The sequence below is a fragment of the Talpa europaea genome (assembly GCF_964194135.1).
Source record: "Talpa europaea genome assembly, chromosome: 1".
In the NCBI taxonomy this organism is placed as follows: Eukaryota; Metazoa; Chordata; class Mammalia; order Eulipotyphla; family Talpidae; genus Talpa; species Talpa europaea.
In genome coordinates, this window is record NC_140073.1 from 65,427,716 (window position 1) to 65,499,804 (window position 72,089).

The 72,089-nt window shown below is 41.7% G+C and overlaps 2 protein-coding genes across 5 annotated transcripts; one reads left to right on the forward strand and one right to left on the reverse strand.

Annotated features, from left to right (window-relative positions):
* Positions 1-20,898: 20,898 nt before the first annotated feature.
* On the forward strand, positions 20,899-48,422 carry CHRNA5 (cholinergic receptor nicotinic alpha 5 subunit; the record flags this gene model as incomplete). 4 transcript variants are annotated; one of them, XM_084252710.1, is made up of 6 exons in its annotated part: positions 20,899-21,004; positions 36,743-36,894; positions 42,764-42,808; positions 44,046-44,155; positions 45,475-46,306; positions 48,261-48,422. In XM_084252710.1, the coding sequence occupies 6 exons, from the start codon at positions 20,899-20,901 to the stop codon at positions 48,420-48,422; spliced, it is 1,407 nt and encodes a 468-aa protein (XP_084108836.1). The 4 variants fall into 4 exon arrangements, with proteins under 4 accessions (XP_084108836.1, XP_084108839.1, XP_084108837.1 ...); XM_084252713.1 differs by having other exon boundaries at positions 45,475-45,652; XM_084252711.1 differs by having other exon boundaries at positions 45,475-46,176; positions 48,261-48,285.
* A 5,198-nt stretch (positions 48,423-53,620) lies between these two features.
* On the reverse strand, positions 53,621-70,635 carry CHRNA3 (cholinergic receptor nicotinic alpha 3 subunit). Its single transcript, XM_084252747.1, has 5 exons — positions 70,600-70,635; positions 70,455-70,499; positions 69,295-69,404; positions 64,238-65,249; positions 53,621-54,645 (listed from the first exon to the last, which is right to left on the reverse strand). The coding sequence occupies exons 1-5, from the start codon at positions 70,618-70,620 to the stop codon at positions 54,517-54,519; spliced, it is 1,317 nt and encodes a 438-aa protein (XP_084108873.1). The 5' UTR covers positions 70,621-70,635; the 3' UTR covers positions 53,621-54,516.
* Positions 70,636-72,089: the final 1,454 nt, after the last annotated feature.

The following is a 72,089-nucleotide window of genomic DNA, read 5'->3' on the forward strand; positions in this document are numbered from 1 at the left end:
CTCTTCTGGTTCTGCTGGCGTCCCTGTGATGCCACCCTTATAAGCACAGTCTTAGCCCAGGTGTACCCACTTACACATGCCCACACCCTACTCCAGGCGCCCTCCATCAGGCATGTATTCAGGACCGCAAGGATCCATCATTAATCCTAATGGCAGGAGGGCAGAAAAGTCTGAAAATCACTTACCCTACAGAGGCGGATTCCACTTTGTGGAATTCAGTGTTTCAGGATTTAGCATGAGGGGTCAGCTATTGCACATGGATTTGTGTCCCCACTGGGCCCATCTTCCAGAAGGCTGTTGTGGGCCTCTGAAGGTGGAGGTTTTTAGTAGCCAACCTCAGAGAAGAAGAATTTGGAGGCTTTACAAGTAGCCAACCTACTGAAACAGTATTTTGGTTTTGCTGCTGTTGTGGCCTGGCAGAGAAGGCAAAGACCTGCAGCCAGGTGTCTTACTGAGCTGTGTGAGTGCGGTCATCACTCAACTGCTGTAGCTGTTGTTTTGAGAGGAAAAGTTTGGAGGCTTCGCAAGTAGCTGAGCCATTGAAACTCTCCCTGGTTTTGCTGCTGTTGCGACCTAGCAGAGACAGCAAAGACCCAGAATCAGACATTTTACTGAGATGCATGAGTGTGGCTGTTTGTCGGGTCATTAGACCTCTGCAGCTGCTGTTTTGAGTGTTGCTTGTCTGCTGCTGTGCTGGGGCATCTCGGCAGTTCTGGGAGCATTTCCTGTTGTCTTCTGTTTTCTTCATGAGTTGGAACCTGGACTATGTCTGGCTGCCACGTGTCTGCGGTGGCAGGAAATGCCATCTTAGACACGTGGCCTATTGTTCGGGACAGGAGCTCTGCGTCCTCAGTGGTAGGACGACGCCATTGTAACTGCTTTGGTGCAGGACTGAGAAACACAAGACACAGCTTTGGGGTGAGGTAAATGGCCATTATTGGCCTCAGTAACTATTGGCTTTTCCCTGGTTTGTTAAATAAATCCCTTTGTTGTTGTTCCCTGAGCCTAGTAGACTTGCAATTGTGCAAGCGGGTAATGAACTCAGACAGTGAACTCAAGCTATTTGGACATGTCCTTGGCCAGTTTTGGTGCCCCCTTGCTGCCCTGTGTCAGTAAGACTAGGGGTTAGACATAGTATGCTTTGATTAGCAGGAACAATGGAGACCCCCAAACAATAGGCCCTGGTCACTTCAGCCTAGCTTGTATCAGACACACCCTAGCTTGTACACATCCCCACGCATGTACATTCCTCCACGGACTTGGCCCCTTCTCTGAGCCTGATCCTCAATAAATATGAGACTGCCCTTGTAAGAGGGCTGCACCTTTTAAGTGTAAGCCCCTCTAGGCCTCTCACTGTTCCAAACCGACTTGGACTTTGAGTTCTCTTTCCTTTGTCCCACAAGGTGACAACCTGGTATCTATTTTTAAAGGTTGTATTCAAATTAACCAGGCAACTTCCTTGTTCAGTCTAATTGGGAATTGTGCATTCGTGAATAAATTCAGATTTATGTAAAATGAGATTGTTTATTCACTTTTTTTTTGATAACACATTTACTGAAATATAACTCACATGCCATGCAATTCTGCCATTTAAAACATATGCTTCAGTGGCTTTTATTATATTCACAGAGTTGTGCAACCATCACCACAGTTTTAGAACATTTTTATTATCCTCAAAAGAAACCCCAACCCACTTTGCCATCACCCCTAAGATCTCCCCAGGCCTAGGCAACCACTAAACTTTTTATGTCTCTATAGATTTGCCTAGTCTGCACATTTCATATAATGGAGTTATTTAGTTTGTGACCCTTTGCAACTGGCAGCTTTCACTGAGTATAATGTTTTCAAGGTTCATCCATGTTGTAGAATGTACTGGTAATTCATTTCTTACTGGATGAGAGAAATAATAGCGTTAATTCATTTCTTTCTATTGTTGAGTAATCCGTTGTATAAGATTACACCACATTTTGTTTATCAGTTGGTGATTATGGACACTAGAATTATTTCCTTTTTGGGCTATTATGAATAATGCTTCTATGAATACTCAGGTAGAAACTTTGGGGTTTCCATTTATCTTGAGTATATATTTAAAGGTAGAATTGCTTGGTTTATTTTTGATCTACCTTGATACCATATATTCATATTAGTGCTACTGATTTTAAAAGGAGTCCACTTTCCCCTATTTTCTCCTGTAAAATGGGAGATGGATTGCTTTTTTGAGTAAATGGATATAGACTTGCTAGTTATCGTTACTGTAGGTCTCACAGTTGGAGAGGGTTTTCACTTCCTTTCTTCTTGGCAAGAAGAATCTTTTCCCCAGGCTCCTGTATACTTAACACCAGGAAAAGTCAAGTCTGTAATTCTGTATAAGCCTTACATAATTGCATTCTCTGAAAATTTCAGAATCATAATGAATGGGAGAACCTAGGTAAATTGTCTATCAGGAAAATAATTTATTTTTCTGTTTACAAAAGCAATACATGGTCACGTTGGAAAATGCACAACAAATTAAATAAAAATGAACTATTATGTCTTGTCCAGAGATAGCCACTGTTAGCTTTTATCACTGGCCTACTGTGGCATCTGAGGAACTGATAGACTTTGGCAAATTAAAGACAAACTGTTTCAAAGTTGTCTTGAAAGAGGGTTTAAATAGTTTTCTTTCCTTCTCATTACCTTTCTACAGCATTTTGCAGCCTTAGAAAACCCTGTTTATGCAACACAGCAGAAGCTATCACTGGTTAAATAAAAAGTAATGTGTCATTATTTATATTCCTTAGTGCTAATTCTCACAATAATTCTGTAAAACAGGTGTTATAATTCCAGCACTCAGTTATTGAGGTTATGTGCTCAGTGGTTTAGATTTCTATTATGTAGTTGAGAAAACTGAAACTTAGCAAAAGTGAGTAATTTGTGCCTCGTCACACAGCTCCAGGGCCTCAGGCCAGGGCAAGCCATCACTGTACCCTGCTTAGGCATCTAGAATATTCTCTCACATTTGCCCCGCCACCCTGTTCTGTCCTCAACTGCTAGAATGGTCTTCTCAGCATAAAAATTACAGCACATGTCTCAAACATGCCATCAGTTTTCCATCAGAGAATCTCATGAATTTACCATGAAGCTTGAGCTTCAGAACCCTCCGCTTGCACAACCCCTACCAAGGCCCAGGGAAGGACTCTAATAGTGTGCTCGTATGTTCTAATGGTAAAGTCTGAAAAGGTAAAATCTCTGACTGCAATTGACAAGTGCTACTGCCTGTTTCCCACAAACTCCTCCTTCTTTTCTTGTGTGAAGAGCTGTCACTCACCATCCAGGGTAGAAATGACTTCCAGGGCATTTTCTGTCACTCACTGCACAGCTTACCTGCTACCATGACAGAAGATATAGAATGGATATGTGTGTGTCCACAGGAACAGCATCTTCTGCGGTGCCCATCATGGGCACTTTTTGGAGAGTGGAAGGTAAATAGGCTGTGCAGATAAACACAAAAGACGTGGTGTCAGAACCCAACCCATGGCAAACTTTCAGTCTTCAGATTTGTAAATTATGAATTGAGTATTTGGTACTCATAATGGGAAAAAAAGTACTGTACAGGTGTGGCAAATAGTTCATCCATATGATTATCTATTATCTGTATTATTTGTCTACTGGATTATTTGATACTGGATTATTGTCTACTTTGAAAAATATTTCTAGAGGTGTTTTTCCATTCTAGAAAATACCCAATTTCATACCCAAATTTCATATTCTGTTTTATTCTTTTGCTTAAAGAGATCCCTGCTCCCACCCACATAACATGATCTCCAATATATAATCTTGATTCAGCCCTTTCCATTGTACTGGAAATAAAGTCCATCCCCTTCATTCTTTAGCGGGCAGAATGAGGGGCACCCCACAACCTCCCAGCATGCCTGTTTTGAATGAGTTCTCCCATCTGTTGCATAAAGACAAAACATACTCTTGTGTGTAAGACCTTCAATAGAAAAGAACTTTAATACAATTAGATTGCAATAGGGAGAAGAGAAGAGAAATAATATAGTTAAAATAATTTCCCATCAAGCACCCAAAGTTACCCATCCCCTCATGGATAAATGCCCACCCAAACAGGCTTGGCGCAAAGCAGGACCGCTGAGGTCCAAAGGCCTGCCACAGGTCTGAGACACCTTCTGGTGGGGACCCATAGTAAAAGGGCAGAAGGGTCAGGGAGGTCTGGAAGGAAAGGAGCAAAATCAAAATAAAGTCAAGATAAAGGCTGCCATCGTCAGCCTTCTAATGGGTCTCCTTCCAATGTTCCCAAGTCGCTGGGACAAGCCCAAGGCTGAGAAGCAAGTGCAGCTTCTTCACACATCTCTCTGCCCCTCGCAGATCCTCCAGGCTCCTCCTAGTCCTCTTCTTTCCTCCCCGCTGGTTTTCCTAAGTCTTTTCTAGCTACTCCTTGCTACTCACAACCTTTCCAACCTTCTTTGGGGAAGCCTAGAACCTCCCCTTTCTATAAGTTTTAAACTGTTACACTACCTATAGAAACTAAGTTCAAATTTATGTTTATTAGAAGAGTTCTCACAGTGTAAAATCTGTTGGACTAGGTTTGAATCCTCATTTTAATTACTTCATGAACTCTGTCTAAATATCATTGTGGCTTTATTTTCTGTTAATGGGGCACAAAATTCTAAAGCATTTTTCGTCTATAACTTCTGTGTAATTTGTCCTTTGGATTCATTTTTAGTGTACATAACAGAGACTATAAATAACTATAATTTCCACAACTGAAAGTAAGACACAGGTTGTATATTTGATAGTATTTAAATTCTACCTTTTGCACAAAATCAAACATTTCTAATTTTTCTTGCAAACATCAAAGTAAAGGCATAACTGTCTTTCTTAAATGTATAATAGTATATCACCTATGAAGAATAATGCTCTTAATGCTACTCCTAATAAGCTGTTCTTAATTATTTACTTGATATACAAATGTTGAACTTTTGCATATTAAATAATTACAAATCTGCTGATGGAGCATATCTATAGAAATTCACATTTATCTTTTTACTGTGGAAATTGCTTTATTTTTATTTTATTTTGATAAAACTAAAAGCAGCTTTATTGTGCTATATAAAGATTGTATCTCTATAAGGTGTACAACTTGACTGGCATATGTGTACAATGTAAAACAATCACTATAATCAAGCTTATTAACATATCCATTACCTCATCATAGTTACCATTGTGTGTTGGGAACGGTTGAGATTTAATTTACGATCTATTCTGTTAGCAAATGGCAAGTGAGACAGTTGAAAAGAAATCATGAGCCATCCAGCGTGATGTGAGTCTCCAAGCTGAACAAAGGAAATTGAATCACTAACCAAAGCTCTTGTTTGAACAAGGGAATGGAACCACCAACTGGGTAGCCCTGATTCCACAGAGAAATTAAATCTGTGTTAATGTAAGAGAAGACCCTCCCCCTTCCCCACCTCCCTGCATCTGGTTCTGTGGTTCGGAGGGGCATGCCTGGCTCTGCTGCAGGGGCCCCGTGCCAGCGCACACCCTGCACAAGCTGCACAGACAGTGGGGTTTCAGTTTTGAAACTCAGGTGTTTTAGAAAATAGCCACTCAGACTTGAGACCCAGGTACCCTGAAAGGGAAATAAGCTAGGGCAGTAGACAGATTTACACTCAGACCTCTGAGATTTACTGAGACCTTCACTTCAGAGACTTCCCCAGACCTCCTAGATTCATCAAGACCTTTGCTTGGAAGGCCTCCCTGGTGGCCTAGGGGTTAAGTCTCAGTGCTATCACTGCGACACCTGAGTTTAAGCCTTGCCAGGGAGCTACCCACATGGCGCAGCAGACCTCTCCTGTCTCGCCCACTGCTCCCCTCCGCAGTGTATTTCAGTCAATCTGCCTGTTTTGCTCCCCACTCTGTCTCTGGTGAATCTTCTCACCCCCCACACCTCTAGCCTACACCTCAGTTCTTCTATGCAAAAATTTTTTAAAAAAGACCTTCACTTTAGTCTTAGAGACCTTGAGTTTCTGCCTTCAGTTCTCCACTCCTCTCTTTGAATCATTGACTGCTGCTGCCTGACCTCCAGCACTGCTGCCTGACTGCCTAATCATTGCTTCCATCTGCAGCTCAGCTTCCACATCACCTGCTGATAGGAGCCACCAGCCTGTTTTTGGTGCCTGATTCTCTGGCACCTCCTCTCAAAAAGCTGGCCAATGTTACCCGATTCTCCACCTCACCTCCTGCTCACCAGTGCTGACTGGCATTGTTGACCTGTGCCCAGCCGTCTCTAAGAAATGTCCGCCACTTCTGATCTTCTGACACCACAACCTGAGTGGTGCTCCTGTCTCTGGCACTGCCAGCCCAACCTCCAGATAGGTGCTGCTGGCTGCTGTGGTGCCACCTCATCAGTGCCACCTGTGGCCACCTGCAGCTGCCACTGTGAGTTGGGTCCTGGTCTACTACTTATTGGTGTGTGTAATGGCAGGAAGGACACAGGGCAGGTTTTCTGATCCAGCAGACCAGGTAAAGGAGGAGAGAGTCCTGGACCCTCAGTGGCTTTTGCAGGCTTTTATTGGGATTTACCAGGTACACAGCAGGCAGGGGTGCTGGGGGGCCGGGAGGCTGGCAGGTCTCCCAGCCCCCAGCAAGTCTTCGCTCTTTCTGGGCTCTCCGGCCTTCTCTCTGCTTCTCTGCTCTTGGCTTCTCTGCTTCTTTCTTGGCTTCTGCTGGCGTCCCCATGACGACGCACCTAAAAGCCCCATCTTAGCCCAGGTGAATCCCATCTACGCAGGCCCACACCCACACCCTACTCCAGGAGGCCCCCATCAGGCATGCATTCAGGACCGCAGGGTTCTGTCATCTATGCTAATGGCGGGAGGGCAGAAAAGCCAGATACTTTTCACCTTACCCTACAGGGTGCCAACAGGCTCCAGGCTTTCATGGAAGGAACGATGCCTTCATATGATTTGGACTACTGGACATTGCAGACACAATCTGGGATAGGACAGATAGTCATTTGTGGTTTTAGAAACTCTTTCCTTCTCTCTCCCAATTTCCCCCTTGTAAATAATCTCTGTGTTGCACTCTGAGTCTGAGTCATGTCTTAGAGTTGTAAGCATATGGGTGAGCACCCACAAACCATGATATTCCCCCAGGTTTTGCATGCTTTTGCTAAGATAACCTAAAAAGTCCTTTTGAACAATTGGACAAAAATCTTCACTGGCAAGCCTTAAACATAAACAAATGAACTACCAGACTAACAAAGGGAGAATACTAGAACAAACATGCTTTGAATCTTGATTGATAATTGTTTTAGAATTTTCTGGAGGGGAAGGCTAAGAGCCCTTCAAGTAAGCCAGGTGTAGGGGAAGGTAAAAAGCATCAGGCTTTTCTGCCCTCCCGCTATCAGGATAGATGATGGATCCTTGCGGTCCTGAATGCATGCCTGATGGCGGGCACCTGGAGTAGGGTGTGGGCAGAGGTAGATGGGATTCACCTGGGCTAAGACTGGGCTTTTAAGGGCAGCATCACGGGGATGTCAGCAGCAGCAGAAGCCAAGATAGAGAGAGAGAAGGTCGGAGAGCCCAGATAGAGTGAAGACTTGCTGGGGGCTGGAGGCCTGCCAGCCTCCCAGCACCCCTGCCTCCTGTGTACCTGGTAAACCCCAATAAAAGCCTGCAACAAGCCACTGAGGGCTCTGACTCCTCCTTTACCCGGTCTGCTGAATCATAGAAAACCTGCTCTGTGTCCATTCCTGACCCTACAGATGCTATATTGCACCTTTTTAAGGTAGAAAACAATATTTTCATTATAACGACAGGAGCCACTATTTGTCCTGGCGCCCTTTCATTTGCCTTTTTTTTTTTTAAATAGTTAAATTGACATTTCCCAGTTCACTGGTGTTTGGTGATTGGTTCTGTGGCATTGTGGTATATATATCCTGTTATTAAATTCTATTGGTTGAGTTTAGTTTTATATACGGTTTATACATTTTTGTGATATTTGATTTTATGTGCCACCACTTCATTATTACAATCTAATAAAAATATGACCAATTTTCTTTCTTAAAGCTCTCTACATTTAAATTTTAAGTACAGGCATTGAAACAGCTGCTGAAAGAGATCTTTTATTTTCATATCATTTCTTTTTACGGATTGACTTTTAATACACTATCAATTCTTGCTTTTTTTCTTCTATCTGTGAAAATGCATTTAATTTCAGCAGTAAAATTGACAGCATCCATTTTTATCTTTAATTAATTTTTCGGTTTGGCTTTCATGTTAAGAGCTCACAGCAGAATTTATTACCAAGCCATAATGGAAATGCTGAATGGAAGATTTGGAGAATCTGCTTAGCTCTGAATTTAGCTCAGTTGACCCCATTATAAAAAAGAAAAATCAACTAAAAAATTGATATGAAAGACGATCACTTGCAGATGACAAAGTTTATTTTTGATTCCTGCTACTTATTTGGTCTCCTAATTCCCTTCCCAGCACTCTCCCAACTCCATAACACCAATTGCCCTTCATTTAAGGGTTTTGTAAGGGGATAAATAATAACAGGTGTCTCCTATTGGGTCTAACAATTTGGCCCCTCACTGAGCATTTCACAAGTTTCAATCTCGGACCGGTTTTAAGGTACCAAAGATCAGGATTTAGTCAAAAGAGAAAGATTAAGTTTTTAGTTGGATGAATGAATGGTATGTGTTGGAAGTCAGAGCACCTGAATTTGACTCTCTGCTCACCATTTTCTAGCTCACTAGCACTAAGATTTTGGGCAAACTACTTACCATATCACAGGAGCAGTGATAGCTAGTGACAGGCAGAGAGACTTGGAGGAAAACCCAACTTAAAGTTCGGTTTGTCTCTCAAGAGGTAACAAGTTCAGTCCTGAAGCAGGAAAAGGAATTGGACAAAGCTGGGAAGGAGGGTGGGGGGAGGGAAAGCAGAGCACAAGGAGGAGGGAGTGATGGAGTTTCTAGGCAGAGCTCAAAGGACTGCTTGAAGGACTGCGGGAAGCTCCTGGCAAGGACTTGGAATTCGTTTCTGTTTTAGGCAATCACTCAGATTGCTCTCCACTGAATGTGCTGAAGGGTGAAAGACAGGACTCTATGCTAGAACTGTGTATGCGTGTATACTTGACTCTGGTATGAGGAATGGAGAAAAGAAGTAGGATATGGATTCAAGATATATTCAAGGTCAATAGCACTCAAGGCAAAGTGAGTAAAGCAAAGGGAGAAACCAGGGATGACTTCCAGAATTTTAGCTGGAGAAATCAGTTGGATGGTGGTAACAATAATTGAGTGGGAAGACTAAGAGGATAAAATGATTTGGGACAAATTAAGTGACCTGTCTAAGTAACATTGACACCAAGGACATAGTCAGGTATACTGGTATATCCAAGATATATGGTATGAACTGAAAGTCAGGGAAATGAATAATAAGGGGGGCAAAGAGGGAAAAGTGTGCAGGTACTGAAGAACAAGTAAATAGGCCACAGATTAGAGCTTGTGGAATTCCCAACATACAGAGTCTGGGTGTAAGAAGAGGAATCTTTCAAGAAAACTAAGAAGGGGAGTTCAAAATAGAACTACAAGTATTAAAAGTTCTGCTTTATAATAGTGCTTGGAGTGAAATTGCTAGTAAATGAAAAGTGCTTCAAGCATTACATTCCCCACTTCTCAGCAAGGGTAATATAATAATTACTAAATTCTACTTTCTATGACAAGGCACTGACTCAAGCTAGTGGTTATTATAAAGATGATAAGAGATACACTCTAGACCTAAGAGTACATTATCTAGTAGATGGCATAAGAATTTTTTTATGAATTATTTTATTTTATATAATTCTTACATCATTTTTCATTTTTGCATAATGTATGCATTTTCATTTTGGTTATATTCTCCATAAAATTCCCACTCCCTTTTTCTGACCCTAATCCCTCTTCTTCTCCCCCCACCCCCCACTGTAGTGTGTCTCTGGTCTATAGTTGCTTGTTGATTTTGGTTTTTACTTTATTGCAATTAGTCTTCGTCCTGGTCCCTGATTTAGGTTTTCTAAATTCCTGCTATGAGGGAGACCATCCTGTATTTTTCTTTTTCTTTCTGGCTTATTTGGCTGAGCATGATCCCTTCCAACTCCATTCATGTTGCTGCAAATTGCATGAGTTTATCGTTTTTGATTGCTGAGTAATATTCCACTGTGTACATGTACCATGTCTTCTTGATCCAGTCATCTATTTTTGGGCATTTGGGTTGTTTCCATAGATTAGCTATTGTAAATAGTGCTGCTATAAACATAGGGATGAAGGTATCCTTTGGAATTAATGTTTCTGTGTCTTTTGGTTAAATACCTAGGAGTGGAGTTGCTGGATCATATGGAAGCTCCATTTTTAGTAGGTCAAGAAATCTCCACACAGCTTTCCACAGTAGTTGGACCATTTTGCACTCCCACCAGCAGTGCAGAAGAGTTTCTTTTTCTCCACTGTCCGGAGCTGCCTGGAGCATGCGCCATGTTGCACATGTGCTCGATGAATTAGGTTTTGATTTACTGTTTCGCCTTCGGAGAAACCCCTGCATTCTCCTGTAAATCACGCGAGACTGAGAGGTACAATGAGGGGAGCGACCGGGGCATAAAAAGGGAAGAGAGAGAGAGAGAGAGAGAGAGAGAGAGAGAGAGAGAGAGAGAGAGAGACTGAGACTGTGAGGAGACTGTGAGAAGGAGATACGGCAAGGGGTACTGCGAGAGGAGCAGAGAGAAGGCCAGGGAAGTAAGAAAGACAGGGAAAAGAAAGACATGTAAAAGTAGGAAAAGGATAAAGGAAAAATAAAGAAGCAAACGCTAGCGTCAAGTTGTCTCAAGCCCCTCATTTCAATCCTCAGCCCTTCTCTTTTCGTGCCTCCGAATCCCGCGGGTCGGGACACTCCACAACCTCGCCGACATTTGTTGTTGCTATTTTTTTTAATATGTGACATTCTCACTGGTGTAAGATGGTATCTCATGGTAGTTTTGATTTGCATTTCCCTGATTACAAGTGATGTTGAACATTTTTTCATATGCCTGTTGGCCATTTGCATTTCCTCTTTGGAGAAGTTTCTTTTTATCCCTTCTGCCCATTTTTTGACTGGATTATTTTCTTTGTTTTTGTTGAGTCTTATCAGCTCTTTGTAGATTTTTGTGATCAGTCCTTTATCATTAGTGTTGTGTGCAAAAATTTTCTCCCAGTCTGTGGGGTTTCTCTTAGTTTTGGTTATTGTCTCTTTTACTTTGAGCAGAAGATCTTTAATTTGATGTAGTCCCAGTTGTTTATCTTTGCCTTCACTATCACTTCCTTGGGTGATGTGTCTGTAAAGATGTCTTTGAGGTGCATGTCCTGTAGTGTTTCGCCTGTATTTCCTTCTATATATTTTACGGTTTTGGTTCTTATGTCTAGTTCTTTAATCCATTTTGAGCTGGTTTTTGTGCATGGTGTGAGGCAGTCGTCAAGTTTCATTCTTTTGCATGTAGCGACCCAGTTTTCCCAGCACCATTTATTGAACAAACTTTCTTTGCTCCAGTGCATATTCTTTGCTCCTTTGTCAAAGATTAGTTGACTATAAATCTGTGGGTTTATTTCTGAATTTTCTATTTGGTTCCATTGGTCCATGTGTTTGTTCTTGTTCCAATACCATGCAGTTTTGATTATTATGGCTTTGTAGTATAGTTTGAAATCTGGGAGTGTGATGAAGATATAAGAATTATAGAGAAATATGTGCAGCCACCAGCACCTCTGAGCAGACTGGTGTTTCAGCCTGGGACTTACAGGGTGTTACCCTACATCAGGGAACCTCAGCAACACTCCGGTAAGCACTCCTAACTCTAGGCCCAGCCACCAGCAACTTGGGAACAGACACAAGCCCCAGTCTGGGTCTTGCAGGACCTAGCTTTTCACTGTGGGCCACCACCTGTACTGAGAAGTGCATCTCATTGAATGCTTGGCCATGAGCACCTAGACAGCAGACTCGAGCCCCTGCCTGAGCTACATGGGGCTTTATTCTATATCAGAGATATTCAGCAATCCTTGGCCCGCTGGCCACCGAAATCAGGCCCTGAGCTGCTGCTCCTGGGTGCAGCAAGATCCCGATGACTCAGTCTCTTGACCCAGCATCGCCCCAGCCCTCACAGCCACCAGAACAAGGCCCAGAGACTTCAGGGGAGGCTCTAGCACCACCGTAGATCCTACAAGACCACGTAGCTGTGCCCACCATCAAGTAAACACCTAGAACAGTGGGAGAAAAGGACTGTTCAAAACGAAAGCCCCAGTAACAGCAGAGAAAACCCAAAGAAAACAGTGGGTAGAAGGAAAAATACAAATAGGCATACAAACCTCAGGCAACAATATACTACACAGGAAAACAAAACTTTAGAACCAAACCACAAAAATATGGAAGAGTTTCTTTCCCTATCAGTCATAGAATACAAGATGCCATGCTTAAGAGAGCAAAGAATGGGAATAACACAAAGAAAACTTAGAAAAGGAAATGAATGCTTTGAGAAAGAGAATTCACAATAAGATCAAAACTGAAACTAAACAAGAAAATAACAGAATTAAGGTAGGAAGCAAAAAATTTAGGAGAAAGCCTTGGAAATAGAATAAATCAAATAGCAAAATGAATCAGTGAACTCAAAGATTAAAAAAAAGATAAGAAGAAAGATAGAAAAGGAAAGAGAGACTCAAAGGGAAAAGAATGAAGAAATACTTCAAGAATTATCTGACACCATGAGGAAAGGAAATGTAAGAACCACAGAACTCCCAGAAGGAGAACAGAGAGGGTGGGAAATGGATCTCTATTTAGGGAAATAGTGGAGGAGTACTTCTCAAATTTGAAGAAGAAAATGAACATAAAAATACAAGAAGCACAAACAACACCTATCTATCTAGATGAAAGGAAAATTACAAGACACATAATAGTAAAACTCCCAAGAATCTAAGTCAAAGAAAAAACTATGAAGCTGACAAGGGGAAAGAAGATTACCTATAAAAGGAACAGCAATTAGACTTACATCAGCTCTCTCTAAAGAAACATTATGGTCAAGAAAAGAATGGAATGACATATTCAAAATACTCCTAGAAAAAAAATGCCGGGCCTCCCCTGGTGGCACAGTGGTTGAGCACTGGGCTGCGAAGCTGCCCACAGCTTCTGCAGCGCTGGTTCGATCCCCGGCCGCCGGCAAGTGTCCCACATGGTGGGCAGACCTCTCCTGCCACGCCCGCTGCTCCCCTCAGCAGTGTATTTTGTCAGTCTGACTGTTCTGTTTCCTGCTCTGGCTCTGGTGAATTCTCTCACCCTCCTGTGCTTCTGACTGTACCCAGTGCTTGTATAAATAAATAAACAAATCTTTAAAAAAAAAAAAAGTACTACCTTGTCTATCTCATTTAAAAAAAAATGCCAATCAAGTGTACTCTTCTGAAAGATTCTCCTTCCTGCATGATAGGAAAATAAGAATCTTCTCAGACAAAGAAAATCTTAGGGAGTTTGTATCTACCAATTCCCCTCCCCTGCAAGAAATATTAGAAGTCTTAGCATCTGAACTAGGTGAAGGAACAAACACAAAGAACTGAATAAAGAATTAAATAGAACCAAAAGCTAGGGACAAAAAGGTAGTGAGGAACATTTACATGTCAATATTCACTCTAAATATTAATGGTCTGAACTCACCAATAAAAAGACATGAAATATCTAGTTGGATTTGGAAACAGAATCCAAGCTTCTGCTGCCTCCAGTAGCCATGGCTAAATACCAAGGATAAACATAGACTGAAAGTAAAGGGATGGAAAACAATCCTGCAGGCACAAGGCACTCAAAAGAAGGTGGGGACAGCCAATTCTTATATCAGACAAAATAGACTTCCAGCTTGAAAAGGTATCAAGAGACTGGATCAAGGGAACGATACAACAGGAAGATGTAACACCATCAATATAAACTCACCAAACAAAGGAGCACCAAATTTCATCAAACAACAACTATCAAATTTGAAAACATACATGGGAGAAAATACATATGTGGTAGGAGACTTCAACACCACACTATCACCAATGCACAGATCAATGAGATTGAAAATAAATAAGGACATAGTCACCCTAAAAAAAGAACTAGACCACATGGTCTAATAGACATTTATAGGACACTACACCTCCAAAAGCCGGCTATACATTTTCCTCAAATTCACATGGATTGACTATATACTGGGCCACAAGGCAAACATCAACAAATTCATGAAGATAAAAAACATAGCAATTATCTTCTCTGACCATAAAGCTACTGAACTACAAATCAACTACAAAAAGAAAACAAGGAAACATTTTAATATGTAGAAACTGAGTAATAAACCACTGAATGTACCCTAGGTTAATGAGGAAATCAAAGTAGAAATCAAAAAATACCTCAAGGCAAATGATAATGAACACACAACCTTTCAGAATGTATGAGATGCAGTAGGAACAGTTGTAAAAGGGACATGTATAGCAATACAGAGAGATCAATAAACTAGAGAGATCGAAAACCAAACAACTTTGTCTCTAATCTCAAGGAACTAGAAAAAGAACAATATATCCAAAGGCCAGTAGAAGGAAGGAAATAATGAAAGTTAGAGAAGTAAAAATGAAATAGAAATCTAAAAATGAAATAGAAAAAAATGAAAGACAGTCCAAATGATAAATGGGATGAAAAGCTGGTTCTTTGGAAAAAAAAACAACAACAATCAAAATAGACAAGCTTTGGGCGAGGCTCACCAAGAACAAGTAGAGAAAACTCCAATAAATAGGATCATAAATTAAAGAGAAGTTTCAACAGATACTGCAGAAACTGAGAGGATAATATGAGATTACTGTAAACATTTATATGCTAACAAATTCAACAACCTAGATGAAATGGACAGGTTCTTAGAATTATGTATAATCATTCAAGACTGACTATGAAAGAAATAGAATACCTGAACAAACCAATCACGAGCAATGAAATTGAAAGAGTAATTGAAATTTTCACAATGAAGTCCAGGACCAGATGGCTGCATAAGTGAGTCCTACCAAACTTTCATGATGAATGAATGCCTATTCTGCTCAGACTCTTTCAAAAAATTAAGAAGGAATTCTGCCATACACATTTTATGAGGCTAACATCACACTAATACCAAAATCAAATCAAAACAAAAGAAACAAAGAAAACTATAGACCAATCTCCCTAATGAACACTGATGCAAAAATCTACAATAGAATCTTAGCAAACTGAATCCAACAATGCATTAAGAGACCATAAACCATGAAAAAGTGGAATTCATACCAGAAACATAAAGTTGGCAAAACACGTGAAAATCCATATAAAACATCACAGCAACAAAACAAAAAGAAAAAAAAAACCACACATGATCATACTAATAGATACTGAGAAAGCATTTGATAAGATTCAGCATCCATTTATAATGAAACTCCTTGAAAAGCTGGGAACAGATGATACATATTTTAACATAATAAATGGAACAAACCCACAGTAACATTCTCAATGAGAAAAGCTGAAACACTTTCCATTCAGACCTGGTAAAAGACAAGGAAGTCCACTCTCACTGCTGTTATTTAACATAGTACTAGAAGTGCTGGCTAGAGCAATTAGGCTAGAGACAGACATAAAAGGAATCCAAATTGGGAAAGAAGATGTAAAGCTATCATTATTTGGAGATGATATGTAATATACATAGAGAACCCTTGACTCCATGGAAGAACTAATTGAAATAATAAATCAGTTCAGCAAAATGGTAGGATATAAAATCAACACACAGAATTTAGTTGTCATCCTATATGCAGATAATGAACTAGAAGAAGTTAAGAAAGCCACCCCATTTAAAAAGTCACCAAAAAAAAATGTTCAAATACCTGGGAATAAATATAACAAAGAGGCAAAGGACCTATACAAGGAAAACTATTAAACATTATAAAAATAAATAGAAGACAAAAATAAATGGAAAGACACCATGCTCATTTATTAGAATAATCAACATTGTCAAAATGGCCATCTTATCCAAAGCAATTATAGTCTCACAGCAATCCCAATGAAAGCCCCAATGGCATTCTTCAAAGATGCAGAAGAAAGATTACTGAAATTCAATGGAACCATAAAAAACCTCAAATAACCAAAGCTCTCTTAACTGAAAAGGGAAGAAACCACACTTCAAGACTTCAAACTATACTGTAAAGCCATAATATTTAAACAGCATTAAATGGCCAACAAGCATATGAAAAAATGTTCAACATCCCTTATCATCAGGGAAATGCAAATCAAAACCACATTGAGATACCACCTTACACCAGTGAGAATGGCACATATCAAAAAAACAAGCAACAACAAATGTTGGTGAGGATGTGGTGAAAAAGGAACTCTCCTGCACTGCTGGTGGGAGTGCAAACTGGCCCAACCACTTTGGAAATCTCTTTGGGGGTTCTTCAGTCTACTGAAAATGAAGCTACCATATGACCCAGCAATCCCACTCCTAGGGATCTACCCAAAGGACACAAAAACATTGATTCAAAAGAACACCTGTACCTGTGTGTTTACTGCAGCACTATTTACAATAGGTAAAACCTGGAAATAACCCAAATGCCCAAAATTAGATGAGTGGATCAAGAAGATGTGGTACATATACACAGTGGAATATTACTCAGCATTCAAAAAAGATAAACACATGCAATTTGCAGCAACATGGATGGCGCTGGAAGGGATCATGCTCAGCGAAATAAGCCAGAAAGAAAAAGGAAAATACCAGATGGTCTCACTCATAGCAGGAATCTAGAAAACTTAAATAAGGGACCAGGAAAATGAATAACTATAAGAAAGTGAAAATCAAAATCAACAAACAACTATGAACCAGAGACACTCTATGGGTGGTGGGGGGCGGGGAGGGGAGGGATTGGGCTCAAAATAAGGGGATTGCAATTGTAAGGGGAATATAAAAATAAAATTTATTTAAAAAAATAAAAAATAAAAAGTACAATGTGATGATTTGATATCCTTATATATTAAGAAAGGAGATGTGATGTAATTAACACATTACATGTTTAAGTTTTCAATCTTGTCAATGTGATTTCTGTATACCTTGTAAGATAAAAAACTCTATTTTTTCCAGAGGGGTAAAAAAAAAAAGATAAATACCCAATGGTTTCACTTATTTGTGAAATCTAGAGAAACTAAACAAAGGGTCAGACAAAGACAAACTGTAAGTAACTCTTGAGAGCAGACCAGATCTGTGGTAATCAGGAGGGAAGGGAGGGGGAGTAGAGAGCAGTGGGGAAGGTGATGGTGGTGGAGGAACGTGGGTACTTGGTGGTGGGAAAACTGTGGTGTCTGCACCCGAGGGGAGAAATCTTACATTGTTAAAAAATAAACAAGGGTGTTTAACTCAACAGCAACAAAAGAATTATAGATAAACAGAAAAGATGGAAAGTGTTAAGTGTTGTGAAGAAACAAAATCACAATATTCTGTGACTTCAGAGAAGTCGACAGCTATGATTGTTGTGAATATTTTGTAAAATTTTCTGCCCCTGAGACTTTGTTTGAACAGGTAAGAGAATAAAGGCATCTTCACAGCCGCCATCCTGCCTGCAGGAATCTGCTGCATGAAGGTAAAGCCAGTCTTTTCACATCCACTTATGGTCAAGGAGCCAAATAAAGAAGATTTAACAATGAGTACGGAGTCTGTGTCTCTCAAGTTCATTCTGTGGGAAGGAAGAAGTGAAATCCTGCCCTCATTCCTCTACCAACGTGTCCTTAGGCCGGTGCAACTTAGAATGAGACCTTCCTCCCTCCTATTGATACCGGAATTGTCAGGCCTAGTCTCCCAGCCAGGAATGGACCCCAGGCTGCAGGGCAGCGCTGAGCCCCAGCCGCTAGACCCCCACGGGTTGGTGTCTCACGAAGCCGCAGCAGGGACTTTGCAGATGCTCAGGCAAGCCAAGCGAGAAGAGGCAGATTTGTTTAGAGAAAGAAAAAGTTTATTGAGGAGAAAAAGAGCAGAAATAAAGTGGGACTCCCACAGGCCTGGGAGGGGCAAGGAAGCCAAAGTGGAGTTGTGTCTTAGGGAATATAGACCTTTTTTCCTTCTTTATTCTAAAGCTCCACCAGTTTCTTTGTGATTGCTTAGTTCTCGGCTGTCTCACTTAATTTGCTACTGAGTGGGGATCTTCACATTCCTTATCCAACAGCTTTCTCTTTCCCCATTTGTTGCATCTTTATCTTTATGGCCCAGTCTTCTGGATGGGCATCCCTGCATTGAAGTTAAACAGCTGCCCTTCTAATGTGTCCATAAATTAAACCACTCTCCATTTTCCAATCTCTGCCTCCCTTTACCACCTGAAGGAAACCAGGACTAGCATTAACAAGTTGTCCTTGGTCCTGGGATGTTTGTTTTTCCTAGTGGAATTGGTTACATTTCCTTGGTTGTCCTTATCTCTGAAGCCTCCCTAAATTCTTCAGAGGTCCCCTCCTGCACTGTCCCTAAAACTGCATAATTCCTAGCTTGCCCTGTGTCTCACTATCAAGAATTAATGTTCTTATTGCCAGTGACTCGCTGCTCTATCTACATAAACTGAATTCAAACTCATGTTTATTGGAACAGTTTTCACACTGGCCAGTGGGGCTGGTGGCATTTGATACGGACTTTGGGTATTCAGAGGGGGGACAAGGAGCAGGATGGCCAGAGACAGGAATGTGTAAAAATATTCCACATTTTAAGAGGAAAATATTTTGTTTGGGATACACCGTGAGGACTGTGTGAGTGTCCCTTTGGTCAAGTCTCACAAAGCCAGTATGTGGATGGTACTTTGATGGACCTTGGCAGGTAGTGGCCGGGGCAATAGCAAGCCATCTTCAGACACTGGGGCAGCTAGTGTTTCTTAGCAATGTGAAAAAGCCTGTTTGCAGTCAGGTGCCACCATCACATCCAGCCACAGAGAGTAATCGGCATATCCTTCTAGAAAAAAACATCCAAAACGTTACACCTTATAAATTTAGAATCATTAGCTTGGATTTTAAAGTGCCCAACAAATTATACAGTTGGTCTTTCATTTAAAACAATAACAACTACTAGAGTTTTTCAGATTATGTAAATAGCTGCTGTCCGCCGCCATTCATAAAGCTCTCTGGGGAGGGCTAGGAGTTCCAATTATGCTTGCTATGGCTGCGCTAACAACCATTTAATTCCAGTTTTTCCACTGGCAGGGACTCTGTCCTTCAAGAGGTTTTCAACCACTCTGTTTCAAATCCCCCAACTGTAAAAGCAGAATAACATTTCACCTTCTGCAAACACTGCTAGGGGGAATTGCATGTGTCTGTATGCCCATCATTTCTTCAGAGAAAAATAAAAAATTGCAGTGAAAGGGCGACAAAGCCGTGTTTCCATCCTGACATAAGTGTAATTAGTGACTAACCAGGTCACCCCCTCAAGCGTCCTTCTCTGTGGATGTTGTTTCTGCTTTCCTAGTTGTACGTAGACCGAGGGGGAAAGTCTTAACTAGACTTTACTGTTTCAATTCTTTGCAACCTGGTTTAGTTTTTAAGTAGATTTGTGAAGACTGGCGGGAGCTCGATGCACAATTTCTGCTCCTAAGGAGCCTTCGAGGTGTCAGCCAGCGCCTCCTCTCGCCCCTGGCTGTGGAGCATCAGCGAGACGCCCTGCCACTGGGGTTCAGAGATGATCCATCTGACTCTCTCCAGCGAAGTGAAGCTCTTTAATCCATGATGAACAAAGGGATAAACCGACAGGGCTCGGCGGAGCTGAGCAGGGATTCTGGCCCCCGCGTCCGTCCCTGGGGGCGTCGCTGGGAGTGCGGGCGGCTGCGGCCCCGCTGGTGAGGGATGTGGCCCGACGGCCGGCCCGAGCCTCGCCAGGGGAGGGGCGGGCGCCATGCCGCGGGAGCCAAGTGGAGGCCAGAGGCGGGTCTTCTGTGTTCTCCAGCTCATCGGCCTCATTTCCTGGAGGAGACGAGCAGGTGGGGGGAGGGGATGTGCCTGACGGGGGTCGCCCGCGGCTCCAGACGCTGGTCCCCCGTCGGGCATCAGCTGCCCCCACAGCAGGCAGGCAGAGCGCCACCTTCCTGACCAGGAGGGGTTCAGAATGGGGGTCTAGGGGCAACCCCCTCCCGGGGTCGTTTTGTTTCGCTCTCCCGCTGGTTGCCTCCGCAGCTCTGCCCACGACTCTTGACAACTTCACGGGTGTTGTTCTCCGTCTGGGGGGCCCGCCTGACCCGGCCCCCTTCTTGGTGCTGAGCAGAGCAGACGTTACTTAGCGGCGGTTTTCACAGATCTGCAGCGGCGTGGCCCGGGTCAGCGGTGCTGAGGCGTCGGTGGCCCGCTGCGCCCTGCCCCACTGTGCCTGCTGGACCCGTGCCCGCCAGGAGCCGCGGCGGGCAGACCCCGGGCGTGGAGGGGGGCCCGGCCGGCAGGTGCAGGAGGCGGGGCAGGTGCGGGAGAGGCGGGGCTGGGCCGGCAGGTGCGGGAGAGGCGGGGCTGGGCCGGCAGGTGCGGGAGGCGGGGCAGGTTCGGGAGAGGCGGGGCTAGGCCGGCAGGTGCGGAGGCGGGGCAGGTGCGGGAGAGGCGGGGAGGTGCGGGAGGCGGGGCTGCGGCCGGCGGGGCGGGGCGGGACAGAGGCGGGCCGGAGAGGGGCGGGTGCAGAAGGCCTGCTGGGCTCTGGTGACCGGCCAGGGCGCGCGGAGAGCGGGCAGGGCTGGGCGGAGCGGAGGGGCGGGCAGGGTCTCCGCTTCCGTGCGGGGGCTGCGGGGCGGGCGGTAGCTGCGGGCTCCGGCGCGCGGCTGCGGCTCCCCGCCTCGTCCTCCCGCGCGTGGACCGGGGCGCGGGGACCGCCCTGGCTCTCGCGGCGATGGCGGCGCGCGGGTCGGGGTGCGCGGGGCCCGGCCTCCTGCTCTTGGCGCTGCTGGCCGCGGGGCGCGGGCGTCCGGCGGGCGCGGGGGGCGTCGCGGCCCGAGGTGAGTGTGGACACGGGCGCTCGGGCGGGGGTTCTGTTGTGCCGGGGCGCGGGTGGAGTTGGGCGAGGCGCCCGGAGCCCTCGTGGACACGCGGGGACGGGCCGCGGGGACCTGCTCCGCGGAGGGCCGGCGGGCAGGCTCCCCGGCCGGTGCGCCGCGCGCGGCGGGGCTGTGGGTGCGCGAGCCCCTGCGCTTGCAGAGCCTTGTCTTCATCCGCCGGCGAGCTGGGGGCGCGTTGGGCTCAGTATTCGGGGCCGAGACTGGATCTAGTGCCCTCGGCGCCTGCCGGCCCCTCGGCGCCCCGCGCGCCCTCGCCGAGCATCGGGCCGTCCCTGCGCCGCCCGGGCCCGGGGCGCCCGCAGCAGGACGCGGGGCGGCGGCTCCCCATCCCGCGCGCCCCGAGCGCTGGCTCCCCGGGAGCCCGCAGGTCAGGGTGTCTTGGACAGGAGCAGACACGCCGAAGAATGCCTAGCACTTCGCAAATGCAGCCCTTTATAAAGTTTTAGAGTCGCTCATCTTCATACCGTGAGGGAAGATGCACCGTTCCTGGAGCAGCTGTGGAGCCGCTGCGCGCGAAAGAGCCGGGAAGCAGGAGGTGAACGTCCCCCCGATACCCGAGGAAACGTTCTATTTTCTTGTCTTTCTTAAGATTTTAAAAACTGCGCTGATTCTAGAAAGTAATAGTCTAAAGACTAGAGTTTTTTTACTGCAGGATGTATCACTTCATGGAGCCCGAAGAGGCATAATTTAAACAAAGACAGTCCGCGCAGAGAGAGGGGAACAGACAGAAGGGGTGTGATCCTCAGCCCCACACACCCGGGTTCAAACTGACTTTGCTGTGTTTTGTTTTCAGGTTGTTTTCAGGTTTAAATAATACAAGAAATCTCAGGCACATCCCCTGACACTCTAGAAAATGCTGGTTCTGAATATTCTGAATATTCAGAATATCTGAATATCCTTAGCCGCTTTGATGAAAATGGAACTTTTGAATCTGTTTTCTTCTAAAACGTTGTAGCCAAGCTTTCAAGGGTGTTAAAAAGCCGTCTGCTCATCCATGGTGCTGAATGTTACAGACCATCAGAGCTGATTGAGCCTTCCTTATTGCCCCCAGCCAGAGAGGACCTCTCTTGACTTTAATTACATCTATACAAGGTTTTCCCTTTGTTCCAGTGAACTCCAATCTCACCCTGTAGATCTTTGTATCTCCAAGGCCTGTTGTTGGAGCCCAGGAAATGTTTGTGGACAAATGAATGGAACGTAACATCTTTCTGAATATTAGTTTCCTCATCTGTAGGATGAGGCATCATTAAAGACTCCCCCTCTGTGTGCTCTGAGTGAGGGATCGCTTGAAAAATAAAGTGATATTGAATGGATTATGGAATCGCACACTCACTCCTAAAGGTTAATTTGCTTTCTGTTGAAACTGCCTTTGAATGTAGGGTAGTCAAACTACTCACTGGATCCAGGAGTCCTGGCCACTAACTTGCTGTGTTTCCTCACGCATTCTACATAACCTTGATGATCTTTATTTTTCCTTTAAAATGAGGGGGTGGGGTCTCCCTTGTGGCACAAGGTGTTAAGCACAGCACTGTGAAGCTGCCCACTGCCTCTGCAGCACGAGTTTGATGCCCGGTGGGCCAGGGAGCTGACCCACGTGGCTCAGCAGACCTCTCCTGCCTCGCCCGCTGCTCCCCTCAGCAGTGTATTTCAGTAGATCTGACTGTTATGCTCCCCACTCTATCTCTGGTGGATCTTCTCAACCCCTGCACCTCTAGCCTGTACCCCAGTTCTTGTATGCATAAATAAATAAATCTTTAAAAAAATGAGAGGGTTGCATGAATGATTCGACCCTTTCAACCATTATTTACTTTTATAATTATATTTTATATTTACATTTTATTGTTTTCATATTCATCTCAGAGTCTTAATAATAACTTTTGTGGTTTTCTGTGAGCCAATCCCCAGAAAAAGAAAATGTCTAGCCTGCTAAGCAGCCATACTTACTTGACTGATGTAAGGTCATAGAGCTATGAAAGGTAGTTCAGGAGGCAATTTTGTCTGTATTAAAGAATAGAGAAGTAACTAGTGTATTAAAGTAATAGAAGCCTTTTAAGTTGACCTCATCATGATTGGGACCATGATTTATGGAAATTAGTTATTAGTCAGTTGTATGTCATAACTGTGTACTGCTGTGGCTTTTAGATCATGAAGTGACTGAGTTCTGTTTCATTCAAAGAGGAACAACAGTTATTTCATAGAAAATGAGAGCTAGGATGTTTCCTTCTCACCTTAATCATTTTCATCAGCGAGCTGAAACACACACGTCATATCTGTCATCTCTATTTCTGTTATGATGGCACTGGAAGAGTAGGTGCCTGTGTCCTTAGATAAACTTTTCACACATTTTGTTCTGAAGTCAGAAGTTTTCTTGGTTTCCTTGCAAATTCTAGATATGCTCCGTGAGCTGGACTGTGATGACTTGGGAAGCAGCGTTTTATTGTCTATCTCCCGATAGGTTGCAGGTGCATCTGAGTCTATTACTGCAGCCTATGCATGGAAATTTTTAAAAAGTTTTCAGTCATTTGTCAGAATACTCTTTTTTTCCAAACTCTAATCTACAAATTAGATCTAGGAAGTAATTTTTTGTTATTAGGATATGAGTTTCTAATACAGTAATTTCAGTGCAGTATTTTTTTCTAATAGTATTATTCTTGTCTCCTAAGAATTGAAATTAAATTCTTTCTAATGTAATGTTAATATTAAGTAGACCTGCTGGACATGGGAGTTGGTTACTATTGGAATAGTTTTCGAAAAGTGTTTACTTCTTTAGGAATATCTCCAGAAGAGCATAGTTATAGTTTTAGAGTGATAGTAGGTTAGAAAGGATTATTTTTTATTAAAGTGTAACTGACATACAACATTATGAGATTGTTTTTAATTATTTTTAATCATCTTTTATACACTGTGACTAAAATTTTAATGTTCTGTTCCATTTGTGGGGAAGCATCATGGTTTTTCCTGCTTGTGTTGTTGGGTAACCTCATGTCTTTTCTTATAAAGAAGAATTATAAAATATAGCCTGTACCAGTAAAAATAGGAATTATATATGAATACTTGAATTCTCACAACCAGGAAAATAAAAATTTTGGTGTTTTTATTTTACAATTAGTGTTGTGTTATGGAATCGGGCAAATCTGTTTTTCCTCTGTGATGAGGCTTCTCAACCTAAGCCCGGATAATTCTTTGTTATGGGGGAGGCTGTCCTCACCTGGTAGGTTGGGGGGCAGGTATCATCCCTGCCTCTATTCATGACGTGCCAGTAGCACCTGCCCCAAAAGTGTCTCCAGAGACTGTCAATTTGCCTTAAGGAAAAAATTGTTCTCCCCTCCCTACCCTACTCAAGGAGAATGACCCCACTCCACAGATTCTCAAAATTGAATGTGTACAGGAATCCCTGGGGATGTGGTTCGACTGCAGATCTGATTTTGTAGGTCAGAGGCAGGGCCCGAGCATCTACGTTTCTATCAAGTACCTGGGCGATGTGGATGCTGCAGGTCAGAGGGCCACACTTTGAGGAGCAAGTGTGTAGATAGTTTCCCACTCATTAATTGGGTGAATTCTCAACAGGATTCAATGACAATAAAAATGAAAATAGTGAATGAATTAGATAGCTCAAGTGGAGTAAGACCAACAGAAATCAATACTAAGAACTATCCTACAGCCTAGCAAATGACAGCTGGCTTCGTGTCTCCATAATTCCTGCTGGTTTAAGCAGTCCTTTATAATCGGACAATACTGAGGAGGAGACCTCTGAGTCTCATCAAAGTTATACAGGCCACAGCAAACTGAGGCAACTTCTTTATTGCTGGGTGTTTTAGTTCATAATACTGTAAATGTACTAGTGCAGAATACATCTTTATTAACTGTTGAGAGATTTGTGGTATCAAATTAAAATAGTGAGCACTGCATTTACTTGATCTGATGATCTCAAGTGTGAAAGTTGTCTCCTGTCCTTGAGAACTATTGAGCAGACTTAAATTTAGCACTGCCGAGGGTCATTTTCTTCCTGAAGGTATTGTGGGAGTCAGGGTAAGATGTTAAATTAAGATTACTAAAGCCTAGTAGGTATAGGGAAACTCTGACCTATAAATTCTATAATAAAAATCAATAGAAAATATAATGAAAATCATGAAGTTAAAAAAACTGCATTTCACCAATCAAAATAATGTTTGGTAAGCATATTTGTCACATTGAAAAGGTGGATGTATTACACATATTCTTGTTTAAAAAATGGTTGAGTATATTCACTGCTTTATTGTACTGTTTCTTAAAATAGGCCTTTTAGGATTGCTACAAAGAATGTTTTTTTAAAGTCATTTTTTAACTTTAAAAAAGACTTATGTGGGGGACCTCCCTGGTGGTGCAACGGGTTAAGTCTTAGCACTGTCAAGCTATTGCCAACTACTGCAGCATGAGGGTGCTCCCTGGCCAGGGAGCTGACCCACATGGCAAAGTGACCTCTCCTGTCTCGCCCGCTGTGCCCCTCAGCAGTGTATTTCAGTAGATGAGCCTGTTCTGCTCCCCACTCTGTCTCTGATGAAGCCTCTCACCCCACCTCTGGCCTCATTTCAGTTCTTGTATGCATAAATAAATCTTAAAAAAAAAAGATATAGGTGGATCAGGGCAGGGCGTGGGGAGGATTAGTCACTCCTGAAATCCCTTAATCATGAACTGTGGATATAGAACATATATCACTTCTAAAAATCTTTTAAGATACATCTTATTTCATTCTTATGGCATCTTATTTCATTCTTATGGCAGCCAGTGAAGAAGAAAGGGAAAGCTATTAGTGATGTCTAGCAAAATTTAAAATGTGTATGCCCTGAACTAGAAGTTCAACTTTTGAATCAGCAGTTCTTAGAGTTAGTACTATAGAAATTCTTGCATAACTGTGGGAAATTAGAAGTACAAGGATTTAAGTATAGTATTTTCCTATAATAGCATTGTTAGAAATGGCCCCAAACTGAAGACTTACATAAATGCTGATCAGTGGTGAAATCTTAAATAAATTGAGATATACCATAATGTAGACCCCTTTGCAGCTTCTGAAGAGAGAGTGGAGATGGATAGATAAGTACTGACATTGAGTAGTGAATGAAAAAAAAGTCGTAGAACTTAAAAAGAGGAAAGTTTTGATCTGTGTGTGTGTGTGTGTGTCTAAATGGTCTACGTGTCAAAGTTAACAGTGGAAGGTGGGAGATGAAGAGGAGAGAGGGAGAATTCCCACTCTTAGTGTACTTCTTATTTGAATCCTTTTGGGGGGGGATTGATTTATTCATCCATATGAGAATCGGGGTACAGGCCAGATGTGCGAGAGGGTGAGAGGATTCACCAGAGACAGAGCAGGGAACAGAACAGGCAGACTGACGAAATACACTGCTGAGGGGAGCAGTGGGCGAGAGGTCTGCTGTGCCATGTGGGTTGCTCCCTGGCTGGCGATAGCTTGATAGCTCTGTCTTTAACCCCTGCGCCACCAGGGAGGCCCTGTATACTTCTGATTTGAATCTTAATGATCATACATAACTTTTGTAATCGAAGTATTATTTTGAGAAAAGCAAAACCAAACTTGGTCTTGTTCTGTTACAGGGCAACCGCAATACGAAATGGGTTGCCTGACCATGGGTCCTCATCCATGTGCTTAAAGGGACTTACACTAATACTCAACTGCAGGCACACCCAAAAAGGCTAATAAAAGGTTTATTTTCAAAAGAAGGGAAAATGAATTACTCAGGGGGTAAGAGAGGGAGATAAATTCGTGAATGTGTCCTACCTGTTCTGTAGAGCTGGAATCCCAGTAGCACCCTGAGAGTGGCAAAAAGCCAAGAGACCCCCAAGGCCCACAAGTCTGGTTTATATCAAACCTGGCTGCTTAAGTCCATCCTGAAGTCCCAGCCACCCTCCCTTTGGTGATGATGGCATTATGGGATTTATAGTTCTTGGATAGCTTTGGTCTGGAGTGGGGGTGGAGTCTATAAAACCTCTTTGTGGAGTTTATTCAGGACAGCCTTTCCCTCTAACAGTTCCACTTACTAACTGCTGATGTTAGACCAGCAATTGTCAACAGGGGCAGTTTTGTGTGCCCCTCCACTCTCTCCACCCCCTGGGTGTTTGGCTATGTCTGGAGGCATTTGTGGTTGTCACCTGGGTGTGGGGGAGAGTGTCTAAACTACCTTAGACACCAGGCAACATAGTACGATTATATACTTTGTATTATCTCACAACAGTGAGGCAGTGAAGCGGGATTATGCTTTTTATTAATGCTTTATAATGAAAGAAACACAAGAATGTTTAAGTATAGTGAATTGACGAGTTCTTGCTATGTACACTTTTAGCACTTTTCCTGCCATCCTCTAAAAAAATTTGCCAACAGGTATCTACATTATGTAGATTAGAAAACTGTAACCTATGGGGGTCAGTTAGCATTGGTGATGCCAAATACTCAAATTGAAGTTTTCAACTTTGCAGATCAAACTAAAATTAAGGAGCAAATTTTGATCTCTTTGAAAAGATATGTGGTTTCCCTAAAACTTGAAAGTGAAATGTTTGGTAAATCATTTTCCTAATCCCTCAAGCTTGGGACAATCCTACGGTGGTGATATTCAGACTAAAATTGAATTTGTAAAACCCATATTTAAACCTTTGAGTTGAGTGTTAGTGACATGATGCATATGTGTACATTTTAAATATTCAATTTGTTAGTTTGAGGTTTTATTTTTTAAAGATTTATTTATTTATTTATACAAGCACTGGGTACAGTCAGAAGCACGAGAGGGTAAGGGAATACACCAGAGCCAGAGTAGGGAGCAGAACAGGCAGACTGATGAAATACACTGCTGACGGGAGCAGCGGGCAGCAGGAGAGGTCTGTTGTGCCATGTGGGACCCTCCTGGCGGCCAGGGATCGAACCGGCACTGCAGAGGCTGCGGGCAGCTTTGCAGCCCAGCGCTCAAACGCTGCACCACCAGGGGAGGCCCTTGTTAGGGTTTTTTTAACTTCACCAGAAGAAATTGTCCCATTAATTTTTTTTGGTGGTACTTATCCTATTTTTAGTGTGCTTCATTGCTTGGTTCCCTTTGTTTTTCTGACGTAGGTGATTTATGTGCTATTAGTAGGTTGATATTCTAATTATTATTATTAGCTTTAAAGAACATAGACTTGGGAAGCTTTTTGTGGAGTCTTCTGCACTGTGTTGAGAGGACCCAGTGCTACGACATGTTGTTCCTTTGTGTTTTTGCAAGCTTCCTTTGCCCAGGGTAATTTGTGGGGAGATGATCTTTGGTAGGCTATCAGGGATGGTTTTGGTCAAAATGAGTAACTCCTTGGACAATGATTACATTCGTTGCAATATTTTTGTGCATGTGCCTGTGAGGTTTATCAGTTACCATGACATAAACAATTGTTTATAGAATTCCAAAGAACACCTGCACCCCTATGTTTATAGCAGCACTGTTTACAATAGCTAAGCTCTGGAAACAACCCAAATGCCCAAAAATAGATGACTGGATCAAGAAGATGTGGTACATATATACCATGGAATATTACTCAGCATTCAAAAAAGATAAACACATGAAATTTGCAGCAACATGGATGGCGCTGGAAGGGATCATGCTCAGCGAAATAAGCCAAAAAGAAAAAGAAAAATACCGGATGGTCTCACTCATAGCAGGAATATAGAAAACTTAAATAAGGGACCAGGAAAATGAATAACTGTAAGAAAGTGAAAATCAAAATCAACAAAAAACTATGAACCAGAGACACTTTTAGGGGGGCGGGGGCGGGAGGGGAGGGATTGGGGTCAGAATGGGGGGGCTGCAATTGTATGGGGAATATAACAATAAAATTTATAAAAAAAAAAGAATGCTGCATATAAATAAGAATTGTGCATATAAATGCAATGCCAGCATTTATATGCATAACGCAATGCTGGCATTGCATTTATATGCACAATGTTATTTAATCCTCATAATAACCTTGTTAGGTAGGTAATGTTATATAACTGTTTTACCGAGGAAGAAACTAAAATGCAATGAAGTTAAGTACCTTGCTTTCAAGACAGACAATAAGTATTGGAGTTTAGATGCAACTTAATCTGTCTGATTTAAATTCCCAAGTTCTTAATCAGTGCCTTAAATTCTCTTCATAATCAAGTAAAATAAGACAAGGTCACTAATTTCAAGAAGCTGAGCCCAGTGATTCATAACCCTTAACAGCAAATTTAAGGGGCCCTTGTGACAGTTGCTTTACAACTGTAGGATCAGCCTCTCCCCAGATATTCAGAGAGGCTTCTTCCAAACGTCCACACCTGGCTTTTTCCAATATGTGTCACCCAGGTATATGGAACTAAGGTAAATCAAGGACCTGTGGGTTACCATAACCTTGAAGAATGAAGGTTACCTAGACTTAGGGTCCAAAATAACCTTTTAATTGGAGAAACCTGTCTTACGGCAGGACAAACGTCTAGAGGCAAGGTTTTCTCCTGTGAAGTGGTCCTCTCCTCACTATGTGTGATCCCTTCCTCTCGCCCTGATGCCTGAGATCCTGTAGCACAGCATAGAAATACCCAGTTTGTCCCATTTACTTTAGGATTTATATGTAAATTCTCCATTTGTATGTAATAAATTTGGTCTTTTTCACCTACTGACATGTATTATTTATTTCCTTCCTACATGGGAAGGGTGGGGGAATTCCCCCTGCACCCTAGCAACCAGTATTAAAATTCTGAATTACTAGAATTCAATGGGTATCAACTTAAAAAAAATGACTGCTGCATGGAGGAAAGGAGAACTTTATTTTCAGAGTCAAGGTTGAGGGCTAGCCAAGAGAAAGCAGTTCAGCATGAAGAATTTCCCCTGCCAGCTGCTTTCCCCAAAACCACCTTGTGGAAGTAGATCCTGTGTAGATGCCATGGGTTATAGGCAGACCTTCCACAATAGAAAAAAAAAATCACATTAAAGCAGCATTTTAAAGTTATAAATCATTTGGTTATGTCAGCAAATGATAATTTTCTAACATTTTGGCAGAATAGGAAATAGATACTTGAACTCAGGGAATCCGTATGTCTGTGGCAGGTGTGATCTTGGTGTGAGAAAGGCAAGAGTTGAGAGGTAAAATTTATCATAACCTTTGGTGGATGTGCAGCTCCTCCATGCTCATCTCTTCTACATGCTGCCACAGTGTGAGGAATGGAATGCACTTGTCCAAACTTGCAGGGTGTTTCACAGCCCACGTCTCGAACATCTCTTTGTTATAGTGATATCCTGTGTCTCACTGCAAATGTCTGCGTGTTTTTTCCTCTGTGCTCAAATTTTTATGACTTTCTTTCTCATGGGAATTGTCCGATGGTACCAACTCATTTCTTCATATATTCACTCAATAAATTGAGCATCTACTATATGCTAGGGATATAGCATATAAATCCTAAAGTAAATGGGACAAACTGGGTATTTCTATGCTGTGCTCCAGGATCTCAGGCATCAGGTGCTAGGGACACAGTAATGAATGAAACACAGTGCTTGCTGCATACCCCAGGATTGTGTAATTACAACCTAGATAGGGGCCATGGGTCTCTGTGAAGGAACCTAATGGTGTTGCAGGGAAGAGCTCTTGAAGAACTGATACCTGAACTGTGATCTGAAGCATGAATGGGAGTTAGATCGGGGAAGGGTCAGGGAGAACATCTCAGTCAGGAAAGAAGAACACACCTTTTATGGGGAAAGAGCAGCGTATTGTAGAGGCAGGACTGTCAGTGTGGCTGGAGCAGAGAGCAAATGGGATTGCTCTGCTGGAAGAGAGTAGAGGAGGGAGGCTGGGGAGCATTTGGCCTTAAGGTTTCTGGTCTGTGTTTTTTTTTTAAGATTTATTTATTTATACATACAAAAACTGGGGTGTAGACCAGAGGTGTGGGATGTGGGGGAGAGAGGCTTCACCATAGAGAGTGGGAAGCAGAACAGGTAGATCTACTGAAATACACTGCTGAGGGGAGCAGCAGGCAAGACAGGAGAGGTCTGCTGTGCCATGTGGGTAGCTCCCTGGATGGGGATCTAACTCAGGCCTCCGGGGCTGGCGACAGCTTGATAGCGCTCTGTCTTTAACCCCTGTGCCACCAAGGAGGCATGATTCTGGTCTGTCTTAAGCAGTGGGGAGCTCTAAGCAAGAGTGTGACATCAGATCAGTATTTTGAAAAGGTTAGGTTTCTTTGTAGATAACTAGCGTGGGCGGGCAGTTGCTAGAGGTTATAGAGACCCCTCAGATACAGGATCCTCCTTCTAGCCTCGATGCAGATCATTTACGGTGGCCTTAGAGTTGTAAGAAATGAAGAATGGATTTTAGAAATACTTAGGAGGTAAAACAACAGTTGTCTCATGGATTGGATATACATATGAGAGAGAAGGTGGTGTGAGGGATGATGCCTCGGTTTTTAACTAATGGAATGACTCATCTGATGATGGGGAGCATCGGCTGAGCATAGTTTTGGAGAAGATCATGAATTTGTTTTTGCACGTGTTGAGTATATGGTACTTTAAAATGTCCTTATTTCATATAGAGTAGAGGATTGTGGGATGGAGGCTAACTGGTAATAGTGATGTCAGCATTCAGATTACGGTTTTCAGTATTGGGGAAATAAGAATCAATTTAGTAATTATATATAGATTATTCACATTATTGTAAATTCTAAAATTTAATGACTCAACCAGGGGTATTTAAGTTGAGTTTGAGGACCTGGGTCATCAAGGAAAGAGAGGAGTCGATCTCACGTGACAAAGGAGGTTTTCCTTATCCACACTGTGGCAATGAGATTCCAAGATAGAAAATTAGAGAATAATAAAAGACTACTATGAGCATTTATTTGCTAACAAGTTCAATAACCTAGAAGAGATAGACAAATTCTTAGAAATATAAGGAGGAAATAGAAAACCTTAAAATACCAATTACAAGCAACAAAAATGAAACAGTAATCAGAACACTCCCAAAAAACAAAAGTCCAGGACCAGATGACTTCACAGGTGAGTTCTATCAACCCTTCAAAAATGAACTAAAACCTATCCTAGCTGGAGCAATTGGGTGAGGGAAAGATTGGGGAAGAAAAGTTAAAGCTATAATTGTTTGTAAATGACTTAATGATAAACAGAAAACCCTTAAAGACTCCACTAAAATATTAATTGAAACAATATATTAGTTCCATAAAGTGGTAGATTACTAAATTAATGTACAAAATTACATGCCTTCCTAACTGCATACATTGAGCTAGAAAGAGAAGAAATTAAGAAAAATAATCCCATTTACAGTTGCATCAAAAATAATTAAACCTAGGGGCCTCCCTGGTGGCGCATGGGTTAAAGACAGCACTATCAATCTATCACCAGACACTGCAGCGTGAGTTTGATTCCCAACTGGCTAGGGAGTAACCCCCACATGGCAGAGCAGACCTCTCCTGCCTTGCCTGCTGCTCCCCTCAGCAGTGTGTTTCAGTAGATCTACCTGTTCTGCTCCCCACTCTCTGGTGAATCCTCTTACCCACCACACCTCTGGCCTACACCCTAGTTCTTGTATACATAAAAAATAAATCTTTTTTTTAAAGATTTATTTATTTTTATACAAGAACTGGGATGCAGGCCAGATGCACGGGAGGGTGAGAGGATTCACCAGAGACAGAGTAGGGAACAGAACAGGCAGACTGACGAAATACACTGCTGAGGGGAGCAGCAGGTGAGAGAGGAGAGGTCTGCTGCACCAGGTGGGACCCTTGCTGGCCGGCCAGGATCGAACCGGTGTTGCAGAGGCTGCGGACAGCTTCACAGTGCAACGCTCAACTGCCTGTACCATGAGAGGAGGGCCAATAAATAAATCTTTTTTTTTTTAAATTAAACCTAACAAAGGAGGTGAAGGTTCTGAAGGTAAAACAAAAACTATGAGATGGTAAAAGAAATAGAAGAAGACACAAAGAAATGGAAGATATTCCATGCTCATATATTGGAAGAATATTGTTAAAATGGCCATCCTACCCAATGCAAAATACAGATTCAGTGCAATCCTTGTCAAGGATTCAATGACATTCTTCTAAGATATTGTACAAACATTACTGAAATTCATATTGAACCGCAAAAGATCCGGAATAGTCAAAGCAATATTGAACAAAATAAATAAATAAAAGGATGAATGAAGGTATCATACTCCCAAACTTATAGCTATACTACAAAGCTATAATAATCCAAACAGTATGGTACTGGAACAGAAATAGATACCTAGACCCATGAAGCAGAAATGAGAACCCCAAAATAAACCCACACATATACGGTCAATTAATTTACAACAAAGGAGCTAAAAATACACAATGGGGAGAGAAAATCCTCATCAATAAATGGTGTTGGGAAAACTGTACAACTGCAAAAGAATATAACTAGACCACTATCTAACACCATACAGAAACCTAAATGGATAAAAGCTTTGGATGTAAGACCTGAAACTTAAAATATATGATAGAAAACATAGACAAGACACTCCATTGCCTAGGCATCAGAGATGTCTTTGTGGATCCATTTCTAATAGTAAGGATAACAAAAGAGAATATAAACAATTAGGACTATATCAACTAAAAAGCTTCTGCACAGTGAAGGAAATTATCACTAAAAAACAGGGACACCCTAATGAATGGGAAAAATGTATGCACACCATACATCTGACAAGTGGCTGAGATCCAAGATCTATGAAGAATTCATACAACTCAACAAAAAGGAAACAAATAACCCAATCAAAAAATGGGCAAGGGAGTTAAATAAGCATTTTTCTAGAGAAGATATGCAGGTGGCCAATAGGCATATGAAAAATTGTTCGTCTTCACCTCTCAGGGAATGCAAATCAAAGCCACAATGAGGTACCGCATCACATCTGTGTAAATAGCCCATATCAAAAAGATGAGAAACAATGCGTGCTGGGGAGGGTGTGGGGAAGGGATCCCCCTACACTGTGGTGGGAATGTGGACTGGCACAGCCCTGTGGAAAGCTGTGTGGAGGTTTCTCAAAAGATTACAAATGTATCTACCATGTGGCCCAGCAATTCCACTCTTATATCCACTTTTATAGCTACTGAAATAATATAAAAACACTAATTTGAAGGGGAATATGCACTCCTATATTCACTGCCACGCTGTTTACAATTGCCAAGCTCGGGAAACAACCTACATGCCCTAGAACAATTGAGTGTATCAGAAAATTGTGGTTTATATGCAGGATGGAATTCTGTTCAGCCCTAAAAGATAAACTCTTGCCATTTATGACAACGTGAATGGAGCTTGAGGGGAATATGCTAGTGAAATAAGTCAGAGGGAGGAAGGCAAATCCTGGACAGTGTCACTTACACGTAGAATATTGAGAAAAGCAAAGGGTCAGATAATGCCAAACCAATAACAAACCCTAGAAATCTGACTTAGAACTGAGACTACAAAAGGGTGATGGGGAGGGGTGAGGACAAACTGGGGACGGAGCACAGTGGACTCTGCTGGGAGCCTGGGTGCTTTGTCGCTGAGTGTAGTGTGTTAACCACCCCGCAAGTGTGAGATCCTATACCTCAGAGACACAAACAGTGTTGTAAACCTTTGTTACTTCATTAAAAGGAATAGTAATCAAAAATAACAGTATACATTTCAGAATTTAGCCATAAATGCTGTGTATAGAGTCTATATTTGTATGTGCTGGGACAAATCTGCAAATGTGGTTTCACATATTCCATAAAAGGTAAAACAAAAACAATGATTATCTGAAGGTCAGATTTCACCCACAGTCTGTTAACTGGGAGTTACTTTATGGTGATATTTGTCAAATGGGGGTGGCCCAGCAAGCTTTTGTGACATTTTCAAAGGATAATGGTCTCTCTGGTGAAGAAGTGATTTTCTTGAATAAACATAAAATAATATTTGTAGTATAAAATTGTCCGAGGCCAAGTTGCAGGGTCCGAGGCCAAGTTGCCCAAGACATCACTCAGAGTAGAGTGGATTTCATGTGATAGGATGAGCGGATGACCTACTCTTGGTGAGAAGCTTGTAAATCCAGGCACACATTATCCTGCTTGAAGAGAAGGCAGAAGAAACCTTTACACTTCTTTACTAAGTGGTTGTGCTGGCCATCACGGGACCTTACCAGCATGCCAGTGGGGGAGCTAGTGCTCTCACATGCATGCACTGGTGTTTTGCTTTTTGTGAGACAAAGCATGGGAGTGGAGCTCGGGCACCACTGGCTTATGTGCCACACGCATGAGTGAGGATGCCTGGCAGCATTTGATTTTTCTCACTGAGAGCTCGTGTTCTAGAAGAGGTTTCATTTTGTCAGGAGTGTTTTGTGGATGCTGGCATCGACTGGGCAGCAGGGGGCCTTGTTCCCCTGCTCAGCAGTGGTCCTCGGGCACGCCCGCCTGCACTCTTCTTCACAGAGAGCACCGGTGGGACCATGGACAACCTTGCTTCAGTGTTAAAGGAGATAGTAAAAGTTGTGACTGATCAAGTCACGGGCACCAAGCATGTCTTGCAGAATGGGCACTATGTATAACTCTGCCTGTCCCCAGGAGACCCCTGGCTCTCCAGGGCTAGGTGCACTCACGAGTGCTTGAATTTGGGGGATTTGAGAGAAATGCTTCTTCATGACACTGGTGAGGCCATCTGTCTGATTTCAGATGTGATCGGGTAGCATTGCTCGTCGATACAGGTGTATCTTGAGGAGCCAGAACTGATGACTTGAGGGGTTAAATATGTGACGTTATTTTTGAGACCATCAGTGTGACAAGATAATATTTTTGGAATAATAACGACCCTTTTATGTTGTTCCTGGATCTCCCCTTACCCTTTGGCTCAAGCCTGGTCCTTGTGTGCTGATGACAGCAAACAGCAGAGTATGTTTTGCCTTTTGAGATTCAAAAACCCGGGTCATAGGGTGAACAGAAGCGACTTGACCTGGTCTGTCAGTATAAGATCAGAGGTTCTCCGTAGACAGGGGATGTGTTGGTGACTCAAGAAATGGACAAGAAGGTCAGCAGGGCTCAGAGTGGCCTGGCTGGGCCTGAAGGGACGTTACGAGAAGTTGAGAGGAAGCCTGATGCAGCCCTGGGGAGCTCTCCAGGACCCTGTTTGAGTTGAGTTTCTGGAGCTACCAATGTTTGCTCCTGTTCCTGATACTCTATGAGTCAAAATTTTATGTCTTTTTTTTTTTTTAAGACTTAGGTCCTCTAGTGATTTCATATAAATGTACAGTAAAAAAAAAAAAGGTGCAACAAATCTGAATAATTTTAATTTGTGTATTAAAAATCATGTCAATTAAAGCATGCTTACTTTATATTGAACTTTATTTCAATATATCTGTTCTCTAGTCTTGGGATTTTATGACGAACAATCTGCTTAGTCCTGGCAATTTAAAAGCTTTGGTTACTTAGATTTTAAATTACTTTGTATTAGATACTGCATACTTTTTAAGGAACTCAGCGTCTTCCATTTATGAGTAATCTGATTTAATTAAGAAATATAACTGAACTGGTGAGTTCTATATTGATTATGAGCATTTATATTCTTCATTTTAAAGGCTCTATTGATAATAGCCTAAATAATTGGTTCATTAATAGTGCTGAACCATTTTTTAAGCTATAATATTTGCTGGGAGAAAAACCAATACACTAACTTTCAAAAATTTGTTATACAGGATTAGCTGAACCATCCATTCTTGCAAAATATGAAGATAATTTGTTTAAGGATTTATTTCAAAACTATGAAAGATGGGTTCGTCCTGTGGAACACCTGAATGACAAGATAAAAATAAAGTTTGGTCTTGCAATATCTCAGTTAGTGGATGTGGTAAGTGTGCTTAACATTAATATTCAATTTCACAAGGATTTATTTATTTAATTTTTAAAGTTTTATTTATTTTTTTATGCATAGAATAACTGGGATATAGGCCAGAGGTGCAGGGGGTTAGAGGATTCACCAGAAACATAGTGGGGAGCAGAACAGGCAGATTTACTGATACACACTGCTGAGGGGAGCAGCCTGTGAGACAAGAAAGGTCTGCTGCACCATGTGGGTTAGGTCTCTGGCCTGGGATTGAACTCAGGCCGGCCGCAGGGGTGATAGCATGATAGCACTGAGACTTAACCCGTAGGCCACCAGGGAGGCCCCCATGGATTTATTGAGAGTATATTAAATGTGCCAAAGATTACAAAAATGAAAGAGACACAGCTCTTTACTCAAAGAACTCACCAGAGAAAATTGATTATTATGCCACAGGCAGGAATATACCATGTTTACATATAGTATCATGTAGTTTACAAATGCTTTTATCTGGTAATTATAATAGGTCTATCTATTTTTACCAAATTCAAAGATATTAAACATTTTATAAGGAAATTTCTTCTTAAATGTGTAAAAAATACAATCAAGATTTTTAAAAAATTAAGATTAAAGAGTTCAAGAATAGAGTCATAGATTCTTGGGACGAAAAAGTTTCTCAACAGATCACTGCCCAGTATGACACTTAAAATATTTCAGCTGTTTGTCCATGTGACATTCACCAGGGAGTATAAATCCCCATGATAACTCATGCAAAAGAATATTTATATTTAAACTAAGAAGTTCACACTCATTTTCAAACCCAGTTTCTTCTTGTTCTAATCATGTCAATCAATAATTAATTCTTTGCTATGTTCCCAGAAGAGTTGAGAATACGAAGAGTGGGTTTGTATTTATATATACATATATTTAAATAACATCTATAGACATGCCTGATTAGAGAAGTAATGAATATTTTTAAAGAGAATTTAGAAAGTACAAAAAAATTTCAACTAAGAAAGTAAATTTTATTACACTTATACCACCCGGAGATGACCAATAATAACAATGTTATATTTCTTACAATTTTTTCTTTGCATGTATATTACAAAATTTTAAACATAATTTTGATTACTGCTTATTTTCCTACTGTTACATGATGAACACTTTCCTATGTCATTAATAATCTTCAAATGTAATTATTAATCGCTGTATAATAGTCCATTTATAATTTATTTAAACCCTCTTCTACTGTTGGCAGTTGTCCCAGTATTTTTCTTGTTATAAATGGTAGTGATGAATGTATTTGTCTACAGATGTCTGAATTTCTCCATTCCTAAAGAAAGGCAGTTATCAAACGACACACTTTTTTTTAAAAGTCTGTTGATATGTCATGTAATTGCTTCCACAAAGGTCAATGAATATACACCATGAACTGGTTCTTTTCTAGAAAAAAAAGGAGAGATTTGAAATATAAAAAAAAAAAATGGCAAAGTGGGAAATAAGTGGCTCTTGCTCTCAAAGACCTTTCTTTGTAGTTGGAAATATTGGCACATGAGTGGAACAGCCACGGAACAATGTGGCACAAAATGTGATTCTACAAAGATCTGGGAATTGAGATTATCAAAGAAGGCAGGAGAGGTGACACTTGAGCCAGTTTTTTTTTTTTTTTCACGTCTGTGATTTATTTTTTCAGACAAAACCTCACAATTTACAAACTGGCATTTCCTATTTAATTGTCAAAACTAAGATAGTCATAATGAAACATAATGTTCAGTCCTCATATCAACATCATCCCAATCTTCTTGAAATATTGACTTCTTTGATTTTTTTCCCACTAGAATATTATTATTTAATATTATAACCTATTCTTTTAAACCATAATTGGAGTACAACACTTTTCAGTTAATTTATGACTAATATTTGAAGCAGCCTGACATGTATTCCTAATTTAAAGGGTGCTAGGAAAACTGGGTCGCTACATGCAAAAGAGTGAAGCTTGACGACTACCTCACACTATGCACAAAAACCAACTCAAAATGGATTAAAGAACTAGCCATAAGACCTGAAACCATAAAATATATTGAGCAGGTTTTTGAGTGTAAGAACTGACATTCAGACAGGAAAATAATGAATAATGCAAACATAGGTGCATGAGTGTTGGGTACAGAAGCTACTGAGCTTTTCATTCAGCTGTTTAGGCCAAAGGCTAAGGGCAGAAACCCCACTGCACAGCAGGGGTACAACTGGGCGGTGGAGGAGGGATTGGTGAGAAGGGAGCCTGTGAACCACTGTGCCTTTTTCCTGCTGTGCCTTCTACTTGGAGAACTTTCCTTCTCAGAACAGGCTGTTTATCCATTAAGACCCACTTCGTTTGTCAGACAGACCCTTTGTGAAATCGTTTTGGATTTCCTCAGCCAGCCTGTTGCCTGCTCCAGCAGCTTTTGCACTTTAACATGGTGCCCCTCACACTGGCACTGGTGCTCTGCTGTGGCTTCAGCAGAGCTGGGTTAGCTCATGTGTGCCTGTCCTGGAGCCTAGTGTGGTATCTGGCACAGAGTGATGCCAGTAGGTTCTGAGGAGTGAAGGAGAATGGAAATCTGAGAGGCAAGGCAGAAGACAACAGAGAGGAAGGAGCAGAACTTGAATACCGCATATAAAGGGGGTGTCAAATTTTGGTGCCTCAGTGATGAGGAGTAACACATTTGAAAGATAAAATTAGTTGTTACAGAAGAAGAGCAGAAAGAAGAAGCCAAGCAGACAGCTGAGGAAGAGCTGCTTCTTCAGGAAATGTGATGTCAGTGACTCTGGGAGGGCAGAGGTCTGGAGTGGAGGGAGGTGAGGCCATGGACACTGGACACTGAGAACAGAAGTCTCGCTGACTTGCTTCTAAGCTCCTATGTTCCTTTGATTGCTGAGTTCCTTCCCCCTGCATGAGTTCCCCCAACATGAGTTTGACAGCTCTTCTTGAAGTTTTGTCATATTTTTACCTTATTTCCTATTGTCTCTCTTTAAAATCAGAGGATTGCCTTTTTGTTTTGATTTTATTTTTCACACCAGATTAAAAAAGTTAACGCCCCTAAAACTTTCCTGTGCTATTGTGCGTTGTTGTTAACATTTCTCCACTATTTGTGCTTCCTCTTGCTCAGTTTGCTTTTGTTTTCCCGCATTGTGCACCTCACAGATTCCCAGGAGATACTTGAGGTCATCTTCAGTTAGGCAGTACACCTAAGGTAATGCCTGACCCCCACATTTTGGGGCCTAGCTGTGAGTTTATGGATTACTCTTTCGTGTATGTTACTATTTAAGATGCTAAGTATTGGGTATGTGTGTTCACATTTTCTGGGGGAAAGATTTTTAATTTTTATTAGATTTGCAAAGATGACCTGCCATACAACATCACAGGTAGTGTGTTTGCCAGAACCTTCCCAATAGTTTCGAACTTTTGCCTAATAAGCATATTCTGTTACAGGATCTGCAGTTACTCTGAGTTGTATGTCACTTTGGGGTGGATAGTGGAGCTGGTGGGATAAGAGTGATATTTCACAGTTTTGTGTTATAATTGGTAATACGATTTTAGGCAGGTTGCCCATTGGGCCAGTTTCCGTAACTGCAGAGTAAAGGGAATACAGTAGAGAATATATCAAGGCCCTTTCCAGCATGACTGTAAAATTTAATGGAAGAGATGTCACTTTAATTAGGCCACAATAATTCAGTGAAAGGCTGGCAAAGCAAAGCTATTACAACAGGAAGGTCATGTAAATGGAAAGTACCAAGAATCCCTGATTTTCTAGAAAAGGAGGATATTAAAGCTCTATGAAATTACTATTTAAAGTTATGACCACGGTTTTTATTTTTTTTCCTTTACATAGCAACTCCACAGAGAGATGCAAATTCTTGCCTCAGTGAAGGAAAATGACTAGAAGTTATAGTCCCTCAGGGATACACGGGGACAATAATCTCCCTGGTTCTAAAATGTTCACTTCATCACATTTTTGCACTTCTAAAATCAAGATGTAGCTTGCAATTAACAGCAGCTTACAATTCATTGTCATCCTTTTCCTTTAAATCTTAGTACCAAGTACATAAAATAGTGCTGCTTATTTCTTAAATTGCATCTTAGACTTGAGAAAACATAGTACATAAAACTATCAATATTAATTCTTAAAAATAACATACTCTGTATTTCTAAACTGCTGTATTTTTTCATATTTTTCATATGCCTGTTGGCCATTTGAATTTCCTCTTTGGAGAAGTGTCTTTTAAGTTCTTCTGCCCATTTCTTGACTGGATATTTACTTTGTTTTTGTTGAGACGTGTGAGTTGAGCACAGTGCTGTGAAGCTTTTCGCAGCCTCTGCAGCATGGGTTTGATTGTATTTCAGGTTAGAAATACAGAGTATGTTGTAAGGGATAATGTAAAATCAGGCTGGAATAAAGATGTGCCCTTCTAGAGAACTGGACAGATCAGCAGAATACAGGTACTATATATGGAGAGAAGTATTTGCATAAAAATGAGAAAATTCTTTTGAATCAATGTTTTTGTGTGCTTTGGGTAGATCCCTACGAGTGGAATTGCCAGGTCTCATGGTAGCTCCATTTTTAGTAGACTGAGGAACCTCCAGACAGCTTTCCACAGTGGTGGGACCAGTTTGCACTCCCACCAGCAGTACAGGAGAGTTCCTTTTTCACCACATCCTCTCCAACATTTGTTGTTGCTTGTTTTTTTGATATGTGCCATTCTTACTGGTGGTAACCTTACAGTGTGGTTTTGATTTGCATTTCCCTGATTATCAGGGATGTTGAACATTTTTTAATATGCCTGTTGCCATTTGCATTTCCTCTTTGGAGAAGTATCTTTTAAGTTCTTCTGCCCATTTCTTGACTGGATGTTTACTTTGTTTTTGTTGAGTAGTGTGAGTTCTTTGTATATCTTTGTGATCAGTCCCTTATCAGTTGTATGGAGTGCAAAGATTTTTCCCAATCAGTAGGGTGTCTCTTTGTTTTGCTTATGTTTATTGCAGCACTATTTACAATAGGTAAAACCTGGAAATAACCCAAATGCCCAAAAATAGATGACTGGATCAAGAAGATGTGGTGTATATATATATATACACACACATACATACACACACAATGGAATATTACTCAGCATTCAAAAAAGATAAACTCATGACATTTGCAGCAATGTGGATGGAGCTAGAAGGAATTATGCTCAGTGAAATGTCAGAAGGGAAAAGAAAAATATTGCATGGTTTTACTTATAGCAGGAATATAGGGGAACCCAATAAGACATCAGTGTAAAAAAATAATCACAGTACAAAACACAACAAAGCAAAAAGAGACAATTATAAATCAGAGACATCCTGCAGGGGAGGAGGAGGGAGAGGGATCAGAGGGAGAGAGGGAGGAGCACAGGGACTGAGGTGATGGTGCACGGGTGCCTTGGAGAAGGAAACTCTATGGGGGCTACACCTGAGGGGGTGGGGGGAAGCAAATATTGTTTAAAAATGAACAATGATGTGGGCCTCCCCAGTGGCGCAGCAGGTTGAGCGCAGCGCTGTGAAGCTGTCCGCAGCCTCTGCAGTGTGGGTTCGATTCCCACATGGCGTGGCAGACCTCTCCTGTCTTGCCCACTGCTCCCCTCAGCAGTGTATTTCTATCGTCTGCCTGTTCCTGCTCCCCACTCTGTCTCTGGTGAATCCTCTCACCTTCCTGCGCCTCTGGCCTGTGCCCCAGCTTTTGTATAAATCTATAAGGAAAAAAAGAAAACAAAAGGACAATGATATAAAAAAAATTAAAAATTATAAATTTAAAAAAAGAAAAAAATGAGAAAACTCTTATCTCAAGAATTCAGTTTCTGCAAAGGAAATAATCAGTCTTAACTTTTAATTTTATAGGACGAGAAAAATCAGTTAATGACTACAAATGTCTGGTTGAAACAGGTATGTATAAATTTCAAAGGCCACCCTACTGGTGACTGGTACCACTCTATTATAAGGTTTGTAGCACAAAGGAACATAAGTATGCAGTCTCGACGGATGGGATGATGCAGAATGCTGAGGGCAGGTGGAGTTCTCGTGTTCATTCAGTGAATGTTACTTGGGCGCCTGCTCTATTACTGGGAGAGAGCAGTAAACAGTCAAAAGGCCCTGTCCGCAAGGAACTTTATTCCAGTGGAGAAAAGTGAACAACATGTGTGTGCTGTTCCTTAGAAGTACTTAAATTGGGAAGTTGGTAGGGAGCATTGGGGCTTGTGCTTTTAAATTGAATGGTTGGGGAATTCATCACTGAGGAGGTAATGTTTGAACAGAGACGTGAAGAAGGCAGGCCTGTGAGTATCTAGGGGGAGAAGTATTTTAGGCAGCAGAATCTGAAAGTGCAAAGTCCCTGAGGCGGGGGTGCACCTGGCAGCAAGGAAGCCGGTGTGGCCAGAGGTGAGTAAGCACAGGAGGGGTGCAGGAGATGAGGTCAACAAAGAAACAGGAGGCCAGTGGTTGATGTTGCATATACCAGTGGTGGCTCACAGGTCACTGTGAGGATTCTGACTTTCATTCTGAGATAATGATGGGCAGGAATATAATAACTTCTTTTTATGTACATAAAGGAGTTCCTTTTTTTCTGGGCCATCATACATAAGTCCTCACCTCTTGTTGAGTGTTTCCTCTTGTTCTTTCTTAGCCCTAAATTTTAATGTCTATGACATTAAACTCCTAAAGGGTGTTTATGCTTTTTTGTTGGGGTACAAGGCATCATAGAACTGCTACTCTATAGAGGTTGGACAAGATGTTTAAATATGGGGCACATGTGTTAAATCCAACTCCCCCTGGGATGAGCCAGTGTGGCCCGTGACAACAACACCTGGGAAACTGTTTTCTTTGTGTCTGGGTCTTAGAGGCCCATGGCTGCAGCTCCTGGGCCCAGTCAGTTGGTGGGGGAAGAAGTGCTGGGCTGCTGTGGTCATGCCCAGTTCTGGTGCTCACCTGTTGGGCACAGGCCCTTGGCTAGTGCCCTTCCCGGGGACAGAGTTCTGCTGTAGTAGCCATAGGGAGGCCTTGGAGGTGAGTTTTCTCTGCCAGGAGTAGAGATGATTTCATGCTTAAAGTTTCTAGATTTGTACAACAGAGTACAATTTTCACTACTAATTTTACTGAAACTGAGGCATATTTCTTTGTTTTCAAGGAATGGGTAGATGTAAAGTTAAGATGGAATCCTGATGACTATGGTGGAATAAAAGTCATCCGTGTCCCTTCAGACTCTCTCTGGACCCCAGATATTGTTTTGTTCGATAAGTAAGTTCTATTTGAAGCACCGTTTTATGTTTTCAAAAGAAAGTACTTGTTTGATTACTATTGACACTAGTAATTTTTTCTCCCTTTTGGGAATTATTTAGCTATAAAATCAAATGTCTTCATCATACGCTCTTTTGCTTCATGAAACTACAGGTAGGTTGGTTCTGTGGATCTTCTTCCTTTGTTGGTGTATTGTCTTCTCATCACAAAGGTCCTTGATTTCTAAGATTTGTATGACTTTTGGGAAATCAGAAGTGTGTAAGGAGGGGGAGAGGCATTGCCAATAATCAGTCCCATTATCCAGTCACTTAGAGGCAGCCATGTTATCAGCTCGCACCCGTGAGGCTGCTCTGCACAGCCATGAGCTCAGCGCCTTCTGGATGTCATACCATTTGGCTTTCAGGATAAGCTCATGAGCTTGTGACCTCAGCCTAACGGATGAGGAGACAGAGGCTGAAGGAGGGTATACCTGGTCCAAGAGGACACAGCTCACTAGGTCACATAGATGAGGGGGGATTCACACCAAGGCCACCCGCAGCCTCATTCCCCTCTCACTTACTAGGCTGCATATTTAGTAGACCGCCTTCCAGATTTTGGTTTTGGTGTGTTTTTTAAATAGTTGAGGTCATTATACTTTATGTTCAAATGTGCATCCTTCTAATTGGCAACAATACTGGCAACAATTTTCCCACAATGAGGAACATTGGGTCAATAATGAACTCATACCATGTGTCTCTATCATATATATATTGTGTTGAAGATGGTTTTTAACTTTCAGGAAGAATAATTCTAGATATGACATTCATTTTTTTCTAGGACCACTTCGGGGCACGTGTGGGAATTTTTATTTATCCTGAAGCACTTTGTGTTACTTGCAAGAAGGCACTCGGCTTGAGAAAAGAGCAAATATTAAGCAAAAATGCCGTATTCTTTTAAAATCTTTGCCTCCGTACTTCTCCATGTGTGAGGAGTAAGCCAAGCTGTAAGGGGCACGATGCAGCTTCCTGGAGCATCATCACTCTTAAGTCATTAGAAATGATTTTCATGTTAGACTTGGATATACTACAAAGTAGTGTGCAAAGTTCACATAAATCTTAAGAACAGTATTTCAGAGAACTCTGAATTTTCAGGATTCTGTAAAATTGGGAGCAGAAGTGAAAAACAGGTTCAGTTTTACTGGAGTTAGATATTCAGTGAGTCTCCTATGGGGTCAAGTATAAACATTCCAAAGGTATTTCACATTCTAGGAAAGGCTTTCTTTTATACTAGACTTACAGAACGCACGTTTGGGCCGTTTAATCTCCTCATTGCTATTTCAGTGCTGATGGACGTTTTGAGGGCGCCAGTACAAAAACGGTCGTCCGGTTCGACGGCTCTGTGACCTGGACTCCGCCGGCAAACTACAAAAGTTCCTGCACCATAGATGTCACGTTCTTCCCATTCGATCTCCAAAACTGTTCCATGAAATTTGGCTCTTGGACTTACGATGGGTCCCAGGTTGACATCATTTTAGAGGACCAAGATGTAGACAAGAGAGATTTTTTTGATAACGGAGAGTGGGAAATTGTGAGTGCAACTGGAAGCAAAGGAAACAGAACCGACAGCTGCTGCTGGTATCCGCATGTCACTTACTCCTTTGTCATCAAGCGCCTGCCCCTGTTCTACACCTTGTTCCTTATCGTGCCCTGCATCGGCCTCTCACTGTTGACTGTCCTCGTGTTCTACCTTCCTTCAAGTGAAGGCGAAAAGATTTGTCTCTGCACTTCAGTCCTTGTGTCCTTGACTGTATTCCTTCTTGTCATTGAAGAGATCATACCCTCGTCCTCCAAGGTGATCCCGCTGATCGGAGAGTATCTGGTGTTCACCATGATCTTCGTGACCCTGTCCATTATGGTGACTGTCTTCGCCATCAACATCCACCATCGCTCTTCTTCAACACACAACGCCATGGCTCCATGGGTTCGCAGGATATTTCTCCACAAGCTTCCAAAATTGCTCTGCATGAGAAGTCATGTCGACAGGTACTTCCCTGAGGAAGAGGAAACTGAGAGCAACAGTCGGCCAGAATCTTCGAGAAACACTTTGGAAGCTGCACTTGATTCTATTCGTTACATCACCAGCCATGTCAGGAAGGAGAGCGATGTCCGTGAGGTGTGTGTGTGTGTGTGTTACAGACGCTGGCTGGCTCGATGCACCTAGGCAGACAGCACTGCCCTTCTGCGCATGCATAGATTAAGGGCCAGAAATGTTGACATATTGCTCTATAAAAGATCTTTACTGCAAGTTGATGCAGTTAAAATGTCTGTAAAATGGGGCTCCTACACAAATCTTACTTCTCTGTTTCCTGATGGTGTCTTGGATAACTTTTTTTAAAATTTTATTTTATATATTTTTTACATCATTTTCCATTTTTGCACAATATATGCATTTTCATCTTGGTTATAGTCCCTGTACAATTCCCACCACCTTTGTTTTGATCCTACTCCCCGCGCCCCCCTAGTGTGTCTCTGGTTCATAGTTGCTTGTTGATTTTGATTTTTACTTTATTATAATTAGTCTTCTTCCTGGTCCCTTATTTAGGTTTTCTAAATTACTGCTATGAATGAGACCATCCAGTATTTTTCTTTTTCTTTCTGGCTTATTTCACTGAGCACAATCCCTTCTAGCTCCATCCATGTTGCTGCAAATGGCATGAGTTTATCTTTTTTGATTGCTGAGTAATATTCCATTGTGTATACATGCTACATCTTCTTGATCCAGTCATCTATTTTTGGGCATTTGGGTTGTTTCCATAGCTTAGCTATTGTAAATAGTGCTGCTATAAGAAACTGTAGTGTTATGCTGACTGGTCTCTTTTAAGGAATGGTAATTCTGCCGTGTGGTTTTTGACTCGGACATGATCAACTTTTATCTTCAGCAACTTTGTTTCTGAGTTCTGTGGTGATCTACTGGCACAACTGCATTATCATTTAGCAGATGATAAAAGATTTAACATTTATCTTTTATTTTTTAAAGAATGAATCTAATGCAAACTTTATAAGCAGAGCCAAAATATTTGTCTATGTTTTTGTTCACTTAGTTACATCTTATATATCAAAGTAGTCATATAATGCTTAGTAATGGTGCTTAATGATATGATTGATTTGCATAAAATATGTTTAAGATTTTATTATAGAAAAGTAACTTTCATTGACTCCTTATCTAAGTTTAATAGTTAAAATGCAAGAATTGAATATGAGCACACATTATGTGATCATACTGGACCAGGTTTTCTTTCAAAACAAAATTTCAATCTTGTCACTATTTTATTGTGTAATATTTTTAAATATTTATAGTATTAATCTAGTAATATCTTTAGAATGGAATTTAATTTGAAAAGTTTAATTAAAATTATATGAATTTCTAGAGCTTTTTAAAAATAGAAACATTTCCAGGAGATGTCATAGCAGATGAAATGAATCTAGTAAATTAACAGAACTTCCACCAACATATTTGTATATAGGAAAAATAAAAGACTTTAAAAGGTTTATTATAGGACCTCCCTGGTGGCACAGAGGTTAAGACTCAACCTATGATGCTATCTGCAGCCTCTGCAGCACGAGTTCAGTCCCCTGGCCAGGGAGATACCCACATGGTGCAGCAGACCTCTCCTGTCTCGCCTGCTGCTCCTCAGCAGTGTACTTCGGTCAATCTGCCTGTTCTGGCCCCCACTCTGTCTCCAGTGAATCCTCTCACCCCCCTACACCTCTGGCCTATACCCCAGCTCTTGTATGCATAAATAATCTTTTAAAAAAGGTTTATTATAAAATATCCAAGCACTATATTTTTTAATTTTATGAAAAACCTATTAAAATAAACCTCTTGTTATGTATTACAAATCAATGGTGTATAAATTGTGTAGTGTGTTTAACAGCTGGAAGGGGACTACCTTGGAGGTCATCAGGGTTGTCCCTATCCCTGAGCTGAGAGTATAGGGTCACTTACTGCTTCAAGGCAGTGATGGGAGACTGAAACTGATGCAGCCGCTGTCTGTGTTATATCTTAATTACATAATTTTTCATGATGTGTTCAATGCCTTTTTATTAATTTATTTTTTTTGTAACAGGTTGTTGAAGATTGGAAATTCATAGCCCAGGTTCTCGATCGCATGTTTCTGTGGACTTTTCTTCTGGTGTCAATTATTGGATCTCTTGGGCTTTTTGTTCCTGTGATTTATAAATGGGCAAGTATAATAGTACCCGTTCATATTGGAAATGCAAATAAATGATATAAAGATATATATCTTATGGCACCAGTAAAATTATGAAAATGTAAACTGTGTTTAAAATTTGACACAATCTTTAACAGATTAACAGCTGCTGGCACTCGTTTATCTGAACGAATTACCCATTAGAACCTCTTACCTGCATGACCAAAGTAGTGACCGTAAGTTGATCTTCTGATAATAGCAAAATATTAACTCTACTAGTAAATATCGAATGTTTGTATCTTGGCAAATACTACTAATTTGTAATCAACAGTGAAGTTCATCTTTTGATTGGGCTGGAAAATTAGTATTGTATTTGAAAACTGATTTCAACTTTTTCTGCATTTGGTAAAAGTACATTTTAAAATTCGGTCATGTATTCACTGGGAATCTTGAGTCTATTATACTGCTGTATTAAATAAGCTGACTACTTGGTACGATAACAATTTAATGTGAGGCTGCTTATTTATAACTGACACTTAAAAAATGGAAAGTGGAAATTGGGGATCCTTTAAGGCTTACTTTTTTCTTTAGATGCTTAAACAATTATTGTATTAACTGTTTTAACTGTTTCTAACTGTTTTAGCTTACTTTCCATTATAAAGCCATGTAATAGGCAAGTCCTAGGGGCATTTAATAGCATATCTTTAACATTAACTTCAACCTCCCTTTCTACAATAGAACCACCGTCTATATAATTTATGGTAGCAGCTCTTTTTCCTTTATCTTAGAAGAGTCCACAACAATCAAGTGAATATCATTTTTAAAACATGTCTACGGATTCTTTGAGAAAACCATCTTCCAAGACTGAAGATAGTATTCTCATTAGGTATAAGCACATTGTTACCTACCTGTAATGTTTCCATGTTTCTTTCTCTCATTCCAGCAATCAGAATATAAGAATCTTAGAAATGCAAGGGACTTTAGACATACTTATCTGCAGTTTGACTTTCCATGGTTTCAGTTACCTATGATCAATCATGGTCTGAAAATACTCTGCAGAGTAATATATTTTAAGAGGGAGATCACTTTTACATAACTTTTATTATAGCATTTTGTTATAGTTGTTCTATTTTATTATTAGTTATTGTTAATAACTAATTAACTATTGTTAATCTCCTATTGTGCCAAATTTTTAACTTTATCATAGGTATGTATGTATAGGAAAAAATGTAATACTGTGTTTGGTACTACTCACAGTTTCAGGCATCCACTTGGAGTCATAGAACATACCCCTGATGAATAGAGGGGATGAGGAGACTACTGTCATCTAGTTTTAGCCTATTTTTACTTTTTCAGTAGAGTATCATGTATCAAAGGGAAATAAGTTAAAATTTATCTCTACATTTTCCTGATTCAGGTATGACCAAAAAAAAAGTACTGATAGAAATCTTGCATTTAATTTAGAACTGTTAGCTCTTGTGAGAACACATGCCTTATTTATTTACAGTAAACAGTCCATGTAAGTTCAAGTCAAAACTCTGGTAGGCAAAGAGGATCCTTTCTAATTTGCATTTTATTGTAGGTCAGTGTTTAATGCTATTTAATGAGTGGAAGTCTGGCTTGAGAATCTAAATTGCCTATAAGCAACCTTAATGTGTATATATCCCCATCCTTCTTATATCTCTATTACTGTTAAAATTTTTACATGTAAATAATTTTTATTGAAATCTTCCTTTTGATTTATTGAAACATGACTTACATTGGGCCGCAATTTTATTAGTTTTATTTTTGCATAGGGAAATATCTTAATGACTAGTGAGAAGACTGAAAAGGTCTCTGTAAGTCATCCCTTGCCAGTGGTTATTTAGACTCAGGAGTGTAGTATGGGATACTCTCTTCTTGAAAAATTTTCTAAAGCACTGGTTCTCAGCAAGGGGAAGTTTTGCTTCTCGGGGAACATTTAAAAATTTTTAGATACAATCTTGCTTTTCATAATTGACAGAGCTATAGGCATATAGTGGGTAGAGGCCAGGGTGTTTATAAAGTCTCCCAACACAGAATTATCATCCTGTCCAAAACGCTAGTAGTGCTAAGCTTGAGAAACCCTATTCTAGATGTTCATGAACAGTGTGTGACTAGGCATAATGCTGATTGTATAATAATTTAGAGTTATGCAAAATAACTATTTGCATGGTCCTCAGACTCTTGAAAATGGTAAAGAACAAGAATTACATGGGAAGAAATGGTAGTAATAGAATATTGCAGAAACAGCATAAAACTTCAAGGAAATTTTTGACTAAATATGAAAAACTATTGGGAAATCTGTTGTGATACTGAACCAAGGGGATGTTCACATTTCTGAAGAGCAAGTTTTTCTATCCAGCAATTCAACCATTGAAAATAAAAGAAACAGTTTCCTTAGTTAACCCATTTTTACACACTGTTTTTCATAGCATACTACTTATCACAATAGAAAAATTATATTTTGACATTTTTTTAACCTTACCAAAAAGGCTAGTTAAATGTTCATTTATTCATGATAAATGCTCTTGAAATTTTCTTGCATGAATATTTTTTGACAAAATCAAACAACTAGAAAATAAGTAAACTTTAAAATGCTCAAAAAAAGCCCACACTTGATGATATAAGGTGCATTACAGTTTATTAGTAATGAGTCTAGATGTTTAAGATCTAGAACAATAAAACTTTTAGAATAAAATGACAAAATCTTCATGACATCAGGTGTGACAGTGATTTCTGGGATATGACACAAAAGAAACAGGTTCCAAAATGACAAAATGGACCTCAATGATTTTCCTTTTTAAGTTTGTGCCTCTAATGACACTAGCAACAGAATAAAAAGGCAACCCACAAAATGGGATAAAATGTAACTCATGTATCTGATAAAGGATTAATATTTACATTATATAGAAACCCCTTAATTCATCAACAACAAAAATAATCTGATTCAACAAATGGGCAAGGCAGGAAAAACAAAATTCACAAACCTTTAGCTAGACTCACCAAGAAAAAGAGGACTGAAATAAATCAGAAATGAAAGGAGATGTCACAACTGATACTACAGAAATACAAAAGATCATAAAAGACTACTATGAAAATTTATATCACAACAATTGGACAACCTCAAAGGAATAAATTTCTAGAAACATATAATGTGCCAAGACTGAGTCATGAAGAAATGAAAAATCTAAACAGACCAATTATTAGCAAGGAGATTGAGTCAGTAATCAAAAATCTCCCAACAAACAAAAGTCCAGGACCAGATGGCTTCACTGGTGAATTCTGTTAATATTCAAAGAATTAATATCAATCCTTTTAAAACTCTTCCCTAAATGCAAGAGGGAAACTTCCAAGCTCATTATATGAGGTCAGCATTACCCTGACACAAAAGCCATATGACACCATGCATAAAAAAATAAATTACAGACCTGATGAATGTAAATGCAAAAATTCTGAACAAATTTATTAGCAATATTGCAAAATGAATTCCAGAATACATTAAAAGAGTTACATACCATGGCCAAGAGGGTTTTATTCCTGGCATGCAAGAATGGCTCAACATGTAAACACCACAAATGTAACCACCACATCAAGAAAATGAAGGATGAAAATAAAACAATCATCTCAATAGATGCAAAAAAGCATACGAAAAAATTCAAAACCCATTTAAGATAAAAACAGTGAATAAAGTAGGAACAGAAGAAAGGTACCCCAGGTAATGACAAACCCACAGCTAACATGGTACTCAGCAGTAAAAAGCTTTCATGTTTCCTTTAAGATCAGGAATAGGACAAGGATGCCAAGTCTTGCTACTAATTTATGCAACATAGTTTTGTAAGCCCTAGCCAAACAGAACAAGGAGGTAAGAAAAAGAAATTAAAGGCATCTAATTCTATAGGAAGAACTAAAACTTGTAAAGAACTAAAACTTGTAGATAACATGATATTATACATATAGAAAACCCAAAAGACTCTATTAAAAAAAATTGGAATCAATAGATGAATTCAGTAAAGTTGCTGGACACAAAATCAACACACAAAAACCTGTTTCATATTTATACACTAAGAATGAACCATCAGAAAGTAAAATTAAGAAAACAATCTCATTTACAATTCCATGTAAAGTGCATGATACTTACAATGCAGTGTATACCTAGGAATAGATGTAATCAAGAAGGTGAAAGACTTGTACAATGAAAACTCTATGCCATCGATGAGAGAAATGGAAAACACAGATAAATGGAAAGAGATTGCATGCTCATAGACTGAAGAATTCAAATTGTTAAAATGTCAATAATAGCCAAAACATCTACAGACTTATTGGAACCTCTATCAAATGACCAGTGGCATTTTGCACAGAAATAAAACAACCCAAAAGTTTGTATGAAGTCACAAAGACCTCCAATAACCAAAGCAATCTTGAGAAAGAAGACAAAGCTAGAGGTATCATATGGCCTGAATACAAGCTGTATTACAAAGCCAAAGTAATCAAAACAATATGGTACTGGTATTAAAGCAGACACATAGATCAAAGGGATGGGATGGAGAGCCCAGAAATATACCCATACTATATGGTCAATTTATGACAAAGAGCTAAGAATATATAATGGAGAAAGGACAGTTTCTTAATAAATGGTGTTGAAAAAACTGGACTGTACATGCAAAAATGTGTGCCACATAAAAGTGGGCCCTACACACCAAGCACAAAAATTAACTTAAAATGTATTAAAGACTTGATTGTAAGACCTGAAGTCATATCACTTCTTGAAGAAAACAGGTGTTAAGTTTCTTGACATTAGTCTTGGTTATGAGGCTTCTGACATGACATCAAAACATAGGCAACAAAAGCAAAGAAAAACATGTCAGACTACAGCAAACTAAGGAGCTCTACATAGCAAAGGAAACCATCTCTAAAATGAAAAGGAAGAAAATATTTGCAAACCATATATCTGATAAGGGTAGTGAGAACTGAAAAGGCATTTTCCCAAAGATGGCTAACAGGTACATGAAAAGATGCTCAACATCACTAAAAATCAGGGCAATGTTAATCAAAAACCACAATGAAGATAGCTAGTATCAAAAAAAAAACAAAAAAAAAACAAATAAGTGTTGGCCAGAATATGGAGAAGCGGGAACTCTTGTGCAGTGTTAGTGGGAATGTAAATTGGTGCAGCCACTGTGGAAAACAGCAAAAATTAAAAGTACAATTACCATATAATCCAGAAATTCCATTTCTAGGTATTTACTCAAAAGAATGGACAGCAAGAGCTATTTGAAGAGATATTTGCATACACATGTTCATAGCAGCATTATTCACAATAGCTAAAAGCATGAAAGCAAACCAGGGATTCATTGAAGGATTAATAGTTGGCAAAGAGTCATCTAGACATACAATAGGATATTATTCTGCCTTAAGAAGAAAGAAAACTCTGCAACCTGGATGAACCTTGAACATGTGCTAAATGAAACACAAAAAACAAACATATAAATCCACTTACAGGGCCTCCCCGGTGGCGCAGCGGTAGAGCGCTGGGTTGCGAAGCTGCCCGCAGCCTCTGCGGCGCCGGTTCGATCCCCGGCTGCTCCCCGGCCACCGGAGGAGGGTCCCACATGGCGCGCAGACCTCTCCTGCCGCCCGCTGCTCCCCTCAGCAGTGTACTTCGGTCCTTCTGCCTGCTCTGCTCCCCGCTCTGGCTCTGGTGAATTCTCTCACCCTCCCACGCTTCTGACTGTACCCAGTGCATGTATAAACCAAACAAACAAACAAACAAATAAATAAATAAGACATGCCTCTAGAAAATTAAAAAAAATAAATAAATAAATCCACTTACATGAGGTACATAGAGTCAAAATTATAAAGACAGAAAGTAGAAAAAGGGTTGCCAATGGCTGGGTGGAAAGGAGTAATGGATAGTTATTCTTTAATGAGTATACAATTTTATAAGATTTACAAGAGTTATGAGAATGGATGGTAGTGATAGTTAAAATAACAATTAAGCTTATTTAAACCATTGCATTGTGCACTTAAAAATGGTTCGGATGATACATTTTTTTGCTCAGTGAATTAATACAATAAAAAAATAATTAAAAGAAACAGCCCCCTCCTTCCACACACACACAAGTACCCCTCAGAAAAACACACTGTGAAGTGCTTATGCATCATCCCTGGCCATTAGGGGTTGGAGAAACAGTCCTGTTGTTCCCAAAATGCACACCAGGATGAAAACCCACAAAAAAATACGATCAATAACCATGGCAACATACTTCCAATCGTCTTGAATCTGAAAAACAAACAAAAAAAATCGTGAAAAAAGGAAACACAAAATATGAAGGAAAAGCAGAGCGAACACAAGTTTGATATTGAATATTCATAAAAATGTTGCAAGTAGTAAAAGACACGACATTCTATCTCCATAATAAGACATCTCTTTTCCCTAATTGTAATCTGAGAAAATCTACATTCTTTTTGTTTTTTAATGGGAAGGAACTTTAATACAATCAGGAAATAATACAAAAAAGGCAAAGAATATAGTTCCTAAATCAACCACCCAAAGTTACCCGTCCCCTCGTGGGTAAAAGTCCACCCAAGCAGGATTGGCCCCAGAGTCTGTCACAACAAGGCCCCAAAGCCTGTCACAAGTCAAAAGCATCTACATTCTTAAATTTATCTTTATGCACTAGAGAAATAAGTGTATTTGTCATGTTAAATGTCATAAATCAGAAATTTCTCAATGTGTGTATAATCTATATTTCCTAATTGAATTCCAGTTCAGAAAGTTAGTAACCATTTCTTTGACTTACACATCTGTGGGAGGATGTAAAATGTAGGCCACTGTTAGAAAAATGAGTACAATTCAACATCATTTAGCATTACTCTTTCTTATACAGCTTTAGATACTAATTTCCTTTTAACATCTGTTTCCAAAATGAAATAAGCACATCAGAGAAAGCCCCTGACTATTTTCTTTCCCACTACCCCTTTCCACAATGTCCAAAATATCATGCAATAAGTACTGTACCATTATTGAAAAGGTTGAAAATAAGAAATAATTGCTAACAAAATAAAAGGTGGAAGAAGGAACAAGAATAATTGTATACTAATACAGCTTCAATGCAGGCTTAAAATAGGAAGGAGGATTATATGTTAATTATACCCCTAGACAACTCTGAAAGCAGGGAAACCATAATTGAATTGAAAAAGAGAGAACCCATGAATCAACTGGTTTTGATGAAATAATCCCATAATAAAGGGCAGCATGTGATTTGGTAATTTAATGAAGTGCATTGAAAAGGGACTGGGAGACAAGGATTTTATTTCATCAATATGAGCTTGAGTAAATGTGATTTCTTGATGACATTGAGTCAGAGGTAACATGAGAATTATAATGCCAAATTTGCCGTGAGGTACTTCATTTGAATTCCTGAGACTCTGGTGTGGGTTTCAAGTATACAACAGACCCTGTGATTCCTGCCCACTTCCTGCCCGCTAAAATTCCCAAGGGTCTTGGAGGAATGTGGGTAGAAAAGCAGACTTGGAGACAAATGTAATCTCACCTCTTTCCTTTCTTGTAAAAATGTGGGTAAATGATGCGACCTCTTTTGGCACCAATTTCCTCATTTGTAAAAGGGGATAAGAACAGTACCTGCCTCAGAGGGCTGTAATGAGGATTAAATGAAATAATGTGCCTGGCTCCTTACTGAACAATACCTGCTGACATTAATGATGATTTAAAAATGATCCTCATCTAGTATAAATCTCACTCTGACAGTAATTTACATGGTGAAGAAAGACAGAACTGGGGTCTTACACATGAATCCAGAGAGTGCCGCCAGAAGAACTGGGTGATTAATTTTAGGTCTAACTCATTCTTTAAGGCATAATGACACTGGCCAGTCTCTGGAAACTTTGAAACTAATGATGAGTATTAGGGTAGATGAGTTGTAGGTAAAATGGTGGGCGAGGCCTGGTGAGAGTAGCATGGGGTGTCAGAGGAGGGTCTTGGTAGAAGGCAGGACGGGGAGAGCTTTGGAGTTGTGCTCTTTTCTCCTCTACCACTTGGTGTGTTCTTAGTCCATCCCCAAAGCCCGGAGATTCAGGTGGGGTAACTTGTGAGTAAAGCCGAGTCTGGCTGAGGGGAAGAGTTGAGAACAGAAGGTTCTCACGGACAGAGGCTTCCCTCCCCCGCTTTCCCCATCAAAAGTGGAGCAATTTCAGTCAAGAGAAAGGGAATTGGAAAGTATTAGACCAGTTGGGAGTGAAGAGAAATCTTCCAGGGATAACGCCACGTGGAAGGGAAGCAGCTGGAAAGAGCAACCTAGCCCACACTGCTGGGGCAGTCCCCTGCCTGGTGGAGCCTGGGTGGCTCCCTCCCCAAAACAAGTCAGCAAGCATGGCTGACACCCTCAGAAAATGTGAGCTAGCAGGTCCCAAATACATCAACTGAGCTGTTCATTCAAAGATAATTCATGGAGCTGATTGGTGAAGGACTTAAACATGATCTCCTCAGAGATGACACAATACTGGAAACAAGCAGTTTTGAAAGAGCAAAGAGGAAATACAGTGTGAAAATAGACAAGTTGCAAAGAAGAACTCAAGGGATGTGATAGCTGGCAGGGGTTGATACAGCCCAGAAAAGAAAACAGGCAGGTGGCAGATGAGAATGAGGAACTCTTCCAGGGGGTTGGCAGAAGGAATGATGTGGGAACTGTAAAAGAAAAGCTAAGAGATATAGAGACCAGAAGCAGATGTGTCCAGGTCTGTGCAACAGGAGCTTGGGGGAGGTGAGGAAGAAATCTTCACAGAAATAACTGATTCCCTTAGAATGAAAGATGAAAAATCTCAGAATAAAATGGTGCACAGGCATGTCACACAGGGACTCTGGAAAGATGAACAGCATAGGGAATATGCCATCCTGGTCCATTTACTCAAGTGAACTGCAGCAGAACAGTCAATGACCCCTGAAACATAACAGGATGACTACAGCATGTGTCAGGGCAATGGTCCGTTAACTATAAATGAAAAACTGTAATTGGAAAACTGTGTGGAGGTTCCTCAACCTGCTAAAGATGGAGCATCCATATGATCCAGCAATTCCACTCCTAGGTATTTACCCAAAGGACACAGAATCGTTAATTCAAAAGGGCACGTGCACCCCTATGTTTATAGCAGCACTGTTTATAATAGCTAAGCTATGGAAACAACCCAAATAGATGACTGGATCAAGAAGATGTGGTACATGTACACAGTGGAATATTACTCAGCAATCAAAAAGATAAACTCTTGTCATTTGCAGCAACATGGATGGAGCTGGAAGGGATCATGCTCAGCAAAATAAGCCAGAAGGAAAAAGAAAAATACCGGATGGTCTCACTCATAGCAGGAATTTAGAAAACCCAAATAAGGGATCAGGAAAAGGACTAATTATAATGAAGTAAAAATCAAAATCAACAAGAAACTATAAACCAGAGACACAGTACGGGGTCGGAAAGGGTGGCGAGAAGGGATTAGGATCAAAACAAGGTGGGTGGGAATTGTACGGGGACTATAACCAAGATGAAAATGCAGACATTGTACAAATACGAAAAATGATGTACAAACTATATAAAAGAAAAAAAAGAAAAACTGTTTTTAATTGAACTGTGTTTGCAGTGGTACTGGGGTATCACCACCCACAGGAGGGGAGGGTGCCTGGCAAATGGAGCCCCTATGGTTGTTGAATCAGGGGCTGTAAGGAAAATGGAGTTAATTAGGCCCTTTTTTTACCTTCCCGCCTTTAGCCTTGACAGCCGCCACCTGTGGCCTGTTTTCTCTTAGGTTATGTTGCCCACACTGATAACATGTTATTGCAAAAGGTGCTTGGGAGTGTGAGCACGGGGCACCTGTACTTATAAGTACAGATGCCCAGGGCAAGGAGTGTGAGCATGGGGCATGCGCACCTGTGATCATGGATACCTGAGCTAAGATGCAATCATTATGAGATTAAAGAGAGAGAGAAAAGAAGTCCAAGGGAATATGAAGATCAAGGAAGGAGGGAGCTCAGAGGCTTGGCTGCTGCCTGCCTCCCAGCCTCCTTGCCTCCCTAACTCCCTGCCTCTCTGCTTGCTGGTCTAACTGTATCTGGTCCCCTGCTTCAGCATTAAAGATCTGTCAAATCTACAGAGGGTTCCAAAATTTCTTTTTTCATTTGCCCAAATCAACAAGGAACCTGGCCTGCCCTGCAACTGGTTGCCCTACTACAAGGGCACATACCCACAGTGAGGACTCTGGAGACCTGTGTAGGGTAAGTAAAGTATCGGGCTTTTCTGCCCTCCCGCCGTTAGGATTAATGATGAATTCTGCGGTCCTGAATGCATGCCTGATGGCGGGCACCTGGATTGGGGTGTGGGCATGTGTCGGTGGGTACACCTGGGCTGAGAGAGTGGGCTTATAAGAGCGGCGTCACCGGGATGCCAGCGGAGAGTGAAAGGAGCAGAGAAGCAAAGGCCACGAGTGTCGGAGAGCCCAGGAAGAATGACAACTCGCCTGGTGCTGGGTGGCCTGCCAGCCTCCTGCCCCCCCGCCAGCACCCCTGCCTGCCTGCCGTGTACCTGGTAAAAGATCAATAAAATCCTGAAAAGCCACTGAGGGCTCCAGGACTCTCTGTTACCCATCTGCTCCAGTCATAGAGATCCTGCTCTGGCCCATCCTGCCACTACACCTAGTACTGTGTTGCTTAAGGGAGTGCACAGAGTTGGATGCAGGACAGAGGTTGCGCTATTGGAGAACTAGAGGAGCAGGGCATGGAGTAATGATGACTGGTTTGAGCCTGTGCTTCCAGTAGGGCACAGCTGGGGCTTGAATCAGCAGAGAAAACCAGGTTAGATCACTTGTGTCTCCTTCTAGAAAAGGTATTTTTGCAGCCTGAAGCTACGATATTAGAAACACCTGCTTAACCTAACTTGTGGGGGAGGGGTAGAGGGCAAACCTGAACCAATGCTGGAATGCTTTCACTAACCAAAAATTTAAGGATCTTAACAACAGGAGCAAGCACCCTGGGGTAAAAATGCTCTGTACCGAAAAAGGAGATATAAGGGGTGGTGGTAGGGAGGAAATTTTAAAAAGAAATATAGACAGATTCTTATATAACTACCATGCCATTATCACACATTTAAAAATCAAAAGTAGTTTCTTGGATGCAACATCCATTCCATAGTCAAATTTCCCCAACTGTCAACAACAACAAAAAAAGTCAGATAGCTTAGACACACACCGGACATTTAGTGTTTGATGGTATCAGATGTTTCTACAAATAGAGAGTTAGGATAGCTTCTAGATAAAATCAAATACTCACAAAGGAACGATACCCAGCTTAAACTTAAAACTTCAAAATTGACACTGATGCAAAAAAGTCATGGGAGTAATATTTTCCAAGTATTTAAGGAAAAGAACTTTAACCTTAGAATTTTGTATACAGCTAAACTTACATAAAACGGAGGGCACAATATATTTTAAGTCTATTAGGCTTGCCCCAAAACAAAATGAATTCAATGGCACTGTAAAAGGATACCATGATCAAGTGGACTTTAGTCTAGGCATGCAAGGATAGCTAAGCATATACAAACTGTCAATGTGAATACCACATTAACAAAATGAAGAATAAAAATCATCTCAATGATCATCTCCATAGATGTAGGAAAAGCATTTGACAAAATTCAACATTCATTTAACACAATAAAGTAGGAATAGAGGAAACACACCTCAATTTAATAAAGGCCATATAGGACAAGTCCACAGATAACATCATACTTAACAGTGGAAAGATTTCATCTTTTCTCTAAGATCAAGGGTGCCTACTTAGGTTGCTTTTGCTCAAGTTAATACTTGAAATTCTAGTCATAGCCTTATGCAAGAAAAAGAAATAACAGATGTGTAAATTGGAAAAAAAGTGAAACTGTCACTACTTGCAGATGACCTACTTCATACACACACACATATCTGGAAAGAACAAACTCCACAGAAACAAATGCCACCAAGAAAAAAACTTAGAACCAACAGACAAATTCAGCAAAAGATACAAATTCAATATGTAAAATTTGTTGCACTTCTGTATATTAATGAACCACAGGAAAGAGAAATTAAAACAATCCCATTTACAACTGCATCAAGAAGAATAAAATACCTTAAATAAGTGCAACCAAGGAGGCAAAAAGACCTGTACACTGAAAACTTCCACAGGCTGGAAGAATTCATACTGTTAAAATGTCCCAGTACCCAAAACAATCTATAGACTTAATGCTATCCCTAGCAAAATGCCAATGTCATTTTTCACAGATGTAAATCAAACAACCCAGAAGTTTACATGAAGTCACACAAAAAAAAAACCCCAATAACCAAAAAAATCTTGAGAAAGAAGAAAAAGCTAGAGAAAATGCATCATGTGGCCTGAATACAAAGCATATTACAAAGCTATAGTAATCAGATCAGTATGATATTGGCATAAAACAGACATAAAGATCAATGGGATGGGATGGAGAGCACAGAAATAAACCCATACAGACATGGTCAATTAATTATGACAAAGAAGCTAAGAATATACAATGGAGAAAGGACACTTTTTTCAATAAATGGTGTTGGAAACACTGGACAGATTGGTAACCCAATCTCAACCCTAACTCTGAACTTATGTTAGGGGGAAAGGATGTCCTTAGCAAACGCCATATAGACTTTGTGGACTCCACCCCCATACCATCAAGACACTGGGAACTACAAATTCCATGATTCCCAAAGGGAGTGTCACGAGGACCTGAGGGCAGAGTTAAGAGGCCATGTTCTTTGTTTGAATATATAACCAGTCATGTGGCTGCGGGTCAGCCTCTTGGCCACATGGCACTTGGCTTTTTGCCAGCTCACTGGGTCATTGGGATTCCAGGTCAGCAGAATGGGTAGGATGCATTTACGAATTTATCTCCCTCTTTTCCCCCCTGAGTTATTCATTTCTTCATTTCCCCTTCCCTTGTAAATAAACATTTTAGTAACCTTTTGTGTGCACATACCTTTTAAGGGCCTGGGTGAAGACCCACAGTCAGGCAACCCGTTTCATATCGGGGTTGTCCTGTTAACACTTAGAGTACTGATACCAAGTAATCTCCTTACTCATTAGACCAGGTGTGAGCAAATGGGGGTTACCAACATGAACAACTTGAAAAACAGGACAGTTGAGGCAGGCTGGCCACCATGACATTCTGGTATCTTTCAGACCCAGGACAGTCACTCACAGGCTCAGGTGCCCTCAGGAGATAGCTCTGGGAGCCATGCTAGACTAGAAAGTCAGTCTAGGTTCCTAGGAGCCAAGGGCAGTTCAAACCAGCTAAGCAGGAGCCAGAGATTTAGGGGATGAACATATGTCTGGAAAACTCTGTGAAAAGCAGATTGTCAGTTACACAGTAAGAGGGAAAGAAAGAATCCCTCAGACAGTTTGACTCTCCTCAGAGCACTAAGTTGGCTCCTGTTTAAAAAAATGGTGCAGTCTGGTAGCCTGGCCTGCTTTCATTAGAAAAACGGCAGGATCTAGTACTAAATGACCATGTTTCTGTGGTAACAGGTGACCAGAAGTGAGCAATGGGTGCCCACTGAGATGAACCACGGGCTCTGCATTTGTCACAGACCCCATGGCTCCCGATTGCCACCTTGTGGTTATTTCACTAATTCATCTTCCTGGCATTTCAGTTTGTGAATTCCCTTTGAGTACCTTTTTTGTCTGTTTTATCCTTGTGAAACTCTTAACACTGTGGTTCTGAGTGGAAAATTTTTGGAATAAAGATCATTTCTACTAGACTAGGCTAGATTTTGGGTACTTAGATTTCCATATTTAGTAAATTACTGCTAACTTCAAAGAAATTATTAATTTAAAATTGGATAAAAAAAGGTCAAGAATGTCTGCATTCTCGTGTTGAACAACAGATTTTCACTGATCATTTATTTCAGCTGAACTTAAATTGAACCAAATTTAAAGGAGCAACTGATTTTTTTTGGTTAAATTACTGAGGTCAGTGGAGATTTAGCTTTTTGAGGGTCGCAAGGCATGCTCAGACCAGCGGGGCTGAGGAGCTGTCTTCTGTCCTATTTTATATTATATGCCATTCACAGCTGAAAAGAGGCTCCAGACATTCGCCATCAACAGTAATTGTATTGAGTGAATCAGGAGCTGACGTTATCTAGTAATTAACTCTTTGCTAAAAATCAACTTACGGCAGGGCCAATTAATTCTAAAGCAGAGCTTCTTATAAAATTACTGCACATGATTCTGTTAACTTGAGAGTAAATATAGGCTCAAGAGCAGCCAGAAGTGAGTATGAAACTTCCCTGTTTTTAATACTTGACATTACTTTTAAAGCAAGATTTTTGGAGGTAATATTTTATGCACTTGAGAAACGGGCAAAAGAATTTAAATATTTAATTGACAAAAGAAAATATCCAGGGGCCTCCCTAGTGGCGCAGCGGTTGAGCGCTGGGCTGTGAAGCTACGCAGGGCCTCTGCAGCGCCAGTTCGATCCCGGGCTGCTCCCTGGCCGCTGGAAGCGGGTCCCACATGGTGCGCAGACCTCTCCTGCCCCGCCCGCCCGCTGCTCCCCTCAGCAGTGTACTTCAGTCCTTCTGCCTGCTCTGCTCCCCGCTCTGGCTCTGGTGAATTCTCTCACCCTCCCGTGCTTCTGACTGTACCCAGTGCTTGTATAAATAAATAAATAAATAAATCTTTAGAATTGTTAGTTTAAGAAAAAAAAAGAAAGAAAATATCCAAATGGCCAAAAAGCATATGAAAAAGAACCCTAATCATTACTCAACAGGGAAATGCTAATTAAAACAGCAACAAGATTCCTCTTCATATGTGTTAGCCAGGACAGCTGCCCTGGAATTCTCAGACATTGCAAGGGGAGCAGCAATTAATTCAAACACTTTGAAAACCTTACAGTATTCACTAAAGTTAAACACACGTTCTATCCAGTGACCCAGAAATTCTAATCCTAGGTATACATCCAAGAGAAATGAGTGCATATGTTCACCAAAAGACCTGGAAAAAAATGTTTATAGTAGCTTTATTCACAGTGGCCCAAACTGGAAATCACCAAATGTCCAACAACTGCAGAATAAACAAACAGAAGATGCAGAATGTTACACATCAACAGAAACAACCAAGAGGATGAACTTCAAAGACATTTTGCTGAACAAAGGAAGTCAGACATGAAAGAGTTTGTACTACAGGATTCCATTTATTTGAAGTTCAAGAACTGGTAAAACTAGTCAATGTAAAAGAATCAGGATCAGTGTGGGGAGGGAGATACGGACAGGGAGGGAGAACGAGGGAACTTTCTGGGACACTGGAATTGTTCTTTGTCTTTACCTGGGTCGTGGTTACATGGGTGTGCACAGTATACATAATATAAATGAGCTGTACACTTAAGAGGCATGTGTTTTTGTAAATAATAGCTAAATGGGAAAGAAAACAATTAGTAAAATTTTAAATGTAAGCTCAGCTGATCATTACTAATTGGAGAGCATCTGGCTTCTGTCCTTTCCTTGCCTACCTCCTAATTCACTCCTTCTTGACGTCAGAGTTCTAACCAGCCCAGCCTGTTGTCAGCCCAGTGGCTAATTTCTGGGCACTAGATCCTCATAAGCTTTATCATCCCATTTTACAGATGAGAATAGAGACTCAGAGAGGTCAGGCAACATATCCAAGGACACATGATTGGTAAGTGGAGGAAATGACCTGAACACAGATTAATGGTGACAGAATTTAGTTCCTTAACTCCCACCCTAATGCCTTTTCCCACAGGAAATCAACAAATGTTTGTTGAATGAATGAATGAATGACTTAATAATAAACATATCCTTACCTCTTTGGCTTCATCTTGTGCTTTCATGTTTTCAGCAATATACTTGACACTCTGGATAGCTTCTTTGATTTCCGGTGACAAAACAGAGAGAGACAGCACAGCAGCATCCACAGATTCTGAACTGGAGCTTCTTGTGAGATTGGCACTGAAATTTGAGATTTTTATTCTGCGGTGGTGGCAGTAGCCACACATCCCATCCTGGCACGGATAGCCGGCCTTGCAGGCTTTGGTCTCTATGCGGCTAAAGCAATTCAGATTTGAGAGCTCAGAGCTGTAGCAGGATTTTGGCTTTTGAGTACAGCCCTCGTTGGCTGGCCTGGTCATGAACATCACCCTGGGAAGCAAGCTTAGGAACACAGTCTTCACCCACGTGGGCATCGTGTGTGTGGTCGGAGTTCGGTAATGCACGTTGAGTACAAAGACAGTGATGACAATGGACAAGGTTACAAAAATCATGGTGAACAGGAGGTACTCACCGATGAGGGGAATCACTAGTGAGGTGGATGGGATGGTCTCAGTGATCACCAGGAGAAACACAGTCAGGGAGAGGAGAACTGAGATGCAGAGGGTCACTTTCTCCCCACAGTCTGAGGGCAAGTAGAAAACCAGCACGGTCAGGAAGGAGATGAGCAGGCAGGGGATGATGAGGTTGATGGTGTAGAACAAGGGCAGGCGCCGGATGTACAGCGAGTATGTGATGTCGGTGTAGATCTCCTCACAGCAGTTGTATTTGATGTTGTGTTTGTAGCCCGGGGCTTTGATGATGGCCCACTCGCCGCTCTCCCAGTAATCCTTGAGGTTCATGGAAGAGCCTATTAAAACCAGGTCAATTTTTGCCTTGTCATAGGACCAGGAACCAAACTTCATGGTGCAGTTTTGATAATCAAATGGGAAATAGGTTACATCGATTTTGCATGAGCTCTTAAAAATGGCTGGAGGAATCCATGTCACTTCCCCTGTATACTTGAGTAAAGCTTTGGTCTTGTCATCCACCTGGAAGTCCCCAACTGCACTGTGAAGACAAGAGGAGGTGTGACAACACACAGTTATCACCACATGGTCGTCTTATGCAGCCTCTCAAGTCCCCAGCAGGTAGATGCCAAGTAATGATTGTAAAACTGCAGAATATGAGCTCAAAGTGCCATAAAGTTCACCCAGTACACTACCCTATTTCCAGTAGGGACAACGAGGCCTAGGACCTCCCTCTCATCAATTAGACATACACATCACCCCCACATCCCACCACGTATATCATTGGTTTGTTCTACATGCATTCAGTATTTATTGAGTCCTTCCAAATGCCAGGAAGAGATTTTTTTTCCTCTTTAAAAAATGTGAGAAACTGATGAAAGTTGTCATCTCAGAGGCAGGTGTTTAGGGGATCTTTGGCAATATTGCCACTTGCTGTGCCTATGGTTTGGTCTTCTAAGGTCTCTTCATTAAGTTTCCACTGGGAAGCCAATGTGTGTGAAGCCAGACTGTGGAGTGAAGGGGCTGCAGAGATCACCCTGTTCCCTCATGCCCAGGAAACTGAGCCCTGTTAGTTGGGCTATTGCCAGACCTGATATCTGGATCCTGTTCTTTTTTTTTTTTTAAGATTATTTATTTATTATTTAATTTATTTATTTACACAAGCACTGGGTACAGTCAGAAGCACGGGAGGGTGAGAGAATTCACCAGAGCGGGGAGCAGAACAGGCAGAAGGACCAAAGTACACTGCTGAGGGGAGCAGCAGACACGGCAGGAGAGGTCTGCGTGCCATGTGGGACCCTCCTCCAATGGCCAGGGAGCAGCCAGGGATCGAACCGGCGCTGCAGAGGCTGCGGGAAGCTTCGCAACCCAGCATTCAACCGCTGCGCCACCAGGGAGGCCCTGGATCCTGTTCTGCCACTCACCACATTCCCCATGACTCCCAGCACTGTTTTAGAATGAATAATCATATTTTCTGATTCCTTATGTTTCAAATCCAGCATAACAGGTTCGTTTGCCTTCTGTTTCCCAAGCTTTCCCTATTTTGCCCCAAGTTTCTTTTCCCTTCCTTTTTGGCTATGTACAATCTGATTTTCTTTTATATAGATATGTACATTTTTCTTAGAATCATCTTATTGGAATCTGTAAATTGCTCTGCTCAACAGGAGACTGCTGATGACCAACTCAGTATCCTGCTGAGTCTTACACCTGGGAGGGAGGCTGCCTGCACACCTCAGTGGCCTTGTCCAGAGAAGTGCCTGTCATTTCCAGGCAGTGGAGATCACTGCATCCTCAGCGAGTGGAAAGTGAATCAAATAAGACTCCGCAGCTTCTAATTTGTGGAGAGAACAGAAAACAAGGTGGGAGCACATTGAACGCCAGCAGAGAGTATATCAGGACTGTGTGGGTGCTGTAGGACCTCAGAAATACCTTTCCAAACTCCCAGAATAACTTGGAATGGAAAAGGGAATAAGGGTGGTGGGGGGTGAGAAGAGACTGTGCATGTGGCTGCATGGAGGGGCAGCCTTTCAATGCTCCAAGTTCACTATATGAGCAAGGAACTCAAACAGGTAAGATAAGAGACCTGCCTTGACTTGCATCCCTTCTGGGAACTTGTCCTAAAAGCTCAACAAAGACCACCTATATAAGCAAGAACAACAGAAAAGGATTGGATTGAACAGCATATAAACAAGTTATAAGAAAATTATAAAAACAAATAACTGAGTAGCACACAAGCAGATAATTGCACACCAGAAATGCAGACACAGAGCAAACTGAAAATCTGATATTACTAATCGAGCTGAAAGAAACTAATTAAATCTTTAGAAACTGTGGAAGGTTGGCATAAACCAGAAATAGAAATGTAAGAAACAAGTTTGTTGCACAATAGGAGGCTGTATAAAGAACTGACAGAATGCAGGAAAGAACTAGGGTGGAAAAAGAATCATTTTAGAAATAAGAACTAAACTAGAAGAAACATAAGGACAAGAAGACACCATGGAAAGCATAGGCATGGAAATGAAAAGTAAAAAAAGAAATAAATTTTTTTTAACTCAAACAGAAATAAAGAAAAAGAATTTGAGAGAAAATAATATAGAGAGGATAGAGGTAAAGATGTTCCAACATATGTAAAAGTGGAATTCCTAGAGAGAAAATCAAAGCAATGGAACAGAAAAATCTTAAAAACTATACAGAAATAAAACTTTCCTGGAGTAAAAAAAGGTTTATTATGTACACAATATGAAGAAAAACAGCCAAACTCTTGAGACAAAGGGAAAATACCTTTTGGTTACCTAAGCAAGAAGAACAAGCCATTTATAATTATTCATCCCAATGAGCCCTGGACAGTCTTGGCTTACTCCTGTGGTCTCAGCACACTTAATAATAATGTCTCCTTTTTCTCCCAAATGTCACCCCATTTTACAAGAAAAAGAAAATTAGATTGGCATAAGATTTTTGACAGCCATACTTGATACCAGAACAGTCAGTATTTTTAAGATTTTCGTGGAAGGAGAATATGAGCCACAAATAAGTGACATGAAAGTATTAATAGGACACAATGAGTTATGAACTTGTAAAAACTCATGATATATGCCATCCATGAGCATTTTCTGAGAATTTTATTAGTAGATGAACTACAGAAAACAAAGAATCATAGAGGAAACTTTGGCATAAGAAGGTGAAAGGTGTTTCTAGCCTGCTGAAATGAAGAAAACCCTTAACAGAGGACCAAACTGAAGTTTTGAGAAACTGAAGTTCTAACTTAGAGAAATTAGATGATTTTCTGTAAATGTTATTGATATTTTCAGCTTCAGATTCCAAGGAAATTCCTTATGTATGATATGTGCTCCTCTCCACACACAACTGAAAGCTTTTCACTGTCTCTCAATTTTGTTAAAAATCACACATCCAAAAATAGTCCAGCTGTTCACCCAAGATTATAGCTATAAAACAGCTATGACATTCCAATCATAAGATTATAAATTTTCCTCCGTTTCTTAATTCTAATTTAACAAAACTTCTCAACACCCTGCACAGTTCTCTATGAGTCTTTGGGATAGGATACTTCTAGAACAACACACATTCTGTAAAGCAGGTGGGTTTACCTGTGTCCCAGTTCTTTAAAGACCAATTTACAAATAAGAATTGTATGAAAGAAATATCTTTATGAATGTTTACTTCCTTGGGAAATGGCAAATAAAACACAGACTGTCTTTGGAGTGGTTAAAGACCTCTCTGCTTGCCAGTGACCAGAAATTCAGATTCAGCAGAAAACATATCTTCTCTAGTTCTAATCCTGAACATATTAGTTTCACCTACTATACATAAAACCTAAACACAGAATGCTCTTACTCATTAAAATCAGAGTAGCCTAATTCCATATGAAATGTTTTGCTAAAAAATGCTTAATGATTGAAATGAGAGAAAGCACAGGTTCAAAAATGGGAATTTTTAATACCTGAAGGACAAACTAGTTCATACTGTAAAATATCCACTGAAATGCATGTTTGCCTAATAAAAGAGCTTAAACAGGAAAAGTGGCAGCTTCAAGCTTAGGTAGGATGGGCAGGTCTTGGAGTTGCTCTAATGGGCAGGGTCTGACTGGCAGAGGAAGAACCTTTGGAAGTTCCTCCTTCCAAAGAGGTGTGTGCAAGGGGTCAGCAGGGACACTGAGCACGTGTACAGGATCGGGGAGGCGGGGAGCAGGGACAATTCATCATCTGAAAAACAAAACCTCCTGTTCTAACATCATCGGGCCTGCGTAGGACCTCAGGCAGAGCTGTGGTGAAGGCCTTGGTAACAGATGGCCTCTCTGCCCAGTGTTGTCCTTCCTCCAGTCAGTGACTGCACGCGGGAACGTTAGGACTCATGCCTGTCTTTCCTGGGGTGTGCTAGACGCCGAGAGGCAGCGGAGTTATCTGCGCTGTGTGTCCCTCTAGCTCCAGCTCCTGATTTACAATAGATGTGCAATTACTAGCTGCAGAATGAATTCACAAATGAAGACCTCTTGGAAAAGGTCTGAGGAAGGTCATCACCAGTGGGCAAATCAGGCCCCACAGTCGAGGCTGCAGCACCTGGCATCTTACTTGTTATAGAGCACGATGTCCGGCTTCCAGATCTTCTGCGCAGGGACACGCATGAACTCAGCCCCATCGTAGTCAGAGGGGTTCCACTTCAGCTTGTAGTCATTCCAGATCTAGAGGGAAGTGGCAGCAAAAGGACCTGACGTGAATTCTGCTGCCAGCACCCACTGTGCCAACTCCCCGTCTTGCTTTCACTGAGCTGCACGCCACACTCACCCGTTTTCCCAAGTGGGTGGCAGTGGGGGAGCTGGCTCTGACTAAGCGTGGCGGTACCTCCTGGCTCCATGGGAGTCACTGCCCCATGATGGCTGGCGAGCCCAGCTCCCCGGTCAAACAAGGGCCATTGTTCTTTTCCCGTTCTGATGCCAGCGCCAGGCCCATGCCTTCACCCCTGCTGTTTACCCCCTACAAAGGCTCTCCAGGAGCTTTCTCAGACATGTTCCTCACCAAGCCCCAGGCAGAGGGTGCTTATGACACACAGAGCCCTCCTCCACTCCAAGTGAAGCAGGGTTGACCTCTGAAGGGTTCTGGGGAAGACACAATGACCCCATGGAACCCAAGATGTGTCTGGCTGCAGAGGCAGGGAGCTCTGTCCCAAGGAAAGAGGGATATGGCTGTAGTAAGTGCCCGTGTGCTCAGGAAGTTGAACGGCGCTGTGCTGTCCAGCTTCCCGGGAAGGAAGCTGCATGAGCAGAGAGCCCGGTCAGTGGGTCACCATTAGGCTGCTGAGATAATTGTCTAGATCTGGACAAAACCTCCCTGTGGAGGTCACATAGAGGCTGACTTCTTTGGCCTCGATCTGAACAGAACAATCCAGAACCCCTGCTTCTTCCCTACCAACATGGACAACGGGCAATCTGGGCTCAAAGTTGAATGTTGACTCTTTGGTAAGGGAAGGGAAGGACATATATTCTTAGGCACCACTCTAGAAGCAGGGGCCAGGCCTGGAATTCAGGCCCCATTTGCTGTATGACTGTGGAGAAGGGCTCTCCCTCTAGGCTGCAGTCTTTCCAGGGGATCCAAATCCAGCAAGAGACAGGCCAGCTATCAGTGGACCCCAACCTTGAACCCAACTAGTGAAGTCAGGGCCTTTCTTGGGTCAGGGACAGCAAAATAAGTAGCGACCGGCAGGGGGCAGCAGCGTGCAGTGCCTGCTCGCTTACTTGCTTGAGCCACAGGTTGGTCTCCATGATCTGGTTTACTTCATCCTAGAAAGAAACATTAAGGCGGACTCGTGAATTACAAAACAAGGTTGGTTCTGGGAAAGGCTGTTCTGGCAATCCTGCAGCTTGTGGCTCTGGCACTCACCACTTTCACCAGCTGAGACATGGACACCTCAAACTGGATGATGACCGGGTCAGACACGTTGGCCACAGGTCGGATGAGCTCGTTGTAATCTTCAAACAGCCGCTCAAACAGGCGGTACTCAGCGTCGGAGGCGCAGGCCACTGAGGAAACAGCCCTGTCATAAGCTGGGGGCAGCACTGCTTCTCCCCTCACTGGGGACCCTCCCCACCTCCCTTCCGTTCATTAGGGGGACTCTACAGAACTCCAAACTTTCAGACTAGTCTTACCCCTCCAAGCTACAGGCTTGGAGAGACTGGTTCCCCCAGGTCACACACATTCAGTAAGCAGTACTGTGGGCACGAGCCTCAGCTCTGCACTAGGGTAGATCTGGTGCAAATCCTGACAAACTACTTGTGAGTGGTAGGAGCTTGAAGCAAGTGGCTTACCTGCTCTGAACCTCCTGTCTTTATCTGTAGAAACAAAGTTGACAAATGCACCCACCTCACAGGGTTATGAGTGAAGGGCTCAGCTGGGTGCTGGCACAGGGTCACCTTCCTGGTTAGACAGGGCAGGGCCCTGTGCCTGGGCTGGCACCGGGCCTCCATCTTCTGTCTGCCCAGGGCTAGGGCCACCCAGGGCCGGCCAACCCAGGCGTCCTGCCTCCTAGCTTGTGGGAGACACAGCCCAGGACCGGGACACGCCTCCACCCCACTTGGGACCCTGCAAGGGCGTGGCCACCCAGCCATACCCAGCCTGGCATCCACACAGCACTCATGACCTGCGAGCTCTGCTGAGACGTATCTTCACATCTTATCAAAGGGGCTTTTTTCTCGAAACCCTGTTCATAAGCCACACCCCCTCCCCCCACCATCTACTCCCCCATCCGGCGTCAGCTACTTCCCACTTACAGATAAGGGCACCGTCTGGGGAGGGGATGAGAGGCCTCCCTGCTGAAGTCCACCCCAACTTGGCCAGGTATTGAAATGAGACTTGCCTCTCCCTGGCCCGCCAGAACATGGGAGAGGCCCGGGGAGGAGCCCGCGGGAGTGCAAGGCTGCTGTGCAGTCAGGTCTCTGCACAAAGGACAGGGAAGGTGCGCTGCGCGCACGGGTGCAAGGTCTTCATCCAACAGCTACAGGCCAGCACCGGGCCAAAGCCCCACAGTCCCTGGGCATCTACCAGGTCTCCCAGGCCCCCCAAGAGCCTCTGGCGACGGCTCAGGGCCGGCTCCTTCCTGACTCGCTTTTCTTAGAGACCCCGCAGGCTTTGGGAGGCGCGCTGGGCGGTCAGGGAGCGCAAAGACGCAGAGGAGCACGCAGGACAGGCTGGCGCTTTGGCCTCCAGCTCGGAGACGATCCCCGTGCACCCCCGGTGGCCTTGCACAAGTTTCGAAGCATATCTTGCCTCAATTTCCCCACCTACTGGTAAACAAGGAGGTGAGCTGGAGGCAGGCCGTGGGGACGGCAGTCTGGCGCCCGGCGGGTCCGAGGCGCGAACCAGTCTCTCCAGGA

Coding starts and splice junctions, on each gene's coding strand:
- CHRNA3 (XM_084252747.1), bottom strand. CDS start 70,620: ATGTCTCAGCTGGTGAAAGTG. Junction 70,500..70,599: donor TGTCTCAGCTGGTGAAAGTG/GTGAGTGCCAGA, acceptor GTTTCTTTCTAG/GATGAAGTAAACCAGATCAT. Junction 65,250..69,294: donor GACATCGTGCTCTATAACAA/GTAAGATGCCAG, acceptor TTGTCTTCACAG/TGCAGTTGGGGACTTCCAGG.